The sequence below is a fragment of the Triticum urartu genome, chromosome 3A (assembly GCF_056163025.1).
Source record: "Triticum urartu cultivar PI428250 chromosome 3A, HENAU_Tu73, whole genome shotgun sequence".
Lineage (NCBI taxonomy): Eukaryota > Viridiplantae > Streptophyta > Magnoliopsida > Poales > Poaceae > Triticum > Triticum urartu.
Window position 1 is genome coordinate 488905843 of NC_141875.1, and position 72089 is coordinate 488977931.

The 72089-nt window shown below is 43.4% G+C and overlaps 3 protein-coding genes and 1 long non-coding RNA gene across 4 annotated transcripts in view; 2 read left to right on the forward strand and 2 right to left on the reverse strand.

Annotated features, from left to right (window-relative positions):
* Positions 1-12587, forward strand: part of LOC147980221 (uncharacterized) — a 13282-nt gene extending 695 nt beyond the window's left edge. The window contains exons 3-7 of the long non-coding RNA XR_015599777.1: positions 71-88; positions 193-316; positions 935-1298; positions 1829-1955; positions 12371-12587. This is a non-coding gene — a long non-coding RNA (uncharacterized LOC147980221). The remainder of the gene's footprint in view (positions 1-70; positions 89-192; positions 317-934; positions 1299-1828; positions 1956-12370) is intronic.
* A 15653-nt stretch (positions 12588-28240) lies between these two features.
* Positions 28241-29725, forward strand: LOC125544553 (large ribosomal subunit protein eL43z). Its single transcript, XM_048708283.2, has 4 exons — positions 28241-28307; positions 28389-28477; positions 29312-29394; positions 29478-29725. The coding sequence occupies exons 1-4, from the start codon at positions 28256-28258 to the stop codon at positions 29539-29541; spliced, it is 288 nt and encodes a 95-aa protein (XP_048564240.1). The 5' UTR covers positions 28241-28255; the 3' UTR covers positions 29542-29725.
* LOC125544552 (nitrobindin heme-binding domain protein) lies at positions 29609-32979 on the reverse strand. The gene is made up of 4 exons (XM_048708281.2): positions 32717-32979; positions 32482-32622; positions 32032-32100; positions 29609-31375 (listed from the first exon to the last, which is right to left on the reverse strand). Exons 1-4 carry the CDS (start codon positions 32879-32881, stop codon positions 31256-31258), a joined length of 495 nt encoding a protein of 164 aa, XP_048564238.1. The 5' UTR covers positions 32882-32979; the 3' UTR covers positions 29609-31255.
* Positions 32980-34671: 1692 nt separating this feature from the next.
* Positions 34672-38701, reverse strand: LOC125544554 (aspartic proteinase NANA, chloroplast). The gene is made up of 2 exons (XM_048708285.2): positions 37852-38701; positions 34672-35780 (listed from the first exon to the last, which is right to left on the reverse strand). The coding sequence occupies exons 1-2, from the start codon at positions 38412-38414 to the stop codon at positions 34904-34906; spliced, it is 1440 nt and encodes a 479-aa protein (XP_048564242.1). The 5' UTR covers positions 38415-38701; the 3' UTR covers positions 34672-34903.
* Between the last annotated feature and the right edge of the window lie 33388 nt (positions 38702-72089).

Below are 72089 nucleotides of genomic sequence, written 5' to 3' on the forward strand. Positions count from 1 at the left end.
TGTAGTTTGATGTGGGTTGGCTGATGATTGGCTAGGTTTGCTTGGTCATTGATTCGGTGGAGCTGTGCAGGGACACGCACTCAGATAGGTGATTGGATGACGTCTGCTTGCTTCTTGTGTAATAATTTGGAAGCTCTGCAGCAAAGTGTTTTCAGTTTTCTTTTACTGAATATAAATATGTATGTGAACTAGGGAGTTTACGGAGGAAGCAGATAAGGCATCAATGACGAATTATGAGCATCTTCAAGTAAGGTCTATAACATAAATGGCATCTGTGAAAAGGGAGAGAGCAGAGTGAAATGACCAAACCAGAACGGTAACATTCATTTCTGTGATTTTCTGCAGTACCTGAACACATATACTACTTTATAAAACGCGGTACTAAACGCTGAGAGTGAAGGTGCCCTGCCTACCAGAGGAATATGGGAAGGCAGCAAATAACTTGCGTATCGACTTTGAGAAAGGAGGGATTCATCTTCGTAACAGTTGCCATAGTGATAGTTATATTCCGGTGTGATTGTTAGCTTTGAATTTGAATTAGAAAGATAATGCTCTACCATTGCAGATAAACTCGAGCATCTTAATCAGCTGAACCTTGCAATTGCGCATCTGGGTAGAAAGTAGGTATTGGGCAGGCCGTTGCTAAGCTTAGTACTATTTTCACTGTCGAACTTGAATATATTGAAGTCAGTTGTAGTTCCAATTTGGAATTTAGTACCATGCATATCAGCATATTAAGAGAAGCCTGATTGGTTCCATTGATTTGCTATAGAACGTTTTATTAGACATGAAGGTGCTTGGCCTTTCTTTTACAAAAATAGGGTAAGACCTACTTTGAAGAAAAATTGCTTGTTATGTTTACGAGTGGAGCGAGAAAACAATTGCTAATCTCCTTTCATATAGTCATTTTTGTAGCTTAGTTGTTCATCTACAGATATTGGTGGTCATGCCTTGCCCCTCACTTCCCTCCAAGCTTGTCGCCCTCGCCCCCCTCTTTGAGGCAGCCGCCCGCTGCTCATCTCGGTGGCGTCAGGCGCGGCCGTACCCACCATGGCATCGGCGTGGCCCTCCCTGCAAGGAGCGGCGCCTCCTTGGTACGATCGTGACGCTGTTCAGCCGGATCGGCGGGGGTTAGTAGGCTCACAGGCTGGCGTTTCCTCGGATGCATCGATGTTCTAATCATGATGGCATGACCATAGATCGTATGAGTCTAGAAGACTTTGGGGCGGCTCATCTGCGTGGATGGTTGTGGCTGGGCACACAATCCATTAATAAGCCTTCAAATTTTCACACAGAAGGTCCCCTCCTTTTCCTTTTTGCATTTTTTTCTTTTTAATTTTTTAGATTGCTTGCGTTGGCAAATGGAAGAAAGACTCAGAATCCTAGATTTCTACTTTCTATCAGAAGCTTGTAACTGATCTGTAAGCTCACCAGCCAAGCTGTCCATTTGGATTTCAGTAGATATATGGAGTATATTCACTCACATTGTCCACGACTTGTTTGAAGAAATTTCTCTTCTGATTTGGTATTGCATTGCTGAGCACTTACTATGAATTACATGCAGCATGTGTATGTTCTATAGCTTCTATTGTACAGTTTTCCTTCTTTTTTTCAGGTTGTCCAGATGAGCACTGGCCACTGGGAAATGGCAACTTGGTTGAACTGAATCAGCTCTAATCTCCTAAATTTGTGCATTTATCTTAAAAAACACTGCAATGCTACCTCCCCGTAGTAATAAATAAGTATATTATGAAGCTCATATATGATTATTACTATTATTTTTGCACGTTCAATCAATTCCACTGATAAATCATTTATGCATTTTTAGAACAAGCATCAAGCATCATGTGGCATTATAGTCATTGGTGAAGATTGACAATGCACTCAAATACAAGACTTATGATGGTGTTTGGTGACTGATAAAGATGATTGGAAAGGTGCTTTCCAGGCATAAGGTGAATCTTCTATATTTCACTTTTTAATATAATTTAGCCGGTACGATGTATATTTTCTGAAAACTATATCGCCATTGTGGGTTATCTGACTAAAATTACATTTTCTGCTTGGCACGGATTCATATATATTAATATGGGCAAAGGAAACTCACAATAATTTATGTCAGTGAAAGACTTCTAAAACCAGTGAAGTGTCTTAGTAAGGATGACACGCCGTTGTGCCTCTCGGCCTGAACAATATAGCTCATTTAGTTCATCGCCACAACTGGCTACACGGCGTGACGGAGCAGCTCCACATGTCCTGCGAGGACACGGATGTTGGGTTTCGTAGTAATTTTAAAAAATTTCCTACGCACACGCAAGATCATGTGATGCATAGCAACGAGGGGGGGAGTGTGATCTACATACCTAGTAGATCGACAACGGAAGCGTTTGGTTGATGTAGTCGTACGTCTTCACGATCCGACCGATCAAGCACCGAAACTACGGCACCTCCGAGTTCTAGCACACGTTCAGCTCGATGACGATCCCCGGACTCCGATCCAGCAAAGTGTCGGGGAAGAGTTCCGTCAGCACGACGGCGTGGTGACGATCTTGATGCACTACAGCAGCAGGGCTTCGCCTAAACTCCGCTACAGTATTATCAAGGACTATGGTGGCTGGGGGCGCTGCACACGGCTAAGGAATAGATCACGTGGATCAACTTGTGTCTCTCTGGGGTGCCCCTGCCTCCGTATATAAAGGACCAAGAGGGGGAGGCCGGCCGGCCACATATGGCGTGCCAGGAGGAGTCCTACTCCCTCCGGGAGTAGGACTTCTCCCCCAATCCTTGTTGGATTAGGATTCATGAGGTGGAAAAGAGAGAGAGAGAGAAGGAGGAGGGCGTCGGCCCCCTCTCTCCTTGTCCTATTCGGACTAGGGGGGGAGGGGCGTGCGGCCCAAGCCCTGGCTGCCTCTCCTCTTCTTCCACTATGGCCCATTAAGGCCCATATAGCTCCCGGGGGGTTCCGGTAACCTCCCGGTACTCCGGTAAAATCCCGATTTCACCCGGAACACTTCCGATATCCAAACATAGGCTTCCAATATATCAATCTTTATGTCTCGACCATTTCGAGACTCCTTGTCATGTCCGTGATCACATCCGGGACTCCGAACAACCTTCGGTACATCAAAATGCATAAACTCATAATATAACTGTCATCGTAACCTTAAGCGTGCGGACCCTACGGGTTCGAGAACAATGTAGACATGACCGAGACACGTCTCCGGTCAATAACCAATAGCGGGACCTGGATGCCCATATTGGCTCCTACATATCCTACGAAGATCTTTATCGGTCAGACCGCATAACAACATACGTCGTTCCCTTTGTCATCGGTATGTTACTTGCCCGAGATTCGATCGTCGGTATTCCAATACCTAGTTCAATCTCGTTGCCGGCAAGTCTCTTTACTCGTTCTGTAATACACCATCCCACAACTAACTCATTTAGTTGTAATGCTTGCAAGGCTTAAGTGATGTGCATTACCGAGAGGGCCCAGAGATACCTCTCCGACAATCGGAGTGACAAAACCTAATCTCGAAATACGCCAACCCAACATGTACCTTTGGAGACACCTGTAGTACTCCTTTATAATCACCCGGTTACGTTGTGACGTTTGGTAGTACCCAAAGTGTTCCTCCGGTAAACGAGAGTTGCATAATCTCATAGTTATAGGAACATGTATAAGTCATGAAGAAAGCAATAGCAACATACTAAACGATCGGGTGCTAAGCTAATGGAATGGGTCATGTCAATCAGATCATTCTCTTAATGATGTGATCCCGTTAATCAAATAACAACTCATTGTTCATGGTTAGGAAACATAACCAACTTTGATTAACGAGCTAGTCAAGTAGAGGCATACTAGTGACACTTTGTTTGTCTATGTATTCACACATGTATTATGTTTCCGGTTAATACAATTCTAGCATGAATAATAAACATTTATCATGATATAAGGAAATAAATAATAACTTTATTATTGCCTCTAGGGCATATTTCCTTCAGTCTCCCACTTGCACTAGAGTCAATAATCTAGTTCACATCGCCATGTGATTTAACAGCAATAGTTCACATCACCATGTGATTAACACCCATAGTTCACATCGATATGTGATCAACACCCAAAGGGTTTACTAGAGTCAGTAATCTAGTTCACATCGCTATGTGATTAACACCCAAAGAGTACTAAGGTGTGATCATGTTTTGCTTGTGAGATAATTTTAGTCAACGGGTCTGTCACATTCAGATCCGTAAGTATTTTGTGAATTTCTATGTCAACAATGCTCTGCACGGAGCTACTCTAGCTTATTGCTCCCACTTTCAATATGTATCTAGATCGAGACTTAGAGTCATCCAGATCTGTGTCAAAACTTGCATCAACGTAACTTTTAACGACGAACCTTTTTGTCACCTCCATAATTGAGAAATATTTCCTTATTCCACTAAGGATAATTTTGACCGTTGTCCAGTGATCTACTCTTAGATCACTATTGTACTCCCTTGCTTTAACACAGTGTAGGGTATACAATAGATCTGGTACACAGCATGGCATACCTTATAGAACCTATGGCTGAGGCATAGGGAATGACTTTCATTCTATTTCTATCTTCTACCGTGGTCGGGCTTTGAGTCTTACTCAATTTCACACCTTGCAACACAGGAAAGAACTCTTTCTTTGACTGTTCCATTTTAAACTATTTCAAAATCTTGTCAAGGTATGTACTCATTGAAAAAATTTATCAAGCGTCTTGATCTATCTCTATAGATCTTGATGCTCAATATGTAAGTAGCTTTACCGAGGTCTTTCTTTGAAAAACTCCTTTCAAATATTCCTTTATGCTTTCTAGAAAATTATACATTATTTCCGATCAACAATATGTTGTTCACATATACTTATCAAAAATGTTGTAGTGCTCCCACTCACTTTCTTGTAAATACAGACTTCACCGTAAGTCTGTATAAAACTATATGCTTTGATCAATTTATCAAAGCGTATATTCCAACTCCAAGATTCTTGCACCAGTCCATAGATGGATCGCTGGAGCTTGCATATTTAGTTAACACCTTTAGGATCGACAAAACCTTCTAGTTGCATCGTATACAACTCTACTTTAGTAAATCCATTAAGGAATGCAGTTTTGTTTATCCATTTGCCAGATTTCATAAAATGCGGCAATTGCTAACATGATTCGGACAGACTTAAGCATATATACGAGTGAGAAAATCTCATCGTAGTCAACACCTTGAACTTGTCAAAAACCTTTTGCGATAAGTCGAGCTTTTTAGACAGTAATATTACCGTCAGCGTCAGTCTTCTTCTTGAAGATCCATTTATTCTCAATTGCTTGCCGATCATCGGGCAAGTCAACCAAAGTCCACACTTTGTTCTCATACATGGATCCCATCTCAGATTTCATGGCTTCAAGCCACTTTGCGAAATCTGGGCTCACCATCGCTTCTTCATAGTTCGTAGGTTCATCATGATCTAGTAGCATGACTTCCAGAACAGGATTACCGTACCACTCTGGTGCGGATCTTACTCTAGTTGATCTACGAGGTTCAGTAGTATCTTGTTCTGAAGTTTCATGATCATCATCATTAGCTTCCTCGCTAACTGGTGTAGGTGTCGCAGAAATAGTTTTCTGTGATGTACTACTTTCCAATAAGGGAGTAGGTACAGTTACCTCGTCAAGTTCTACTTTCCTCCCACTCACTTCTTTCGAGAGAAACTCCTTCTCCAGAAAGTTTCCAAATTTAGCAACAAAAGTCTTGCCTTCGGATCTGTGATAGAAGGTGTATCCAATAGTTTCCTTTGGATATCCTATGAAGACACATTTCTCCGATTTGGGTTCGAGCTTATCAGGTTGAAGCTTTTTCACATAAGCACCGCAGCCCCAAACTTTTAGAAACGACAACTTTGGTTTCTTGCCAAACCACAGTTCATAAGGCGTCGTCTCAACGGATTTTGATGGTGCCCTATTTAACGTGAATGCAGCTGTCTCTAGAGCGTATCCCCAAAACGACAGCGGTAAATCAGTAAGAGACATCATAGATCGCACCATATCTAGTAAAGTACGATTACGACGTTCGGACACACCATTACGCTGTGGTGTTCCGGGTGGCGTGAGTTGCGAAACTATTCCACAATTTTTCAAATGTACACCAAACTCGTAACTCAAATATTCTCCTCCACGATCAGATCGTAGAAACTTTATTTTCTTGTTACGATGATTTTCAACTTCACTTTGAAATTCTTTGAACTTTTCAAACGTTTTAGACTTATGTTTTATTAAGTAGATATACCCATATCTGCTTAAGTCATCTGTGAAGGTGAGAAAATAACGATATCCGCCACGAGCCTCAATATTCATCAGACCACATACATCTGTATGTATGATTTCCAACAAATCTGTTGCTCTCTCCATAGTATCGGAGAACGGTGTTTTGGTCATCTTGCCCATGCGGCACGGTTCGCAAGTACCAAGTGATTTATAATCAAGTGGTTCCAAAAGTCCATCAGTATGGAGTTTCTTCATGCGCTTTACACCGATATGACCTAAACGGCAGTGCCACAAATAAGTTGCACTATCATATTAACTTTGCATCTTTTGGTTTCAATATTATGATTATGTGTATCACTACGATCAAGATCCAACGAACTATTTTCATTGGGTGTGTAACCATATAAGGTTTTATTCATGTAAACAGAACAACAATTTATTCTCTTACTTAAATGAATAACCGTATTACAATAAACATGATCAAATCATATTCATGCTCAACGCAAACACCAAATAACACTTATTCAGGTTCAACACTAATCCCGAAAGTATAGGGAGTGTGCGATGATGATCATATCAATCTTGGAACCACTTCCAACACACATCGTCACTTCACCCTTAACTAGTCTCTGTTTATTCTGCAACTCCCGTTTCGAGTTACTAATCTTAGCAACTGAACTAGTATCAAATACTGAGGGGTTGCTATAAACACTAGTAAAGTACACATCAATAACATGTATATCAAATATACTTATGTTCACTTTGCCATCCTTCTTATCTGCCAATTACTTGGGGTAGTTCCGCTTCCAGTGACCAGTCCCTTTGCAGTAGAAACACTTAGTCTCAGGCTTAGGACCAGACTTGGGCTTCTTCACTTGAGCAGCAACTTGCTTGCTGTTCTTCTTGAAGTTCCCCTTCTTCCCTCTGCCCTTTTCTTGAAACTAGTGGTCTTGTCTACCATCAACACTTGATGTCGATTTCTACCTTCGTCAATTTCCGCATTACGAAGAGCTTGGGAATCGTTTCCGTTATCCCTTGCATATCATAGTTCATCACGAAGTTCTACTAACTTGGTGATGGTGACTAGAGAATTCTGTCAATCACTGTCTTATCTGGAACATTAACTCCCACTTGATTCAAGCGATTGTAGTACTCAGACAATCTGAGCATATGCTCACTAGTTGAGCGATTCTCCTCCATCTTTTAGCTATAGAACTTGTTGGAGACATCATATCTCCCAACTCGGGTATTTGCTTGAAATATTAACTTCAACTCCTGGAACATCTCATATGCTCCATGACGTTCAAAACGTCTTTAAAGTCCCGACTCTAAGCCATTAAGCATGGTGCACTAAACTATCAAGTAGTCATCATATTGAGCTAGCCAAACGTTCATAACGTCTGCATCTGCTCCTGCAATAGGTCCGTCACCTAGCGGTGCATCAAGGACATAATTCTTCTGTGCAGCAATGAGGATAAACCTCATATTATGGATCCAATCCGCATCATTGCTACTAACATCTTTCAACACAATTTTCTCTAGGAACATATCAAAATAAACACAGGGAAACAACAACGCGAGCTATTGATCTACAACATAATTTGCAAAATACTATCAGGACTAAGTTCATGATAAATTTAAGTTCAATTAATCATATTACTTAAGAACTCCCACTTAGATAGACATCCCTCTAATCCTCTAAGTGATTACGTGATCCAAATCAACTAAACCATGTCCGATCATCACGTGAGATGGAGTAGTTTCATTGGTGAACATCATTATGTTGATCATATCTACTATATGATTCACGCTCGACCTTTCGGTCTCCGTGTTCCGAGGCCATATCTGTATATGCTTGGCTCGTCAAATATAACCTGAGTATTCCGCGTGTGCAACTGTTTTGCACCCGTTGTATTTGAACGTAGAACCTATCACACCCGATCATCACGTGGTGTCTCAGCACGAAGAACTTTCGCAACGGTGCATACTCAGGGAGAACACTTCTTGATAATTAGTGAGAGATCATCTTATAATGCTACCGTCAATCAAAGCAAGATAAGATGCATAAAAGATAAACATCACATGCAATCAATATAAGTGATATGATATGGCCATCATCATCTTGTGCTTGTGATCTCCATCTCCGAAGCACCGTCGTGATCACCATCGTCACCGGCGTGACACCTTGATCTCCATCGTAGCATCGTTGTCGTCTCGCCAATCTTATGCTTCCACGACTATCACTACCGTTTAGTAATAAAGTAAAGCATTACATCGCGATTGCATTGCATACAATAAAGCGACAACCATATGGCTCCTGCCGGTTGCCGATAACTCGGTTACAAAACATGATCATCTCATACAATAAAATTCAGCATCATGTCTTGACCATATCACATCACAACATGCCCTGCAAAAACAAGTTAGACGTCCTCTACTTTGTTGTTGCAAGTTTTACGTGGCTGCTACGGGATTAAGTAAGAACCAATCTCACCTACGCATCAAAACCACAACGATAGTTTGTCAATTTGACTCCGTTTTAACCTTCGCAAGGACCGGGCGTAGCCACACTTGGTTCAACTAAAGTTGGAGAAACTGTCACCCACAAGCCACCTCTGTGCAAAGCACGTCGGGAGAACCGGTCTCGCGTAAGCGTACGCGTAATGTCGGTCTGGGCCGCTTCATCCAACAATACCGCCGAACCAAAGTATGACATGCTGGTAGGCAGTATGACTTATATCGCCCACAACTCACTTGTGTTCTACTCGTGCATATAATATCAACATATAAAACCTAGGCTCGGATGCCACTGTTGGGTTTCGTAGTAATTTCAAAAAAATTCCTACGCACACGCAAGATCATGTGATGCATAGCAACGAGGGGGGGAGTGTGATCTACATACCTAGTAGATCGACAACGAAAGCGTTTGGTTGATGTAGTCGTACGTCTTCACGATCCGACCGATCAAGCACCGAAACTACGGCACCTCCGAGTTCTAGCACACGTTCAGCTCAATGACGATCCCCGGACTCCGATCCAGCAAAGTTTCGGGGAAGAGTTCCGTCAGCACGACGGCGTGGTGACGATCTTGATGCACTACAGCAGCAAGGCTTCGCCTAAACTCCGCTACAGTATTATCAAGGACTATGGTGGCTGGGGGCGCCGCACACGGCTAAGGAATAGATCACGTGGATCAACTTGTGTCTCTCTGGGGTGCCCCTGCCTCCGTATATAAAGGACCAAGAGGGGGAGGCCGGCCGGCCACATATGGCGCGCCAGGAGGAGTCCTACTCCCTCCGGGAGTAGGACTTCTCCCCCAATCCTTGTTGGATTAGGATTCATGAGGTGGAAAAGAGAGAGAGAGAGAGAGAGAAGGAGGAGGGCGCCGGCCCCCTCTCTCCTTGTCCTATTCGGACTAGGGGGGAGGGGCGCGCGGCCCAAGCCCTGGCTGCCTCTCCTCTTCTTCCACTATGGCCCATTAAGGCCCATATAGCTCCCGGGGGGTTCCGGTAACCTCCCGGTACTCCGGTAAAATCCCGATTTCACCCGGAACACTTCCGATATCCAAACATAGGCTTCCAATATGTCAATCTTTATGTCTCGACCATTTCGAGACTCCTTGTCATGTCCGTGATCACATCCGGGACTCCGAACAACCTTCGGTACATCAAAATGCATAAACTCATAATATAACTGTCATCGTAACCTTAAGCGTGCGGACCCTACGGGTTCGAGAACAATGTAGACATGACTGAGACACGTCTCCGATCAATAACTAATAGCGGGACCTGGATGCCCATATTGGCTCCTACATATTCTACGAAGATCTTTATCGGTCAGACCGCATAACAACATACGTCGTTCCCTTTGTCATCGGTATGTTACTTGCCCGAGATTCGATCGTCGGTATTCCAATACCTAGTTCAATCTCGTTGCCGGCAAGTCTCTTTACTCGTTCTGTAATACACCATCCCGCAACTAACTCATTTAGTTGTAATGCTTGCAAGGCTTAAGTGATGCGCATTACCGAGAGGGCCCAGAGATACCTCTCCGAAAATCGGAGTGACAAAACCTAATCTCGAAATACGCCAACCCAACATGTACCTTTGGAGACACCTGTAGTACTCCTTTATAATCACCCAGTTACGTTGTGACGTTTGGTAGTACCCAAAGTGTTCCTCCGGTAAACGGGAGTTGCATAATCTCATAGTTATAGGAACATGTATAAGTCATGAAGAAAGCAATAGCAACATACTAAACGATCGGGTGCTAAGCTAATGGAATGGGTCATGTCAATCAGATCATTCTCTTAATGATGTGATCCCGTTAATCAAATAACAACTCATTGTTCATGGTTAGGAAACATAACCATCTTTGATTAACGAGCTAGTCAAGTAGAGGCATACTAGTGACACTTTGTTTGTCTATGTATTCACACATGTATTATGTTTCCGGATAATACAATTCTAGCATGAATAATAAACATTTATCATGATATAAGGAAATAAATAATAACTTTATTATTGCCTCTAGGGCATATTTCCTTCAACAGAGTCAGCGTTGCACGGCCGCCGTAGGTGAGAGATCGTGCCATCGTGCTGCATGACCCCCGTCGGCACAACTGGCCACACGGCGTGACAGAGCAGCTCCACATGTCCTGCGAGGACACGGAGTCAGCATTGCACGGCCGCCATAGGTGAGAGATCGTGCCATCGTGCCGCATGACCCCCGTCGGCTCTAGACTGGTTTGTTTGTTTCTCTCCTTTAGATGTGCAATTAGGAACGGAAAAGCCGGTTTGTCGCCAATTCATAGAAAAGGAATAGACGGTTGTCAAACAAAGGAAGGATGCTGGCTGGTAATTGGGACTGGGGCATTGAGATTGAAATTAACATGTGCCGTGAATCGACGAGGGTCTCACGGGTGGAACATACGAACCGGGCACGTAATTTTTTTTCCGTGAGAGAGGAGGAATAATGTGAGAGAGGAGGAATAATGTGAGAGAGGAGGAATAATGTGAGAGAGGAGGAATAATGTGAGAGCGGAAGATGTGTCTGTGGCTCGAGGGCTACTATTGCTTGCGAAAGCAGTGGCAGGGAGCAACCGATGGAGAAGGAGAGGCTAGGAAGGAAGAAGAGAAAGTAGCACACGATCAGGATGGGTGGCTGTGCATGGGCTATTGTGTTGTGTGCCTGCGGCCAAGCCAATTGGGAGAGAGGCAACCACCGCAGAGATAGAGGAAAGTAGCAGTCCATGCATGTTGCTCAGCATCAGGTTAAGGTGGGTAGTTTCTGCCGCTATGCCGCCGCATCGGACGACTGGGAGCAGGGAAGAAAAATTAAAGGAGAAAATATCATAGCGGAAGAGACTGGGCCCAAAAAGGGGCAAGTTCATCCCAAACTCGTTTTTGATGTTTCAGGGTCACCTCTCCGTCCATACACCGAACTAGGAACTCGCAATTGTTTCCTGTTATTGAACTGGACATAATCAGTCTATTTAAAACTGGTACAAAACCATGCATATTTTTGAGTTGATACAAAAAGACCAATGGTTTCTTTTTTGCATTATTGCCGTCCAGAGTGTAAGAGTTTTAGCCAAACAAGTTTATGCCTAACATTTAGTTAGTAATGACTGAAATCTGTTTTCAGATTTAAGCAATGAGGATGTTAGAACTAAATTATAGTTCCAGCATGAAATTAGGTAATTTCTTGTAGATAATCATAGTGGTATATTTTGTTGTGTTCGGTTTACAAGAATTAAAAATATAGAGATATTGTTGAGAAAACAAGAAGTTAAGTGGATTCATGGTTGACAAGCAAAGTTATTTTGGGGAAAGTTCCGTAGTAATGTTTACGAGCATTTAGCATGTGTGTCATGCTTGTTTTCAGTGGAATATTACATGATATGGTTCTATAAGTTCTGGAGATTCTACTGGTGTGGGTAGTTATTTGCTTAATGGTGTAACTTAAGCCAACTGCATAATGACCTTCATATGGTTTCGCCGTTGTTTTTTCTCCCGTTGTGCTTGCGTGTTCAATCTTGTTATTATTGCATCTTGTGGTCTATTCTGATAGGTCATGTTTGTTTGTAGGGTGACAGTTTATACATCTAGGGAACCAGGGCAATTTGGACATGTGATATTTCCTCGAGTAAGCAAACTTCTTTTGTATGGCCCAGCCTGATGATCAACACCCATCTGGTTTTATATGGTGCCACTTTTGTTGTATACAACAAGCAACTATTCATTTTGTGTGCCTTGCAACAACATCATAATCTCATTAAACCTGCAATAGATCACACATTCAGTACATTTCAATTTCTAATTAGTCTAGACCGTGAAGTATCTGTTTTTTTAACATAACAGGGTTATCTGATCATATAATCTGTCACAAGTAGTAAGGGTGGGTAGATGAGCAAATTTTTCCAGATGGCAAGATATCTATACAAATTATGGAACTTGAATTTGAACATTGGAGAAGTGGACAGTGGACGAGACTACCACCGTTATATATAATTATAGTGATATTCAAAGCTATTTTTTTGTCTTAATGTAAAGTTTATCACAGACAGACATCCACCCAGAAACACACACATGAGACATGACACACACACTTCCTTTTGGATTTGCCGGTTCTATGTTACCTCAGGAGCACAAAACTTGAGTAATTATAGCAAAACAATTCAAGGATGAGACTACGAACCAACCTGTGGGTGGATGGTTAGATGTACTGTGGTATCTCCAGCCCATCAGGGTTCAAATCCTGGTGCTCGCATTTATTCCTGGATTTATTTCAAGATTTTCGGTTATGCACATTCAGTGGGAGGAGACGTTCCCGTCGACGACGAGGTGCCTACGGACTTCGTAAATTTCAAAATGATATGCCGGCTCAGTCTTTCGGAGATGCTCATAGGGGTAGGGTGTGCGTGTGTGCGTTCATAGAGGTAAGTGTGTGCACGTGTATATGAGCGCTTGTGTTTGTACTGATGTTCAAAAAAATTGAAGGACGAGACTACTGGACAGTGCAGAATACCTCTTTATTCCCATATAAAGGACACATATTCCTTGCGACTGTCTTTTCATATACCATGATATGTTCCTATTTGCCAAAGAGTTGGCAAGGTACCGGCCCAAAATCAAGTGCATTATGAGCACCCCTATTCCTAGCTGCTAATCTGGATCTTAATAATTAATGCCCATACCTTATTAGACCAAAAGAAGCAATACTTCCATTGATAGACTAAACGACTCATGGCATGTGGACTAATGGACATGTCTTTTAATTCAAGGCATGGAGAACTCGGTACATGTTGAGAAAGAGGAACATAATGCCGGAGGAAGACAATAACAAGTATCAGCTCAAGGAGTTCTTGATGGAGACGATTGGCCAGATCTTACTTGTAGCTTTTTTTTTGTGGGAAAGTCTTTGACTCCACATTGTTGGGCTAAGTTATGTTCGCATCTCCGTTTTGGATTAAATCAATTGAACCTACTGAAAAAAAAATCCTTTGGGAGTGTGACATTAGCAGGCGTGACAAGAACGATGATGGGATGCTCACTGGAGATGAGGTCAAAAAGGTGAATACGCCAATGATGCATAGATATATGTATGAATTGTACATGTACACACAAAACATACTGTGACAAGTATCTCATGCCAAGCTTTAGTTTCGGTAAGAGGTTTTGTTGCCCGTAGCTACGCATGGCCATTTAACTAGGTGTAATCCAAAATAAATAAATTAAAAGCCCGTCACAACGCACGGGCGTTCTACTAGTGTGGGGGAGAAAAGTGAGTGTCCAGACTGTTGGTGAACGCAGTAATTTCAAAAAAATTCCTACGCACACGCAAGATCATGGTGATGCATAGCAACGAGGGGAGAGTATGATCTACGTACCCTTGTAGATCGCAACGGAAGCGTTGACACAACGTAGAGGAAGTAGTCGTACGTCTTCTTCCCGATCCGACCGATCCAAGCACCGTTACTCCGGCACCTCCGAGTTCTTAGCACACGTACAGCTCGATGATGATCCCCGGGCTCCGATCCAGCAAAGCGTCGGGGAAGAGTTCCGTCAGCACGACGGCGTGATGACGATCTTGATGTCCTACCGACGCAGGGCTTCGCCTAAGCACTACAACGATATGATCGAGGTGGAATATGGTGGCAGGGGGCACCGCACACGGCTAAGGAACGATCTCAATGATCAACTTGTGTGTCTAGAGGTGCCCCTGCCTCCGTATATAAAGGAGCCAAGGGGGAGGGGTGCGGCCAGCCCTATGGAGGCGCAGGAGGAGTCCTACTCCTACCGGGAGTAGGACTCCCCCCCCCCCCCAATCCTATTCCAACTAGGATTCCCAAGGGGGAAAGAGGGAGAGGGGTGGCCGGCCACCTCTCCTAGTCCTAATAGGACTAGGGGAGGGGGGAGGCGCGCAGCCCTTATGGGCAGCCCTTTCATCTTTCCACTAAGGCCCACTAAGGCCCATATGATTCCCGGGGGGGGGGGTTCCGGTAACCTCCCGGTACTCCCGTAAAATCCCGATTTCACCCGGAACACTTCCGATGTCCAAACATAGGCTTCCAATATATCAATCTTTATGTCTCGACCATTTCGAGACTCCTCGTCATGTCCGTGATCACATCCGGGACTCCGAACAACCTTCGGTACATCAAAATGCATAAACTCATAATAACTGTCATCGTAACGTTAAGCGTGCGGACCCTACGGTTCGAGAACAATGTAGACATGACCGAGACACGTCTCCGGTCAATAACCAATAGCGGGACCTGGATGCCCATATTGGCTCCTACATATTCTACGAAGATCTTTATCGGTCAGACCGCATAACAACATACATTGTTCCCTTTGTCATCGGTATGTTACTTGTCCGAGATTCGATCGTCGGTATCCAATACCTAGTTCAATCTCGTTACCGACAAGTCTCTTTACTCGTTCCGTAATACATCATCTCACAACTACCATATTAGTTGTAATGCTTGCAAGGCTTATTTGATGTGCATTACCGAGAGGGCCCAGAGATACCTCTCCGGCAATCAGAGTGACAAAACCTAATCTCGAAATATGCCAACCCAACATGTACCATTGGAGACACATGTAGTACTCCTTTATAATCACCCAATTACGTTGTGACGTTTGGTAGTACCCAAAGTGTTCCTCCGGTAAACGGGAGTTGCATAATCTCATAGTTATAGGAACATGTATAAGTCATGAAGAAAGCAATAACAACATACTAAACGATCGGGTGCTAAGCTAATGGAATGGGTCATGTCAATCAGATCATTCAACTAATGATGTGACCTCGTTAATCAAATAACAACTCATTGTTCATGGTTAGGAAACATAACCATCTTTGATTAACGAGCTAGTCAAGCAGAGGCATACTAGTGACACTTTGTTTGTCAATGTATTCACACATGTATTATGTTTCCGGTTAATACAATTCTAGCATGAATAATAAACATTTATCATGATTATAAGGAAATAAATAATAACTTTATTATTGCCTCTAGGGCATATTTCCTTCAGTCTCCCACTTGCACTAGAGTCAATAATCTAGATTACACTGTAATGATTCTAACACCCATGGAGCCTTGGTGCTGATCATGTTTTGCTCGTGGAAGAGGCTTAGTCAACGGGTCTGCAACATTCAGATCCGTATGTATCTTGCAAATTTCTATGTCTCCCACCTGGACTAGATCCCGGATGGAGTTGAAGCGTCTCTTGATGTGCTTGGTCCTTTTGTGAAATCTGGATTCCTTTGCCAAGGCAATTACACCAGTATTGTCACAAAAGATTTTCATTGGTCCCAATGCACTAGGTATGACACCTAGATCGGATATGAACTCCTTCATCCAGACTCCTTCGTTCGCTGCTTCCGAAGCAGCTATGTACTCCGCTTCACATGTAGATCCCGCTACGACGCTTTGTTTAGAACTGCACCAACTGACAGCTCCACCGTTCAATGTAAACACGTATCCGGTTTGCGTTTTAGAATCGTCCGGATCAGTGTCAAAGCTTGCATCAACGTAACCTTTTACGGTGAGCTCTTTGTCACCTCCATATACGAGAAACATTTCCTTAGTCCTTTTCAGGTATTTCAGGATGTTCTTGACCGCTGTCCAGTGATCCACTCCTGGATTACTTTGGTACCTCCCTGCTAAACTTATAGCAAGGCACACATCAGGTCTGGTACACAGCATTGCATACATGATAGAGCCTATGGCTGAAGCATAGGGAACATCTTTCATTTTCTCTCTATCTTCTGAAGTGGTCGGGCATTGAGTCTTACTCAACTTAACACCTTGTAACACAGGCAAGAACCCTTTCTTTGCTTGATCCATTTTGAACTTCTTCAAAATCTTGTCAAGGTATGTGCTTTGTGAAAGTCCAATTAAGCGTCTTGATCTATCTCTATAGATCTTTATGCCTAATATGTAAGCAGCTTCACCGAGGTCTTTCATTGAAAAACTCTTATTCAAGTATTTTTTTATGCTATCCAGAAATTCTATATCATTTCCAATCAATAATATGTCATCCACATATAATATCAGAAATGCTACAGAGCTCCCACTCACTTTCTTGCAAATACAGGCTTCTCCGAAAGTCTGTATAAAACCAAATGCTTTGATCACACTATCAAAGCGTTTATTCCAACTCCGAGAGGCTTGCACCAGTCCATAAATGGATCGCTGGAGCTTGCACACTTTGTTAGCTCCCTTTGGATCGACAAAACCTTCCGGTTGCATCATATACAACTCTTCTTCCAGAAATCCATTCAGGAATGCAGTTTTGACATCCATCTGCCAAATTTCATAATCATAAAATGCGGCAATCGCTAACATGATTCGGACAGACTTAAGCATCGCTACAGGTGAGAAAGTCTCATCGTAGTCAACCCCTTGAACTTGTCGAAAACCTTTCGCGACAAGTCGAGCTTTGTAGACAGTAACATTACCGTCAGCGTCAGTCTTCTTCTTGAAGATCCATTTATTCTCAATTGCTTGCCGATCATCGGGCAAGTCAACCAAAGTCCATACTTTGTTCTCATACATGGATCCCATCTCATATTTCATGGCTTCAAGCCACTTTGCGGAATCTGGGCTCACCATCGCTTCTTCATAGTTCGTAGGTTCATCATGATCTAGTAGCATGACTTCCAGAACAGGATTACCGTACCACTCTGGTGCGGATCTTACTCTGGTTGATCTACGAGGTTCAGTAGTATCTTGATCTGAAGTTTCATGATCATTATCATTAGCTTCCTCACTAACTGGTGTAGGTGTCACTGAAACAGTTTTCTGTGATGTACTACTTTCCAGTAAGGGAGCAGGTACAGTTACCTCGTCAAGTTCTACTTTCCTTCCACTCACTTCTTTCGAGAGAAACTCCTTCTCTAGAAAGGATCCATTCTTAGCAACGAATGCCTTGCCTTCGGATCTGTGATAGAAGGTGTACCCAACAGTCTCCTTTGGGTATCCTACGAAGACACATTTCTCCGATTTGGGTTCGAGCTTATCAGGTTGAAGCTTTTTCACATAAGCATCGCAGCCCCAAACTTTCAGAAACGACAACTTTGGTTTCTTGCCAAACCACAGTTCATAAGGCGTCGTCTCAACGGATTTTGATGGTGCCCTATTTAACGTGAATGCGGTCGTCTCTAGAGCGTATCCCCAAAACGATAGCGGTAAATCTGTAAGAGACATCATAGATCGTACCATATCTAGTAAAGTACGATTACGACGTTCGGACACACCATTACGCTGTGGTGTTCCGGGTGGCGTGAGTTGCGAAACTATTCCACAATTTTTCAAATGTACACCAAACTCGTAACTCAAATATTCTCCTCCACGATCAGATCGTAGAAACTTTATTTTCTTGTTACGATGATTTTCCACTTCACTCTGAAATTCTTTGAACTTTTCAAATGTTTCAGACTTATGTTTCATTAAGTAGATATAACCATATCTGCTTAAATCATCTGTGAAGGTGAGAAAATAACGATATCCGCCACGAGCCTCAATATTCATCGGACCACATACATCTGTATGTATGATTTCCAACAAATCTGTTGCTCTCTCCATAGTACCGGAGAACGGTGTTTTAGTCATCTTGCCCATGAGGCACGGTTCGCAAGTACCAAGTGATTCATAATCAAGTGGTTCCAAAAGTCCATCAGTATGGAGTTTCTTCATGCGCTTTATACCGATATGACCTAAACGGCAGTGCCACAAATAAGTTGCACCATCATTATCAACTCTGCATCTTTTGGCTTCAACATTATGAATATGTGTATTACTACTATCGAGATTCAATAAGAATAGACCACTCTTCAAGGGTGCATGACCATAAAAGATATTACTCATATAAATAGAACATTATTCTCTGATTTAAATGAATAACCGTCTCGCATTAAACAAGATCCAGATATAATGTTCATGCTCAACGCTGGTACCAAATAACAATTATTTAGGTCTAATATTAATCCCGAAGGTAGATGTAGAGGTAGCGTGCCGACCGCGATCACATCGACTTTAGAACCGTTTCCCACGTGCATCGTCACCTCGTCCTTTGCCAGTGCCCGCTTATTCCGTAGTCCCTGTTTCGAGTTGCAAATATTAGCAACAGAACCAGTATCAAATACCCAGGTGCTACTGCGAGCTCTAGTAAGGTACACATCAATAACATGTATATCACATATACCTTTGTTCACCTTGCCATCCTTCTTATCCGCCAAATACTTGGGGCAGTTCCGCTTCCAGTGACCAGTCTGCTTGCAGTAGAAGCACTCAGTTTCAGGCTTAGGTCCAGACTTGGGTTTCTTTTCCTGAGCAGCAACTTGCTTGCTGTTCTTCTTGAAGTTCCCCTTTTTCTTCCCTTTGCCCTTTTTCTTGAAACTAGTGGTCTTGTTAACCATCAACACTTATGCTCCTTCTTGATTTCTACCTCCGCAGCTTTCAGCATTGCGAAGAGCTCGGGAATAGTCTTGTTCATCCCTTGCATATTATAGTTCATCACGAAGCTCTTGTAGCTTGGTGGCAGTGATTGGAGAATTCTGTCAATGACGCAATCATCTGGAAGATTAACTCCCAATTGAATCAAGTGATTATTATACCCAGACATTTTGAGTATATGCTCACTGACAGAACTGTTCTCCTCCATCTTGCAGCTATAGAACTTATTGGAGACTTCATATCTCTCAATCCGGGCATTTGCTTGAAATATTAACTTCAACTCCTGGAACATCTCATATGCTCCATGACGTTCAAAACGTCGTTGAAGTCCCGATTCTAAGCCATAAAGCATGGCACACTGAACTATCGAGTAGTCATCAGCTTTGCTCTGCCAGACGTTCATAACATCTGGTGTTGCTCCAGCAGCAGGCCTGGCACCCAGCGGTGCTTCCAGGACGCAATTCTTCTGAGCAGCAATGAGGATAATCCTCAAGTTACGGACCCAATCCGTATAATTGCTACCATCATCTTTCAACTTTGCTTTCTCAAGGAACGCATTAAAATTCAACGGAACAACAGCACGAGCCATCTATCTACAATCAACATAAACAAGCAAGATACTATCAGGTACTAAGTTCATGATAAGTTTAAGTTCAATTAATCAAATTACTTAAGAACTCCCACTTAGATAGACATCCCTCTAATCTTCTAAGTGATTACGTGATCCAAATCAACTAAACCATAACCGATCATCACGTGAGATGGAGTAGTTTTCAATGGTGAACATCGTTATGTTGATCATATCTACTATATGATTCACGCTCGACCTTTCAGTCTCCGTGTTCCGAGGCCATATCTGCATATGCTAGGCTCGTCAAGTTTAACCTGAGTATTCTGCGTGTGCAAAACTGGCTTGCACCCGTTGTAGATGGACATAGAGCTTATCACACCCGATCATCACGTGGTGTCTGGGCACGACGAACTTTGGCAACGGTGCATACTCAGGGAGAACACTTCTTGATAATTTAGTGAGAGATCATCTTATAATGCTACCGTCAATCAAAGCAAGATAAGATGCATAAAAAAGATAAACATCACATGCAATCAATATAAGTGATATGATATGGCCATCATCATCTTGTGCTTGTGATCTCCATCTCCGAAGCACCGTCATGATCACCATCGTCACCGGCGCGACACCTTGATCTCCATCGTAGCATCGTTGTCGTCTCGCCAATCTTATGCTTCCACGACTATCACTACCGTTTAGTAATAAAGTAAAGCATTACATCGCGATTGCATTGCATACAATAAAGCGACAACCATATGGCTCCTGCCAGTTGCCGATAACTCGGTTACAAAACATGATCATCTCATACAATAAAATTCAGCATCATGCCTTGACCATATCACATCACAACATGCCCTGCAAAAACAAGTTAGACGTCCTCTACTTTGTTGTTGCAAGTTTTACGTGGCTGCTACGGGCTTAAGCAAGAACCAATCTCACCTACGCATCAAAACCACACCGATAGTTTGTCAAATAGACTCCGTTTTAACCTTCGCAAGGACCGGGCGTAGCCACACTTGGTTCAACTAAAGTTGGAGAGACAGTCGCCCGCAAGCCATCTATGTGCAAAGCACGTCGAGGGAACCGGTCTCGCGTAAGCGTACGCGTAAGGTTGGTCCGGGTCGTCTCGTCCAACAATACCGCCGAACCAAAGTATGACATGCTGGTAGGCAGTATGACTTGTATCGTCCACAACTCACTTGTGTTCTACTCGTGCAAATAACATCAAACCATAAAACCTAGGCTCGGATGCCACTGTTGGGGAACGTAGTAATTTCAAAAAATTTCCTACGCACACGCAAGATCATGGTGATGCATAGCAACGAGGGGAGAGTATGATCTACGTACCCTTGTAGATCGCAACGGAAGCGTTGACACAACGTAGAGGAAGTAGTCGTACGTCTTCTTCCCGATCCGACCGATCCAAGCACCGTTACTCCGGCACCTCCGAGTTCTTAGCACACGTACAGCTCGATGATGATCCCCGGGCTCCGATCCAGCAAAGCGTCGGGGAAGAGTTCCGTCAGCACGACGGCGTGGTGACGATCTTGATGTTCTACCGACGCAGGGCTTCGCCTAAGCACTACAACGATATGATCGAGGTGGAATATGGTGGCAGGGGGCACCGCACACGGCTAAGGAACGATCTCAATGATCAACTTGTGTGTCTAGAGGTGCCCCCTGCCTCCGTATATAAAGGAGACAAGGGGGAGGGGTGCGGCCAGCCCTATGGAGGCGCAGGAGGAGTCCTACTCCTACCGGGAGTAGGACTCCCCCCCCCCCCCAATCCTATTCCAACTAGGATTCCCAAGGGGGAAAGAGGGAGAGGGGTGGCCGGCCACCTCTCCTAGTCCTAATAGGACTAGGGGAGGGGGGGAGGCGCGCAGCCCTTATGGGCAGCCCTTTCACCTTTCCACTAAGGCCCACTAAGGCCCATATGATTCCCGGGGGGGTTCCGGTAACCTCCCGGTACTCCCGTAAAATCCCGATTTCACCCGGAACACTTCCGATGTCCAAACATAGGCTTCCAATATATCAATCTTTATGTCTCGACCATTTCGAGACTCCTCGTCATGTCCGTGATCACATCCGGGACTCCGAACAACCTTCGGTACATCAAAATGCATAAACTCATAATAACTGTCATCGTAACGTTAAGCGTGCGGACCCTACGGTTCGAGAACAATGTAGACATGACCGAGACACGTCTCCGGTCAATAACCAATAGCGGGACCTGGATGCCCATATTGGCTCCTACATATTCTACGAAGATCTTTATCGGTCAGACCGCATAACAACATACATTGTTCCCTTTGTCATCGGTATGTTACTTGTCCGAGATTCGATCGTCGGTATCCAATACCTAGTTCAATCTCGTTACCGACAAGTCTCTTTACTCGTTCCGTAATACATCATCTCACAACTACCATATTAGTTGTAATGCTTGCAAGGCTTATGTGATGTGCATTACCGAGAGGGCCCAGAGATACCTCTCCGACAATCGGAGTGACAAAACCTAATCTCGAAATACGCCAACCCAACATGTACCATTGGAGACACCTGTAGTACTCCTTTATAATCACCCAGTTACGTTGTGACGTTTGGTAGTACCCAAAGTGTTCCTCCGGTAAACGGGAGTTGCATAATCTCATAGTTATAGGAACATGTATAAGTCATGAAGAAAGCAATAGCAACATACTAAACGATCGGGTGCTAAGCTAATGGAATGGGTCATGTCAATCAAATCATTCAACTAATGATGTGACCTCGTTAATCAAATAACAACTCATTGTTCATGGTTAGGAAACATAACCATCTTTGATTAACGAGCTAGTCAAGCAGAGGCATACTAGTGACACTTTGTTTGTCTATGTATTCACACATGTATTATGTTTCCGGTTAATACAATTCTAGCACGAATAATAAACATTTATCATGATTATAAGGAAATAAATAATAACTTTATTATTGCCTCTAGGGCATATTTCCTTCACTTTCAACAACAATCATGTATCACTCTTCAGGGTAAAAATACTATGTATCACTCTTATTCATTCAATATATTCATTCTCTACCTCTCCAATCCATACTCGCCACCTCTGTCAATGCCGCATCCGGCTCACAATCTCTCTCTCTCCATCCCACTTAAATACACACTTTAATTTTCTAGCGATGCCAATGCCTCATATTTGGACTATCATTGGACATCTAACCTAATATTGTCCCCATATTAACAGATAGAAACAATTTGATGGAAATCAATCAACTGTAGTCACATGACAAAACGAGTTGCAGTAGTTAATTGCATAATTGAGCCATTTATCCCTACTTCCTGCAATCACATCAGGATAATTAATTTGACATTCCTTTTGTAGCAAAATATATTGTTTTCAACAGAACAAATATCATTGTACACTATGAAAGCAAGTCTTAATAGGTACTATTACCACAATCAGGTAATGTATGTAGGTTCGGTCCAAGGATAAAAAAGGAGTAACATATGCTAGATGATGCACTTGTATGGAGTTGACATAAACATAGAGAACTATAGTTAAACACGAAAGCATTGATGAACTGTGTATATATACCAAAATAAAATGTAGGCAAGTTGACAGTCGTGCCATACAACAAATAAAAAAGGGTGATATAGAGCAGTATGCAGTATAAAGACATAACCTGCACATAAGTCTAAAACAATGCCACGTCAACTAATGTTACAACCAACTAAAGCTCATGGTTCGTTATGCACACCCAGTCAATTGGACTCTGACACTGACATAGTCAACCAAAATTTACAAAATATATTTTGTAATTAACAAGTAGAACATTTCACAACAAACATCCCGTACAACCCACCTTCACTAATGTTGGAAAATAGTTTATCATGTCAAAAAAACATATATCTACCATGCTACAAAATGTAAGTGGAAGTTTAGACATAGCTTAGAAACAAGAAAGACCAAAACTATTTAAATTTGGGCTTTCAATCATGCACATTGGCGCAATGAATTTGTCATTTTTGTTTCCCAAATTATCATTTATTTAGGCCTAGGATACTCCAGGGGTAGATAATGATTCCATGACCGTGCTCAATTTACATTCCTATGAAAAGTGTATATATTAAGTAGTTAAATATAAGCAAGGGTTATATTAATAGCTCCAGCTTCACCTAGCAACAACTCAGTATCTGTATATGTAAAAACTACATGCCTTCATCTGGACAGAAAATTATGAGTGTTAATGGCCTTCGGTCTAAAGTACGAGCAAGCGTCTTCCCCGACTGTCTAGTTCTACATGTGTACAACAGATCGAGCAAGTAGAAGCCTATGATTACTCATTCTCCTGCAAGCAGCTGAACTCAGGTTAGAAGCATTTCATTGGTCACTATCATTAATTACATTATATGATAAAATCTACAATCGTGTTAATTAATTTGAGGGCTGATATCAATGGACTAATTCCTAATTAAACCTACAGAATATCATAATACAATAATATGTATCTTATTTATTTTTAACTACGATTCTAAAATGTGAACAACAAAGGCTTCAACCTAAAAATAATGGAAATGCACCAACCTTGTCCTAGCTAAGTTAATTAACACTATCAATTGAGCCCCTAAAAAAACACTATCAATTGAGGTACTCAAAGCTGGAAATAGAAAAGAAATATGTCTGGTGTAAAAAAGAGAACCTAAAAACTATGCACCAATTACTTTCAACGGGGCTGAAATTGCACCAATCATACCTGCCACTGACATCGATGTAGATGTAGCCTGAGCGATATAGGTATTCAGGAAATAGACATAGAACCTAATAGAATTTACACCCTGTCAGTTCTAATAGTTTTCTTCTTGCGGACAGGTACAGTTCAAACAGCTTAATATATTATCCCTGCTAACAAAACAAAACCAATCATATTTCCACCATAAGCACAAACTTGTCAACACCAGAAGCATGCTCATCTCTTCCTGGAGTTGCCTCTGCAAATTTCCGACCTGTGGTATTTAATCATATCTGGGAATAGAAAATCCCATTCTTACAAGAGTTACACGTACATGTATAAAATCAATAAAATTGCTTCTGTAAATGTGAAACATAAGAAGTCTGTTAACAGGAAATTTTAAACTAACACTGCAGAATAACAAGTGAAAGTAGAATTGTTTCAATTTACGAATAGCATCACAATACAAATAGGAAAACCACATAGACGAGGAAGCAATTAAAGAAGGTACTCACTTTCCGCTGGAGCTACGGTCTGGACAGACCCCCTCCGGACTCCTTACATCTTGCCATCCAAAAATGAGTAAACAGCACACCACTTTAGTTAATTATAGGTTGTGTGGCAACTGGCAAACCGACCCAGGACAACATGTAGGCAGCGAACAATGCCCACGGCGGTCGGCGGACATGGCCGAGGTCGGCGCTGCACAATCAGAGCAGCCTGCGACGTGGCTAAGGAACAGGGTCACAATCCGCAACGACGTGGTGGGAGAAGCATTCCCCAGGAGCTGCAGACCCGCACCTTGCACCACTTCCTCGCCAGGCAACGTCGAGGCTCCGCCGTAGCTCGCTTTTCGCCGCCGCCTGAGATGCCAAGTTGATGCACTCTAGAGCAGCCATCGATCATGCTTAGGCAGTCCCACCCGTCACCAGCAACCCTGAGGCACTGCCGCAACTTGGCCACGATCGCTATCCAATGCCTGGAAACACATCCCCTCAGGTCATCACCAGGAGAAGCAGAGTCGACGCATTATGGTACAATCGTCGATCCTGGAGGAGGGGATGGTACGAGTGTGAGGGGTGGATTGGGACGCAACGAGGGATGGAGAGGATCAGGTGCGAACTGGAGGTGACGGGGCTCGGGCGGCGTCGGAGCACGGACAAAGAACAGATCGAGCTAGTGTGGCGGCTGCGCTCAAGAAACCCTAGTCGAGGGGAGGAGCAGTCGAGCGGGAGATGACGAATGGAGCGACGGCGGCACAACATCTCCCTGGTGAAACCCTACACACGAGGGGGTGCGAGAGGAGAGGAACGTCTTGGGCCGAAAGGCCGAAACGGAAATAGGAAAAAAGGGGGGAGGCGTGCGAGGTGGGGGCGACTTCCTTCGATCGGTCGATGGGTGGAAGGGAACGAACGAACGAACGACGTACAGACTGAGCAATTAGGAGTAGAGATAGAGATTCAAACTGAAAGCGTAAAATCACAAGAAGAAGCGTATTTGTGACGGTGAACCCGACAAAGTCAATCCGTGCTTTATTATTAGGGAGAAATAACAGTTTTTGGTCATGCCCGATGGGTGCCCAATTAGACCGGGTAACCCGATGGGTTGGGGTGTGGGTCTGATCTGAGACCCATGGGTAGGGTCGTGGGTGCAAGCCTGGCCCGATAAAGGGTTCGAGCATGGGTCTATCTTAGGTCGGCCTGACCCGACCTGACTGTCAGGTTGAGCCAGGGGCACTGTTTGCGGTTCGGGTGTGGGTCTGATCTGAGACCCATGGGTAGGGTCGTGGGCGCAAGACTGGCCCGATAAAGGGTTCGGGCATGGGTCTGTCTTAGGTCGGCCTGACCCGACCTAACTGTCAGGTTGAGCCAGGGGCACTGTTTGCCGAAGGTGGCCGGGTCAAGTCCGTTACAGTGGCGCACCGTCAGGTCGTCGCTTGCTGGCGTTCAACCGTCTTGCGCTAGTCGTTGGGGGCCGGGTTGAGTTCGGCCGGGTCGACGGACTTGGCCGGGTTGAGCAACCTGACCAAGTGCGAGCCGGATTGAGGGGGCCCCGATGTTTTTGAAAAAAATCCGGGTTCCGTTGCCTGCCCAGGGTTCATCCCCCCGACAACAATGCACTTTGATGATGTCCCACAAGCCTCGGGAGCTCAACTGCAAGTCTTGTAGCTAAAATCTTGTCGAAAATCTTGACCGGTCCATTTACTAAAATGGTGGGTCGGAAATTCTTGATATCCACCACTCCGGCCACCTTCGGGAGCTCCGGCCATGCCTCTCATGTCCCCTTGGCATGGGCGTTGGACCATTTCTACCGAGATGACATGAGAGGCATGGCCGCCATCAATAAAGCTTTAGTGTTGTTGCTTCCAAAGGTGGCTGGAGCAGTGGATATCAATGTTTTCCAACCCATCAGTTTAGTAAATGGACCGGTCAAGATTTTTGACAAGATTCTATCTATAAGACTTGTAGTTGAGCTCGGTTAGCGTATTTGAAAGAGCTATACTTGATCCTACTCATGCCGCAATTCTTTATGCATCCGTTTAGCTTCTTGCCATGGTCGAGCTCCCCACATTCTATCGGGGTCATTTCCTCATGGCTACAGGACAACCGGTGGATTTGTAGCACGTTTAGCATATTTGAAAGAGCTATAGTTGAGACATTTAATTGATATCACATATGCGACAAACAAAGACACAGACACAAAACAAAGTGCATGCCAAGCTATGGAATCAACATTTATCTGGACTTTGATTTTTTTAAGGGCTCGGGTATGAATATGTTAACATACAATTTTGTTTTTCTAAGAAAAAAAATCTTTCCCGCTGAAAGAAAAACTAAAATTTTCTAACCGAGTGAGGAAAGCCCACTCTGTACTACCACCACATACCTCGAGTAGTGAGCCCACCTATCTATCCACTTGACCCAGCCCACATGTAATAGTCCAACCGTCGAAGGCCCACTTCCACGGAAACCCTAGCCTCCGATATATAAGCTCCCCTCTAGCGCCCCCTGCCCGAGCCCTCGCACGCGCGCCGCCATCTCCCCGCCTACGCCGCAGCAGCCGCCTCCTGCTACCCGCCGCCGAGATGGTACGTTGCTCTCGTACTTCCTTTCTCGGCAAGCTCTTGCGATAGCGAAACACGTTTCAGTCTTGGATGCGGTATTTCTTAGGATCCATCCTGCGAGATCGTAGTGTTTCTAGGTGCGAAATCATGGTGCAGCAATTCGATTGTGTGTTACTGATATGTTGAGCTCTGTCGAGCTCCCCCTTTCTACCACCCGTGTTAGCCCTGAGTTGTGCTTTGTGCTTTTTATGCAAACTTCCTCTGGGCCAATCGATGTGTTCATCAATTGGCTTAGAACCTAGGTGTATTGGGATACTTCCCAGGTACTCAACCAGTCCCTTGGTGTACAAAATCTGCACTGACATCGTGTTGTGGGCTTGTGGCTAGTTAGGTAGAATAGCAGGGGAAAAGCCATCTGCGCAAGTGGTTCGAGTGGAGCGTGCGATATTTTGTTTGGGGAAGGATACAAACTGGATGCAATATCAGAACATTTTCCTTGTCTAATGTACTAGTGTTTCGTTGATGTTAAGCTTTCCACACCCGAAGTTAATCAATTGCCCAAATTCGATGTTAAATGTGCATTAGCAGTTGCTTCACTGATTATATAATAATGTTCATTTTTATTATGCTGCTGTGTAATTTGTTGTTTCGCAATGTCTACTCAGACGAAGCGCACCAAGAAGGCTGGAATCGTCGGCAAGTATGGTATGCGCCTGTAACATTTGGCTCATTTACCTGTTTATGCGCTTCTGCCGTGTCCTCAAATTAGCCCTTGCAATGTTATAGGTACCAGGTACGGTGCCAGTTTGCGTAAGCAGATCAAGAAGATGGAGGTGTCTCAGCACTCCAAGTACTTCTGTGAATTCTGTGGGAAGGTATGTCTTCTGTCACCTACTCCCTCCGTTCCTAAATATTTGTCTTTCTAGACATTTCAAATGACTACTACATACAGATGTATGTAGACATATTTTAGAGTGTAGATTCACTCATTTTGCTTCTTATGTAGTCACTTGTTGAAATGCCTAGAAAGACAAGTATTTAGGAATGGAGGGAGTACTTGGTTACACAGTGCATTGTGTGAATGCTATCTGCTATGTATGAACTGTTGTTGTTTACTGGGGTAGTACTGTACACTGACTACCTTTCCATGCATGTTCATACTCCCTCAGTCTGGAATTGCTTGTCGCATAAATGGATAAAAACAGATGTATCTAGAACTAAAATACGTCTAGATACATCCATTTCTCTGACAAGTATTTCTGGATGGAGTATTTATTGATGCTTGATGTGATAGTTTTGTATCGCTTTGCATGTTTTTTCCCTCCCAGTGATAGTTTTGCTTTGTCAGTCGTAATTTCCTCTCATCTTGTTATGTCATTACCCTGTAATATCTTATGCTAGCTGTTTTATCTTCTATTTGCAACAGAAGTTGTCCAATTTGGTTTTATTGTTGCCATTCTAATTGTAGTTTCATCATACAAAAATGTCATCTTATCTTATTGTATATGTTGTCATCACCATGAAAGGCTTGTTGTACTGTAGTAATCTGAGTACAGGAAAGGGAGGTTGTATTTAATATGTTACATACTCTATTATGCTAGTTATTTGTAGCATATATTTGACTTCCTATACGCTTCCTTCAAAAAAATATACAGAAACTTTTGTTCGGTTGTCTAAAACTATGCTTTCTGCTTGTGAATCATAATCAGTTTGCTGTGAAGAGGAAAGCTGTTGGAATTTGGGGATGCAAGGACTGTGGCAAGGTCAAGGCTGGCGGCGCCTATACCATGAAGTAGGCATCTGTTCCGAGCTCCTTCTGGATGACCTCTTCATTGTCATATCGCTTTATGCTAATTTCTCCATGTGTCTTTGCAGCACTGCTAGTGCAGTCACCGTCAGGAGCACGATCCGTCGCTTGAGGGAGCAGACCGAAGCATGATTGCACTACTGTTGTCTTGAGGAATTCAGGGGTTCTGTAGTGGAGTGAAGACTTACCAATCTCTGTATTTTGGCTATTGAGCGATCTGTTAGTAATTTTGGTTCTGATTTTAGGATCTTTGAAACATGAAAGTATGTCCCTACAGTTGCCTGTTATGCGTTATGCCAACCTATTTTTATTTTTATGACATGTCTCTCACTCTCGACCCCTCCACACGCCAAGTCAATCTATGAACTGTTTTTTTAAACATAGTACAGATGAAAATGCACAGTCACCCCAGACACCCTACTGCACCTTTGTGAGATTGAGCCAACACATCATCTGAGATTGAGAATGAGAATGAACATTGCCGGAGGAAAATGTTAGTAGCAGTGCCAAGATGGGCTGGTCGCATCTCTAAAATTGTCAACTTATGGCCCAGTTGAGCAGAAAATTTTGAAAAAATAGGAAATAAGTTCAAAAAGTTATTTTTATAAACATTGTTGAATGTTTTATTGACATGCAAAGTTTCGTACTGAAAAAACATTTGTGGTTGTCTTGGAAAAAAAATTGATGTTCAAAAGTGATTACAAGAAATGATTCGACACGCATTGTGTACGCTGCTTCCAAGGTCGTCTAGTGTTACAAGTTACGACTACTTCTGCAAAGGTGTTCGAGTCAGATGTTTCTCCAACAAAGGTTCTGTTGCAAAGGTGTGTTCTGACAGCAGAAGCTCTAGCTCTTAGATTCAGATCACCTCTTACACAAAAAGCGGGATGCAATTGTCTTGTTATTAACTCTGATAATATGAAAGTGATCAGAGACAATGAAGAAACGGTCTGCGGGAGAGGCGACGGCAGTGTTTGACGATTGCTATTTTTTAGATTGTATATCTTCCCTTTCACTAGTCTTGAACATTGTAATAGGGAAGCGAACATGGTTGCTCATGAAATTGCTAGGCTAGCAAAATTTTCTGCAACAAATTCTTGGTTTGAGGAGCCGATGGACGATATTGTAACACTTTTAATAGGCGATGTAACCGTTATTACCAATTAATAAAGTTGTTTCTTTCTGTAAAAGAAGGTTCTGTTGCAAAGGAGGTTTGCAACAATGATTTTGTTGCCATGTCAAAAACTGAGAAGAGTGTGTTCTAGAAGAATAATAATGGAAAATAACATTTTTTGTTGTTGCAATAAGGCCCCTGCTGCAGAGATTGAGTGCAACAATTAGCTTGTTGCAAATCACTGGTTTCAACTGGGTTCACATGGGGAGATCCAATGGTCCTTCTCGCTTCATCCAACGGCCGGCGAGGTGGTCGATCTTTTTAGATCATCTGCAGGCCGATACGTAGCGCCCCCGTTAAAAAAAACACCCTTGTCGAAACATCCTTGTTGTTTTTTGTTTGTGCCAAAAAAGAGTTTTTGGAAATTTTCCATGGGTGCCTGCAGAAACTTCATGTTCCATTTCATTGATGCGATTTTGCTAATGTTATGATTTTGTAGTTTCTTTCTCGTGAGTTTGCTGTGCGATAGACATCTGACGCTCATAAAAGCTTATACGAAAGTAAGCCCTGAATAATCTTCAGATTCCACTTGGTGCTAGATACATCCATTTGAGGGACAAGTTTTTTCGGACGGAGGGAGTAGAAGCTCCTTATTAGCTGAACTTTAAGTTTCCCAAAGAATCTAGAGCTTCAGATACGGTATGTTACCGCAATCCCACCCAAGGAGATTGCTCAGATCCTCTTGAGAAGCGCTTTCAGATGCGGCTGTAGACTGTTTGTGATTGTTGCCATCTGAACGACGTATGAGAGCTCCCCATCCACCACCTGAAAAGCCCTCGTGATCTGCTTCACCTGACAAAATTATACAAGATTTCTTAGGAGATTCAGGCAACTTAGGCGGCTGCAAGACTCCGTAAGCGAGTGGATAACCCTGAAGATGACCTTCCTATGAAGTTTAGCAACTCCAACATGGAAAGACAATGTGCATGATGAGTGTTGCGAACCTATGAAAAAAAATACAATGAAGTGCCGCCAGCAAGATGAGTCATACCCCTCCTACTTCGGTTCAGGAACACAAAAGCAGATCTAAGTGTCATAGTTTCTGAGTTTTAAACAAATGAGACAACTGCAGAAGAAAGTAGGGCATTGCTTCCAGAGTTCAGAAATTCTACATGTAGATTTATCCCTTGTTAGTACAGATATATTGGTGCAAATATAAATTTCTACTAGCTCATAGAAGATGAGATAAAAGCTTAATATATCGTGAGTTCATCCTGATTCGCAGAAAACAAAATACACTATCCCATCCTACTCAGAGTGAGACTAATTAACAACAAAGCACCTAAGCTCATCGGACAAACAATGATGCATGGTAGGTTGAAAGCAAAAAACAAAAAACATTATCACATAGTCAAATCAAAATTGACCGTCAGAACATCATGTGGCATAGTAATAACGATAATATTGATAATAAGAGACATCATATACAATCATCCTATGAGAGGTACCTTTGATGCATTGCCAATAAGTTCGCTTTGGAGTGTCACTGTTTTCTTTTCACTGTCATATGAACCCGTCTGCATTTTAGAAGCAAAGTTGTGGCAACAAATAACAGTTTAGCTAAAATAAAGATTGAACAATATAACTGCAGAAATAACAGTTTAGCTAAAATAACCATTATTGACCCACATACTGTTGCAAGCAACTATGCTAGAATGTTTTCAGTATCCAGTTCAGAATCTTCAGATATGAACAGTATGCAGACACTAAATTGAGCATGAGAAACCTGCCGTGCAAATTATAAACTGGGATTGCGATGGCCTATAACGAATACCAACAGGCAACACCCAAACAGAGTTGCCATTTGCAGCTGCCTCCAAATACATATACCATACTCAATCTAGCATCAGACAGAACTATGCTTGCAAGAACTCAGTGGGCAGTCAGTACGAACACACCTGGACCTCGGTGAGGCCTGTGCTCTGGGCGATGACCACCTCGACGGAGCCGTCGGGGCGGGGCCGCCAGTACCCACTCTCGGCGTGCATCGGGTCGCCGGACGCCGCCTTCCACGTCTTCTGCGTGTACGAGATCACCGGCTGCGCGCACCCGCGCCGAGTCAGGCAAAGGCATGAAAAGCTCTGCAGATCGGCCAACCGAAGGAACACATACGGCCGGGAGACGGCGGTGTACCTTGGAAGGGTGGTGGGAGAAGAGGATCTCCTCGCCGTAGCGGAACGGGGCGATGGAGGGGAAGGTTCCCTCGCCCTCGCCGCGCCACTTGCCCAGCAGAAACGACAGCGGAGCCACCAATGGGTGCGGCGCCGGCGGCTGCGTTTGTGGGCCGGCGGCTTCCATTTCTTGAAGTCTCCGGTTGGATTTTCGGACTGGTCTCACCTCTCTGCTCTCTTATTTCGTGAGCTGAACGGGACGATGGGGAGTGGCTTGGGTTGCACAATCTATTTTTTTTACCGTAACCGTGGGTTGCACAATTTTCACCCAACCGCCCCCATTCGGTCAAGAATTTGTTGCTGACCCACCCAAAATCCTAATCATCCGAGAAAGACGGTCACGCCCACAATAATCATGTTAACTGGGAAAATTTGAAACAAGCACGATGTATGGCAAGATCTTCCACAATTCGTCAACCACGTCACAATTTTGCAAGAAGGTGTACTCGATAATTATCTGCACGTTTCACTCCCTTTAGCCGGAGAGGAACCAACAGGTCTTTGAGAACATCACTCTCCTCCCATCGGCGGTCATCGACAAGATTCACGATAACTGTAAACGATGACGAATAATGACAGGTCTATCATTTCTATTAAGCTAGGATGTCACACTCTCTTTTGAGAGGAGTGTTGTCGGGTGGACAAACCAAGTAACAAACGCCCAAGGCTGCCTTGTTTGTTTACATGAGAATGGAAATTGAAGATCTTCTTTGTATTTTGAAACGAGGCAAAAAATTAGCAATTTTCATTGATTAGGAGGAAGGCTGGGAGGTTAAGGCTCAAGGCCGGAATTGCAACAATCACTCTCGCTACACTACAATACTCAAGTGTCGCGCCCTTGCAATGCTCCAAAGCGAGGTATCCTCTTTAGTCCTAGTGACAATCTTCCATCGGGACGAAGGAATTACGAAAGATCCGCGCATTCCACTCCTTCCACAATGCCCAAGAGATAAGCAACATCAAGGAAGCCAGCGTCTTACACGATTGGGTTTTTTTCTTATAACATTGTAGGTTCGCCACTCTTTAACCCACCCAATCGGAAGGATGCACATCGTGAAGTCCAAGCCAATCTTTGACCATGCACCAAACTCTAATAGTGTACCGATATTGAAAAAAGATGTGTACCACCGACTCTTCAATCTTTTTGCATACGGGGCACGGGTTACAATCTGGCCACCTACGACGCTAAAGGGCTATCATCCCTTCAAATCCTAGTGTTGTTTGCAAGTCATGCAAAGAGCTTGCATTTAGGGAGCACCCATACTCTCCAAATGGTCAGGATCATGGCAGTGTCAGTCCGGCCAATCAACGGAGCCTTGTAGCATGCCGAGTCTGTCTCGGCAAGGAACCAAGCCATGCGAAGATCTCCTTTGTCTTGGTTGAGTCAACCATACATTTGAATGTAGTGTTTTTTCTCTTTCTAGTATTTCTGTAGCATGGTCTGTAATCATCTCGATGCCTCCCTCCCATGTGATTGTCTAGTTGTTTGAATTGGTGGCGTTCACCCTGATCAAATTGAGGCGTCTGCCAATAGCAAAATAACCAAAACATTCCAAGGAACAGTGAATATACAAATAAAAGCAAGGGAGAGATTTACCAGCGCAAGCATGTGAAAAATCAATCCGCCCACACTAACATATCTCGAGATTTTGCCCAATCAATCGATAATGAGCTCATGAAAGACAAATCATCATTGTCGAATTGTGTTGCATTGTATTTGCGCCTCTTTTTCATACTAATTTGTTGTGCGAAAATAGCCACAAAACTAGAAACAATTATTGATATAGCTCATCATTCATGCCAAATGATAACTCAAGATGTTATTTATTTTTTTATATAGCTCATCATTCATGCCAAATGATAACTCAAAACATTGTCCGGTGGTATAACATATGCACAATTTGGGAACAAATAAACTAACCAGCCCTAAACGGTATATATTTTCACTGAAATGAAGATACCAAATGTGGTAAAGAAAAAGAGAAGCAGAAAACTTATTACAGCTTGCTCATTTTTGCGAGGCGCATTTCTCATTGCATTAGTATAGATCTGAGGACGGGACAAAAAACAAATACAAACAATCAGCGAGGCCACCACCACAAGGAGAAAAAACACAAGACGTGGTTGGACGTGGAACGGACGATCAGGATCAGTGCGTGCACCGCGACCTCTGGAATCTTAGCCGTCGGTTTTTGATGTCGAACTCCCACAGGTGCTCCTGCTGCAGGATGTTCCCGATGACGGAGATCCCGGGCCAGGGGCCTTCCTGCAGGCCGATGCACTTGACGCCGGGCGCCGCGTCGATCACGTAGCTCTTCCCCGGGGGCTCCAGCCGCGCCGCCCCGGCGAAGTGCACGGCCATCTTCGGCACGGCGACGCCGGCGTCCTGGCCCGACGGCGACGTCCAGTTGTAGCAGTACTCGAACGGGTCCATGGTGACCCGCGGCAGCCCGGCGAGCTCCTTGCTGAGCGCGGCCACGACGGCGCGGTAGGCCGGCTTGGCCAGCACCGTGAGGCTGGTGCCGGAGTCGAGGATGACGCCGCCGCCCGCCTCGACGTCCCAGACGGCGCGCGGTATCTTGAGGAACTCCCCGGCGACGGAGATGGCCTTGAGGCTGACGTCGTAGAAGGGGCGCATCCGGCGGTCGAGCAGCAGCGGCGTCGTGCGCGCGCGGGGAGCGGCGGCGGCGGCGCAGGAGGAGGGGGAGGCGTGGGAGGAGGAGGGGGAGACGGCGGGGTTGGGGCCGAAGGTGAGGTAGCTGGTGGCGTTGCGCGGGGCGAGGTGGTCGACGAGGCAGTAGGAGAAGCGGCCGCCGAAGCGGGAGGCGGCGTGGGAGGCGAAGGAGATGCCGCTGTAGCCGAGGCTGAGCACGCCGTCGGAGGCCTCGAAGCTGGGGCCGGTGTAGGAGCTGGTGCAGCCGAGCACGAGGCCCCTGAGCTTGGCCTTCCGCTCCTCCCGCCCGGACAGCGCGATGGTCGCCGACTCCGTGCCCACCGTGCCGCGCGCCGCCGACCCGTCCTTGTACCTGCATTGCATGCGGCCGTAGAATGCGCCACGGTTAGTTACGTGGATCGTGCATGGCACATGGCGCGGTTCAAGGACCGGCTTGTAAGTAAGCAAATGCAAATCCTCCGGAGCACAATGATTAAACCGGTGGAATGGAAAAGGATAATGGCTTTGCATGAACTGTTATCGCGAAGGATGCTGCCAGCAAGTGGACCTCACGCGGCGGTGCAGATATGTCCTACGTTCATCAGTGTTTTTTGGCGAATGCATGCCGACCTGAACCCGATTGGTTAGCAGCCGGAGTATGTGCGTTCGAGCTGGAGGATGGGTTATTTTACTCCGGTCAAAACTGGTTTTGACCGAGGAGAACGTGGCCCAGGTATGGTCAAAGTCCCCCAGAGAAACTGTGTATACTATCACCGGTGAAATTGTGTAGTAGTATACATTCATCGCTGTTTGACTTTTGACAGTAGATAGCAGAACCTGGTTTTCCCTGCATAAACAGGAGATGATACTGTACTATAGTCACTAACCTTTGACATTAGACATACGAGAAAGCAAAACTGTTATCAAGACCAACCGTCATGTTTCAGTACAAACAGGCAGGCAGATCGATTACCATCACAAGAACAGTCTACAAGCTGCATGCATGTTCGCCGTCGACACGCGTAACCCCAAATCTAAATGTACGTGTGAGATGCCATGGCACCACGGGAGTGCGTGCTCGCCAGCTGCTCTTTCGGCCATAAGCGAGGCGAGACACTACTACTCCATGGCCTATTCTTGCCCTTGCATTACGTGGTACGTTCCGTAGGTACACTTATTTGTTGCGGAATCAACAAGTCGAACACCGTTTGTTACGGCACCTGCTTGGGACTATCACTAACGGCGTACGGGGAACCATCTCATCTCAGATCGGTGCATGTAGTACGTATTACAGTACTACGATCTTTTGATTTATCTTTAGGTGGCTCCTTTCCTACGGAATATGTGCAATGTCCTGACACGCAGGCAGGCACTGATGGAGTACAGCCCAATCCACCGTGCACATGACCATCTCAAGCCAAGCCAAGCAAAGTCGAGTATACTATACTGCTAGCTGCTACCTCGTTCCCCTTTCTCCTCTGCCCATTGTTAATGAAACAAGAAAACAAATGCCCGGCCTAGATATGAACACCCCGGCAGCGTGCACATGCAGCAAAAACTACGAGCAGATAGATATCCTGCGCGCGCGACCCCTTTCTGGGCGGCGCTGCAGGATCCGAATCCGATGCATATGCGCGCATGTGATCCATCTCATCTCATCGCTTTCGTGAGCAGAGTTCGGGTCGATGCGTTCTTCTTCTTTCCTGTGTGTTCGTTTCGGTCCATCGCCTCGGTGAGCGGAGTGACGACGATGGCGCGACAGCTCCATGAAGGCATGGCAAGCCCACGCCTCTACAACTAGACGCCATAAATATGCTCCAATCTATGGGTGACTTTGACGAAGCAAGCGGCAAATCGATCGGAGATTCCAGAGGGGGGGTGGAGCACTGGAGCTGAATCAGCGTGAGGACTCCCATCTCCATCACAGGGGGTAGGAGGAGTACATACGAGAAGGGGCGTCGTCGACCTACACGGCCGAGCCAATCAATGCCGTGCAGTGCTGCGGTCTCGCAGTACAAGTGGGACTGCCGGTACCAGCACCAGTAAGGCGAGGCAGGCCGGAGCTGCCCGGAGCAGGGAGGGCATCAATGGCGCCGCATTGATTAGACGCCGCGGCCCCATTGCCATTTGCAAATTGCAACTGCGCGAGATCCGACTCGCCCACCAACCAACCACTAATGGCGTCTCCTGCCTCCTCCTGCTGCCTCTGCCGCCTCTGCTGCTCGCGTCTCCTCATCAATGCCACGGCCAATTAACGACGCCCCACCCGCAGATCGATTCGATTCAATCGACGGCGATTACGCGCAGCTAAGTATAGGAGGAGTACGAGTGGTGGCGGCGGTAAAGCGCGGGCTGGCGTTCGGGTGAAGGCTGGTTAGTACGGTGGAGGGGAGAGCGATGCGAATGCGAATGCGAATGCGAATGGCGAGTGAGGGAATGCTGACCGGTAGTCGTAGGCGCAGGGGCTGCCGGGCGTGGGGCAGGTGGCGAGGGAGAAGGGGAGCGACTTGGTGCAGGTGTCCGACGCGCACGAGATGGGCGCCCATGTCCTCGAGTCCTCGGGGCGGAACGCGCGCCCCGACCCCGGCCCCGAGTCGGCCGGCGAGAGCGAGGAGTTGGCCGAGGCAGGGCGGCGGCACTTGACCCAGGTCAGGTCGCTGCCGGTGTCGGCCACCAGCAGGAACGGCTGCGCCGGGGTGCCCACGCGGAAGCGCACGAAGTACTGCCCGATGCCCGTGTACGCGCCGGAGGTGAGCGGCATCGCGAAGGCCGCGGCAGCCGAAGAGGCCGACGAGCCCGCCGCGGTCTCCCGCGTGCGCCGCCGCCCGTGCGAGGCGATGAACGCCATCCGCTGCCGGTCGCTGCGCGCCAGGTCGGCGAGGGACGCCGGCGCGGCGAGGCGGAGCAGGGGGAACCGCGCCGAGTCGCTCGCGTGGCGGCCGCTCGCGCCTGCCAGGAACGCCGCGGCCAGCGCGACAAGCAGCAGGGCCAGGCGGCGACCCGCCATTGCCGACGGCGCGGCAGATTCTTGGGTTTCGCGGCTTCGCTAGGCCGCCAACGCGACGCCCGGCGATGTGTAAATATGGCTGGCCCGCCGGCGGCCGTACGCGCCAATGCGCGCGCGCGCGCCTCACGGCTGAGCAGGGTGGGGGAGGCAGCGTGTGTGTGTTTGTGTTTGTGTGTGTGCAGGGTGGCTGAGCAGGGCGGCGTGTGTGTGTTTGTGTTTGTGTGTGTGCCGCTTTGGAGTGCGTATTTATCTTGCCCTCTTTGCGTGGGGGAGGCAGCTAGCTTAGGTTAGTTTAGTTTAGTGCTAAGTTTTTGTTCAGGGTGGTGGCTGTGCTCCGCCTGTGCTGTGCGTAGTCCGGGCGGCACCTGCCGCGATTGGCATTGTGGTGGTGCGACGCGACGCGCTTGTGCTCTGTCCGCGCCGTGCTAGCCGGCCGCAGGTCAAAGTTTCGTCGGACTCGCTGCGCCGGATTTCGGTTGGATCTCTTTCCGTTAACACAGATGCTAAAAAAAAAAAACACAGATGCTCTCGGCGAACTGAGAGCCTAGCCAGGTTAGCCACTGTTTGGTTTAGCTTTTATCGATGGATTCCGTTGCCGCGCAGCAGAATCTGAACCAAAGAGCAAACCCAGCAGAATCCGATTTCAGAAATCCGCTGCCAAAATCTGAACCAAAAGCGGAAGCAACTCAGACGTGCTTTCCAAAATCTGATTCCGTCACGGGTCAAAATCTAAAAAAACTGTATCAGCTGGTTTGCTAAATGACCTACATCTTTTTCACATCAGATTTTTCACAACTGTTTTTCCACAGCAGATTTTTCGCAACTGCTTTTAGAAATCCACAACTGAACCAAACAGGGCCTATTAGACCATCTACAGCTTGACTTTGCAAATCCGTTCCCTATACGCTCACGGGCACGCCACCGACCTTTCATATGTTACACCGCACATTCACGTACCTTAAATTTTGATCCTCAAATTTATATAATGCATGCACATCGATCATATGATACAAATTATGCGAATTCAATAGTTCAAAACAAAGCAAAGCAAATTGTAGTTCAACAAACCAGACATGCAAATTGAAATCAATGTCCGAGCGTGACGGATGGCTTCGGATCATCGGTCGGGTGCCTGCTTCGAGCGAAATGCGTCATGCTTCAGGCGGAATGCGTCATTCTGGTCCTGTTCCGCCTGCATTCGGGGTGCCTCCTCCTCTTGCATCCGTGCCGCACCCGCCCTCGCCGCCTCGTACCCTACGATCGTTGATCTCCTTCTTCTTGTCCGCAAGCCACTTCTTCGCATGCTCATCCAAAAGGGTTTCATCCACCAACATGATCCTCGCATCCTTCGCGTCCTGTGCAAGTTGCAACCTCTCCTTCTCAAGCTCTATGTCGCCAAATATCTTGGCCTTCTCGAGTTCCCATTTGATCGCCGCCTCTTGCTTCTCTAACTCGATCTTCTCCCTCTTAATTTCGAGTTTCTTCCCCGCCCCTCTTCCGGTCCCACTCCATCCTCTTCTTTTGCGCATCCAACATGAGCTTGTACCTTTCCTCCTTGTTCTCCCTCGCTGAAAAAATGCCCGTCCATGTGGACAACATTTTTGTAGCCGCGGCATCACGGGAGGCACGTACCTTCTCCCACTTATTTCCCATGACTTGGTGGTTATCCTTTGGCATGGTGCCTTTTCCATTCGTGAAGACAACATCGTCCTCTTCATCGTCCAACCCAATTGATTGGTTGGAGCTTGAGCCTCATTCCTCTTCTTGCCGGACTTGAGATCGTCCTCTGCTTGCCATTCAATATGATCCAACAATGTCTAAAAGCAAACGGCATCTTCTCCACCTCGTGATACAAAGCGGTCGCCACCCCCGTCTAGCAAACAACGTATGTATGAGCACGAGAATGCATACATAAGAAGCATATGCAGATGACGACAAGATGAAGTAATTGAGCTTACGTGAGTTGCCACTTTCATCCCACTTTGAGGGCGTTTGGTCACTTGTGAGTAGTAGCTGACGTACTTGTTCACTTTCCTTTGAATGATCCCCCAACGATGTTGGAAAGATGCCACATTGCAGGTGATCACGATAGGATGCGGCTCCACATACTCCTTTTGTTCGTGATACTCCTTCCAATTTTTCTCTCAATACTTGTTCCCATTTTGCTCGATGCCGCATATTAGATCCATCATTGTGCCCAACCAACCTTTGACCAACAAGATGTCCTCAAATCTTGAGAATGCCGGACATCTTGCCTTTGCCGTCTTGGTCTTCTTCTTTTCTTGCTCGGATTGAGATCAGATGTGGTCCCAACTTCAAATGCGGTGGTGGTCTCCAATTCATACTCCATTTCGGTCGGATCTTTGTTGTCATTGATCATGTTCGACAAGATCACATCCTACATAATTATGATTTGCAAGCATTCATCATGTGCGAAATGAACTAGTGGTCTATGCAAAAATCTGATCAGACGGGAGCAAAGAAAACGTACCGACTCTTGTTCGGTAATTCCGTCGAACATGTCGAGGGCAGCCTGGGCGCTGCTGGTGCCCGTGCTCTTCCGCGCCCGAACTGTTGGGCAACACAGTAATTTCAAAAAAATTCCTACGCACACGCAAGATCATGGTGATGCATAGCAACGAGAGGGGAGAGTGTTGTCTACGTACCCTCGTAGACCGTAAGCGGAAGAGTTATGATAACGCGGTTGATGTACTCGTACGTCTTCACGATCGACCGATCCTAGTACCGAAAGTACGACACCTCCATGATATGCGCACGTTCGGCTCGGTGACGTCCCACGAACTCACGATCCAGCAGAGTGTCGGGGGAGAGATTCGTCAGCACGACGGCGCAATGACGATGATGATGCTATCGAAACAGGGCTTCGCCTAAGCACCGCTACGATAGGACCGAGGTGGATTATGGTGGAGGGGGGCACCGCACACGGCTGGAACCAATCAACTTGTGTGTCTTAGGGTGGTGGTTGTGCTCTGCATGTGCGTAGTCCGGGCGACACCTGCCGCGATTGGCATTGTGGTGGTGCGACGCGACGCGCTTGTGTTTTGTCCGCGCCGTGCTAGCCGGCCGCAGGTCAAAGTTTCGTCGGACTCGCTGCACTGGATTTTGGTTGGATCTGTTTCCGTTAACACATATGCTCTCGGCGAACTGAGAGCCTGGCTAGCTTAGACCATCTACAACTAGACTTGGCAAATTCGATCCCTATACGCCCGCGGGCACGCCGCTGACCTCTCATATGTTACGCCGCACATTCACATACCTCAAATTTTGATCCTCAAATTCATACAATACATGCACATCGATCATATGATACAAATTATGCGAATTTAATAGTTCAAAAGAAAGCAAAGCAAATTGTAGTTCAACAAACCAGACATGCAAATTGAAATCAATGTCCGAGCGTGACGGATGGCTTCGGATCACCGGTCGGGTGCCTGCTTCGAGGGAAATGTGTCGTGCTTCAGGCGGAATGCATCATTCTGGTCCTGTTCCGCCTGCATCTGGGGTGCCTCCTCCTCTTGCATCCGTGCCGCACCCGCCCTCGCCGCCTCGTACCCTACGGTCGTTGATCTCCTTCTTCATGTCCGCAAGCCACTTCTTCGCATGCTCATCCAAGAGGGTTTCATCCACCAACATGATCCTCGCATCCTCCGCGTCCCGTGCAAGTTGCAATCTCTCCTTCTCAAGCTCTATGTCGCCAAATATCTTGTCCTTCTCGAGTTCCCGTTTGATCGCTGCCTCTTGCTTCTCCAACTCGATCTTCTCCCTCTCAATTTTGAGCTTCTTCCCCGCCCTCTTTCGGTCCCACTCCATCCTATTCTTTTGCGCATCCAACATGAGCTTGTACCTTTCCTCCTTCTTGTTCTCCCTCGCTTAAAAAATGCCCGTCCATGTGGACAACATTTTTGTAGTCGCGGCATCACGGGAGGCACATGCCTTCTCCCACTTGTTTCTCATGACTTGGTGGTTATCCTTTGGCATGGTAGCTTTTCCATTCGTGAAGACAACATCGTCCTCTTCATCGTCCAACCCAATTGATTGGTTGGAGCTTGAGCCTCATTCCTCTTCTTGCCGGACTTGAGATTGTCCTCTGCTTGCCATTCAATATGATCCAACAATGTCTAAAAGCAAACGGCATCTTCTCCACCTCGTGATACAAAGTGGTCGCCACCGCCATCTAGCAAACAACGTATGTATGAGCACAAGAATGCGTACATAAGAAGCATATGCAGATGACGACAAGATGAAGTAATTGAGCTTACGTGAGTTGCCACTTTCATCCCACTTTGAGGGCGTTTGGTCACTTGTGAGTAGTAGCCGACGTACTTGTTCACTTTCCCTTGAATGATCCCCCAACGATGTTGGAAAGATGCCACGTTGCGGGTGATCACGATAGGATGCGGCTCCACATACTCCTTTTGTTCGTGATACTCCTTCCAATTTTTCTCTCAATACTTGTTCCCATTTTGCTCGGTGCCGCATATTGATACGTCCATTTTGCATCATGCTTTTATATCAATATTTATTGCATTATGGCTGTTCTTACACATTATGTCACAATACTTATGCCTATTCTCTCTTATTTTACAAGGTTTACATAAAGAGGGAGAATGCCGGCAACTGGGATTCTGGGCTAGAAAAGGAGCAAATATTAGAGACCTATTCTGCACACTCCAAAAGTCCTGAAACTTCACGGAAGATGTTTTCCAAATATATAAAAAATACTGAGAGCAAGAACTTCACCAGGGGGGCCACACCCTGCCCACGAGGGTGGGGGGCGCGCCCCCTACCTCGTGGGCCCCGTGGTGGCCCTCCGGTGGCCATCTTCTGCTATATGGAGTCTTTCAATGGGAAAAAAATCATAAGCCATCTTCTCGGACGAAACTCCGCCGCCATGAGGCGGAACCTTGGCGGAACCAATCTTGGGCTTTGGCGGAGCTGTTCTATCGGGGAAACTTCCCTCCTAGAGGGGGAAATCATCGCCATCATCATCACCAACGCTCCTCTCATCGGGAGAGGGTAATCTCCATCAACATCTTCACCAGCACCATCTCATCTCAAAACCCTAGTTCATCTCTTGTATCCAATTCTTGTCTCCATGTCCGGGATTGGTGCTAGTAGGTTGCTAGTAGTGTTAATTACTCCTTGTAGTTGATGCTAGTTGGTTTAATTGGTGGAAGATCATATGTTCAGATCCTATATGCATATTAATACCCCACTGATTATGAACATGTTTATGCTTTGTGAGTAGTTATTTTTGTTCCTGAGGACATGGGAGAAGTCTTGCTATTAGTAGTCATGTGAATTTGGTATTCGTTCGATATTTTGATGAGATATATGTTGTCTCTCCTTTAGTGGTGTTATGTGAGCGTCGACTACATGACACTTCACCATTATTTGGGCCTAGAGGAAGGCATTGGGAAGTAATAAGTAGATGATGGGTTGCTAGAGTGACAGAAGCTTAAACCCTAGTTTATGTGTTGCTTCGTAAGGGGCCGATTTGGATCCATATGTTTCATGCTATGGTTTCGTTTACCTTAATACTTTTGTTGTAGTTGCGGATGCTTGCAATAGAGGTTAATCATAAGTGGGATGCTTGTTCAAGTAAGGACAGCACCCAAGCACCGGTCCACCCACATACCAAATTATCAAAGTACCGAACGCGAATCATATGAACGTGATGAAAACTAGTTTGACGATATTCCCATGTGTCCTTGGGAGCGCTTTACATCATATAAGAGTTTGTCCAGGCTTGTCCTTTGCTACAAAAAGGATTGGGCCACCTTGCTGCACCTTATTTACTTTTGTTACTTGTTGCTCATTACAAATTATCTTATCACAAAACTATTTGTTACCACTTATTTCAGTACTTGCAGAGAATACCTTGCTGGAAACCGCTTATCATTTCCTTCTGCTCCTCGTTGGGTTCGACACTCTTACTTATCGAAAGGACTACGATAGATCACCTATACTTGTGGGTCATCAAGACTCTTTTCTGGCGCCGTTGCCGGGGAGTGAAGCGCCTTTGGTAGGTGGAATTTGGTAAGGAAAAATTTATATAGTGTGCTGAAATTTACTGTCACTTGTTACCATGGAAAGTAATCCTCTGAGGGGCTTGTTCGGGGTATATTCACCCCGACTAGTAGAGCAAAGAGTTGCTCCTCAACCTACTGAAAATGAAAATGAAAATGAAAATGCTTGCTTTGAAGTTCCTTCGGGTATGATAGAAAAACCGGTAGCTAATCCTTTTTTAGGAGACGGAACAAAACATCCTGATGAACATCTGATATATGTGGATGAAGTTTGTGAATTATTTAAGCTTGCAGGTGTACCCGGAGATGTTGTTAAGAAGAAGGTCTTCCCTTTATCTTTGAGGGGAGATGCATCGACATGGTATAGGCTATGTAATGATATGGGGTCTTGGAATTACAAATGATTGAAATTGGAATTTCATCAGAAGTTTTATCCTATGCATCTTGTTCATCATGATCGCAATTATATATATAATTTTTGGCCTCGCGAAGGAGAAAGCATTGCTCAAGCTTGGGGGAGGCTTAAATCAATGTTATATTCATGCCCCAATCATGAGCTCTCAAGAGAAATGATTATTCAAAAATTTTATGATCGGCTTTCTAGTAACAATCGCACCATGCTTGATACTTCTTGTGCTGGCTCTTTTATGATGAAGAGTATTGAATTCAAATGGGATTTATTGGAAAGAATTAAATGCAACTCTAAAGATTGGGACCTCGACAATGGTAAGGAGTCAGGTATGACACCTAGTTTTGATTGTGTTAAATCTTTTATGGATACCGATATTTTTCATAAATTTAGCACTAAATATGGACTTGACTCTGAGATAGTAGCTTCTTTCTGTGAATCTTTTGCTGCCTATGTTGATCTCTCCAAGGAGAAGTGGTTTAAATATCATCCTCCCATAGAAGTAAAAGTAGCTGCACCTATTAAAGTTGAAGAAAAGACTATCACTTATAATGATCCTATTGTTCCTACTTCTTATGTTGAGAAACCACATTTCCCTATTAGGATAAAGGATCATGCTAAAGGTTAAACTGTAGTTCGTAAAAGCAATATTAAAACATATACACCTCCTGAGCAAGTTAAGGTTGAACCTAATATTGCTATTGTTAAAGATCTCTTGTCTGATAATATAGATGGGCATGTTATTTATTTCTGTGATGAAACTGCTAGAATTGCTAAACCCCATGATAAAGATAAACCTAGACCTGTGGTAGGCATGCCTGTTATTTCTGTTAAAATAGGAGATCATTGTTATCATGGCTTATGTGATATGGGTGCTAGTGCTAGTGCAATACCTTATTCCTTATACAAAGAAGTTATGCATGATATCGCACCTGCTGAGATGGAAGATATTGATGTCACAATTAAACTTGCCAATAGAGATACTATTTCACCAATGGGAATTGTTAGAGATGTTGAAGTTTTGTGTGGGAAAACTAAATATCCTGCTGATTTTCTTGTTCTTGGTTCCCCACAAGATAGCTTTTGTCCCATTATATTTGGTAGACCCTTCTTAAATACTGTTAATGCTACCATAGATTGAAAAAGAGATGTTACTATCGGTTTAGATGATATGACTCATGAATTTAATTTTTCTAAATTTAGTAGACAACACCGTGAAGAAGAATTACCTAGTAAGGATGAAATTATTGGTCTTGCTTCTATTGCTGTACCTCCTAGTGATCCTTTAGAACAATACTTGCTAGACCATGAAAATGATATGTTTATGAATGAAAGAAGGGAATTAGATGAAGTATTCTTTAAACAGGAACCTATTCTGAAAAACAATTTACTTGTTGAAATCCTAGGGGATCCTCCTCCACCCAAGGGTGATCCCGTGTTTGAGCTTGAACCGTTACCTGATACTCTTAAATATGCTTATCTTGATGAGAAAAAGATATATCCTGTTATTATTAGTGCTAACCTTTCAGAGCATGAGGAAGAGAGATTATTGAAAACTCTGAAGAAGCACCGCGCTGCTATTGGGTATACTCTTGATGATCTTAAGGGCACTAGTCCCACTCTATGTCAACATAAAATTAATTTGGAAGAAGATGCTAAACCAGTTCGTGATCATCAACGCCGGCTAAATCTTAGAATGAAAGAAGTGGTAAGAAAGGAGATACTAAAGCTCCTTGAGGCACGTATAATTTATCTCGTTGCTGATAGTCAATGGGTAAGCCCTGTCCATTGTGTCCCTAAGAAGGGAGGTATTACTGTTGTTCCTAATGATAAAGATGAATTGATTCCTCAAAGAATTATTACACGTTATAGGATGGTAATTGATTTCCGCAAATTAAATAAGGCTACTAAAAAAGATCATTACCCCTTACCTTTTATTGATCAAATGCTAGAAAGATTGTCCAAACATACACATTTTTGCTTTCTAGATGGTTATTCTGGTTTCTCTCAAATACCTGTGTCAGCCAAAGATCAATCAAAGACTACTTTTACATGCCCTTTTGGTCTTATAGACGTATGCCTTTTGGTTTATGTAATGCACCTGCTACCTTTCAAAGATGCATGATGGCTATATTCTCTGACTTTTGTGAAAAGATTTGTGAGGTTTTCATGGACGAATTTTCCGTCTGTGGATCTTCTTTTGATGATTGCTTGAGCAACCTTGATCGAGTTTTGCAGAGATGTGAAGAAACTAATCTTGTCTTGAATTGGGAAAAGCGCCACTTTATGGTTAATGAAGGTATTGTCTTGGGGCATAAAGTTTCTTAAAGAGGTATTGAAGTTGATAAAGCCAAGGTTGATGCTATTAAAAAGATGCCATGTCCCAAGGACATCAAAGGTATAAGAAGTTTCCTTGGTCATGCCGGTTTTTATAGGAGGTTCATTAAGGACTTCTCAAAAATCTCTTGGCCTCTGACTAATTTATTACAAAAATATATACCATTTGTCTTTGATGATGATTGCGTAGAAGTATTTGAAATACTTAAGAAAGCATTGATCTCTGCACCTATTGTTCAGCCACCTGATTGAAATTTACCCTTTGAAATTATGTGTGATGCTAGTGATTATGCTGCAGGTGCTGTTCTAGGACAAAGAGTTGATAAGAAACTAAATGTTATTCAATATGCTAGTAAAACTCTAGACAATGCTCAAAGAAATTATGCTACCACTGAAAAAGAATTCTTAGCGGTTGTATTTGCTTGTGATAAGTTTAGACCTTATATTGTTGATTCTAAAGTAACTATTCACACTGATCATGTTGCTATTAAATATCTTATGGAAAAGAAAGATGCTAAACCTAGACTTATTAGATGGGTTCTCTTGCTACAAGAATTTGGTTTGCATATTGTTGATAGAAAAGGACCTGAGAACCCCGTTGCAGACAACTTGTCTAGGTTAGAAAATGTGCTTGATGACCCACTACCTATTGATGATAGCCTTCCCGATGAGCAATTAAATGTCATAAATGCTTCTCATACTGCTCCATGGTATGCTGATTATGCTAATTACATTGTTGCTAAGTTTATACCACCTAGTTTCACATACCAGCAAAAGAAAAAGTTCTTCTATGATTTGAGGCATTACTTTTGGGATGGCCCACATCTTTATAAAGGAGTAGATGGTGTTATTAGACGTTGTGTACCTGAGCATGAATAGGAACAGATCCTACGCAAGTGTCACTCCAAAGCTTATGGAGGACACCATGCTGGAGATAGAACTACACATAAGGTACTGCAATCTGGTTTTTATTGGCCTACTCTCTTCAAGGATGCCCGTAAGTTTGTCTTATCTTGTGATGAATGTCAAAGAATTGGTAATATTAGTAGACGTCAAGAAATGCCTATGAATTATTCACTTGTTATTGAACCATTTGATGTTTGGGGATTTGACTATATGGGACCTTTTCCTTCCTCTAATGGTTATACACACATTTTGGTTGCTGTTGATTACGTTACTAAGTGGGTAGAAGCTATTCCAACTAGTAGTGCTGATCATAATACTTCTATTAAAATGCTTAAAGAAGTTATTTTTCCAAGGTTTGGAGTCCCTAGGTATTTAATGATTGATGGTGGTTCACATTTTATTCATGGTGCTTTCCGTAAAATGCTTGCTAAATATGATGTTAATCATAGAATTGCATCTCCTTATCACCCTCAGTCTAGTGGTCAAGTAGAATTGAGTAATAGAGAACTCAAATTAATTTTGCAAAAGACTGTTAATAGGTCTAGAAAGAATTGGTCCAAGAAACTTGACGATGCATTATGGGCCTATAGAACTGCATATAAAAATCCTATGGGTATGTCGCCATTAAAATGGTCTATGGAAAAGCATGTCACTTACCTCTCGAACTAGAACACAAGGCTTATTGGGCTATTAAAGAACTTAATTATGATTTTAAATTTGCCAGTGAGAAGAGGTTATTTGATATTAGCTCACTTGATGAATGGAGAACCCAAGCCTACAAAAATGCCAAGTTGTTTAAAGAAAAAGTTAAAAGATGGCATGACAAAAGGATACAAAAGCGTGAGTTTAATGTAAGTCATTATGTATTACTATACAACTCTCGTTTAAGATTTTTTGCAGGAAAACTTATCTCTAAATGGGAAGGTCCTTACGTTATCGAGGAGGTCTACCGTTCCGGTGCCATAAAAATCAACAACTTCGAAGGCACAAATCCGAAGGTGGTGAATACTACCTCTTGAGCACTGTGTTGGATTTCCCCGAAGAGTAGAGGATGATGTAGCAAAGTAGCGTAAGTATTTCCCTCAGTTTTTGAGAACCAAGGTATCAATCCAGTAGGAGGCTACGCGCGAGTCCCTCGTACCTACACAAAAACAATAGCTCAATGCAACCAACGCGCTTAGGGGTTGTTAATCCCTTCACGGTCACTTACGAAAGTGAGATCTGATAGAGATGATAAATAATATTTTTGGTATTTTTGGTATAGAGATGCAAAGTGAAAAGTAAAAGGCAAAGTAAAAAAGCAAAGCAATAATAAAGTGATGGAGATTGATATGATGAGAAAGAGACCCGAGGGCCATAGGTTTCACTAGTGGCTTCTCTCAAGAGCATAAGTATTCCACGGTGGGTGAACAAATTACTGTTGAGCAATTGACAGAATTGAGCATAATTATGAGAATATCTAGGTATGATCATGTATATAGGCATCATGTCTGAGACAAGTAGACCGACTCCTGCCTGCATCTACTACTATTACTCCACTCATCGACCGCTATCCAGCATGCATCTAGAGTATTAAGTTAAAAACAGAGTAACACCTTAAGCAAGATGACATGATGTAGAGGGATAGTTTCATGCAATATGATAAAAACCCCATCTTGTTATCCTCGATGGCAACAATACAATACGTGCCTTGCTGCCCCTTCTGTCACTGGGAAAGGACACCGTAAGATCAAACCCAAAGCTAAGCACTTCTCCCATGGCAAGAAAAACCAATCTAGTAGGCCAAACCAAACTGATAATTCGAAGAGACTTGCAAAGATAACCAATCATACATAAAAGAATTCAGAGAAGATTCAAATATTATTCGTAGATAGACCGGATCATAAACCCACAATTCATCGGTCTCAACAAACACACCGCAAAAAGAAGATTACATCGAATAGATCTCCACGAGAAAGGGGGAGAACATTGTATTGAGATCCAAAAAGAGAGAAGAAGCCATCTGGCTACTAACTATGGACCCGTAGGTCTGAAGTAAACTACTCATACTTCATCGGAGGGGCTTGGATGATAATGTAGAAGCCCTCCGTGATCGATGCCCCCTCCGGCGGAGCTCCGGAACAGGCCCCAAGATGGGATCTCATGGATACAGAAAGTTGGGGCGGTGGAATTAGGTTTTTTGGCTCCGTATCTGATCGTTTGGGGGTACGTGGGTATATATAGGAGGAAGAAGTATGTCGGTGGAGCAACATGGGGCCGATGAGGGTGGAGGGCGCTCCTGGGGGGGGGGAGGGGTAGGCGCGCCCCCTACCTCGTGGCCTCCTGTTAATTGGCTTGACGTAGGGTCCAAGTCTCCTGAGTTGTATTCGATGAGAAAATCACGTTCCCGAAGGTTTCATTCCGTTTGGACTCCGTTTGATATTCCTTTTCTTCGAAACCCTAAAACAGGCAAAAAACAACAATTCTGGGCTGGGCCTCCGGTTAATAGGTTAGTCCCAAAATTAATATAAAAGTGGATAATAAAGCCCAATAATTTCCAACACAGTAGATAATATATCATGGAGCAATCAAAAATTATAGATACGTTGGAGACGTATCAAGCATCCCCAAGCTTAATTCCCGCTCGTCCTCGAGTAGGTAAATGATAAAAACAGAATTGTTGATGCGAGTTCTACTTGGCATAATTTTAATGTAATTCTTCTTAATTGTGGTATGAATATTCGGATCCGAAAGATTCAAGACAAAAGTTCATATTGACATAAAAATGATAATACTTCAAGCATACTAACTAAGCAATTATGTCTTATCAAAATAACATGGCCAAAGAAAGATCATCCCTACAAAATCATATGGTTTAGTCATGTTTCATTTTCGTCACACAAGAATGCTATCATCATGCACAACCCCGATGACAAGCCAAGCAATTGTTTCATACTTTAGTAATCTCAAACCTATAAACTTTCACGCAATATATGAGCGCGAGCCATGGACATAGCACTATAGGTGGAATAGAATATAATGAGGGGGTTATGTGGAGAAGACAAAAAAGGAGGAAGTCTCACATCAACGAGGCTAATCAATGGGCTATGGAGATGCCCACCGATTGATGTTAATGCAAGGAGTAGGGATTGCCATGCAACGGATGCACTAGAGCTATAAATGTATGAAAGCTCAACAAAAGAAACTAGTGGGCGTGCATCCAACTTGCTTGTTCACGAAGACCTAGGGCACTTGAGGAGGCCCATTGTTGGAATATACAAGCCAAGTTTTATAATGAAAAATTCCCACTAGTATATGAAAGTGATAACATGAGAGACTCTTTACTATGAAGATCATGGTGCTACTTTGAAGCACAAGTGTGGCAAAGGATAGTAACATTGTCCCTTCTCTCTTTTTCTCTTATTTTTTGGGCCTTTTCTCCTTCTTTTTTACGGCCTTTCTTTTTTTGGGCCTTCTCTTTTTTATGGCCTTTCCTCTTTTTTTATATTCCTCACTTGGGACAATGCTCTAGAAAATGATGATCATCACACCTCTATTTATTTACAACTCAATGATTACAACTCGATACTAGAACAAAGATGACTCTATATGAATGCCTCCGGCGGTGTACCGGGATATGCAATGAACCAAGAGTGACATGTATGAAAGAATTATGAATGGTGGCTTTGCCACAAATACTATGTCAACTACATGATCATGCTAAGCAATATGACAATGATGAATGTGTCATGATGAACGGAATGATGGAAAGTTGCATGGCAATATATCTCGGAATGGCTAGGGAAATGCCATAATAGGTAGGCATGGTGGCTGTTTTGAGGAAGATATAAGGAGGTTTATGTGTGAAAGAGCGTATCATATCACGGGGTTTGGATGCAACGGCGAAGTTTGCGCCAACTCTCAATGTGAGAAAGGGCAATGCATGGCACCGAAGAGGCTAGCAAGGATGGAAGGGTGAGAGTGCGTATAATCCATGGACTCAACATTAGTCATAAAGAACTCACATACTTATTGCAAAAATCTACAAGTCATCAAAAACCTCGATACTACGCGCATGCTCCTAGGGGGATAGATTGGTAGGAAAAGACCATCGCTCGTCCCCGACCGCCACTCATAAGGAAGACAATCAAATAACACCTCATGTTTCAAATTTGTTGCATAACGTTTACCATATGTGCATGATACGGGACTTGCAAACCTCAACACAAGTATTTCTCAATTTCACAACTACTCAACTAGCACGACTTTGATATTATTACCTCCATGTCTAAAAACAATCATCAAGCATCAAACTTCTCTTAGTATTCAACACACTCATAAGAAAGTTTTATTATTAATCGTGCATACCAAGCATATTAGGATTTTAAGCAAATTACCATGCTATTAAGACTCTCAAAATAATCTAAGTGAAGCATGAGAGATCAATAGTTTCTATAAAACAAATCCACCACCGTGCTCTAAAAGATATAAGTGAAGCACTAGAGCAAAATTATAAAACTCGAAAGACATAAGTGAAGCACATAGAGTATTCTATCAAATTCCAAATTATGTATGGCTCTCTCAAAAGGTGTGTACAGCAAAGATGGTTGTGGTACACTAACAAGCAAAGACTAAAATCAGAAAAGATGCTCCAAGCAAAACACATATCATGTGGTGAATAAAAATATAGCTCCAAGTAAAGTTACCGATAGAAGTAGACGAAAGAGGGGATGCCTTCCAGGGCATCCCCAAGCTTTGGCTTTTAGGTGTCCTTAGATTATCTTGGGGGTGCCATGGGCATCCCCAAGCTTAGGCTCTTGCCACTCCTTGTTCCATAATCCATCAAATCTTTACCCAAAACTTGAAAACTTCACAACACAAAACTTAAAGTAGAAAATCTCGTGAGCTCCGTTAGCGAAATAAAACAAAAGACCACTTCAAGGTACTGTAATGAACTAATTCTTTATTTATATGGGTGTTATAACTACTTTATTCCAACTTCTCTATGGTTCATAAACTATTTTACTAGCCATAGATTCATCAAAATAAGCAAACAACACACGAAAAACAGAATCTGTCAAAAACAGAATAGTCTGTAGTAATCTGTAGCTAGCGCAAGATCTGGAACCCAAAAATTCTAAAATAAATTTCTGTACGTGAGGAATTTATCTATTAATCATCTGAAAAAAGAATTAACTAAATAACACTCTCCAAATAAAAATGACAGCAGTTCTCGTGAGCGCTAAAGTTTCTGTTTTTTACAGCAAGTTCAACAAGATTTTCCCCAAGTCTTCCCAACGGTTCTACTTGGCACAAACACTAATTAAACACAAAAAAAACAACCAAAACAAAGGCTAAATAATTTACTTATTACTAAGCAGGAGCAAAAATCAAGGACTAAAAGTAAAATTGGGTTGCCTCCCAACAAGCGCTATCGTTTAACGCCCCTAGCTAGGCATAACAAGCAAGAATAGATTTAGGTATTGCCATCTTTGGTAGGCAATCCATAAGTGGCTCTCATGATAGATTCATATGGTAATTTTATTTTCTTTCTAGGGAAGTGTTCCATGCCCTTTTTTAATGGAAATTGAAATCTAATATTTCCTTCCTTCATATCAATAATTGCACCAATTGTTCTAAGGAAAGGTCTACCGAGAATAATAGGGCAAGAAGGATTGCAATCTATATCAAGGACGATAAAATATACGGGCACATAATTCCTATTTGCAACAATAAGAACATCATTAATTCTTCCCATAGGTTTCTTAATAGTGGAATCCGCAAGATGCAAGTTTAGAGAGCAATCATCAAAATCACGGAAATCTAGCAAATCACACAAAGTTTTGGGAATAGTAGAGACACTAGCACCCAAATCACACAAAGCATAAAACTCATAATCTTTAATTTAATTTTAATAGTTGGTTCCCACTCATCATAAAGTTTTCTAGGGATAGAAACTTTCAACTCAAGTTTTTCTTCATAAGATTGCATCAAGGCATCAACGATATGTTCGGTAAAGGCTTTATTTTGACTATAAGCATGAGGAGAATTTAGCACGGATTGCAACAAGGAAATACAATCAATCAAAGAGCAATTTTCATAATTAAATTCCTTGAAATCCAATATAGTGGGTTTAGCATCATCTAGGGTTTTATTTCTTTTAATCCCACTTTTATCAATTTCACCATCAAGATCTAAATACTCCGAATTTTTAGAACGCCTTCTAGGTAAAGGTGGATCATATTCAGTCCCATCATTATCAAGATTAATATTGCAAAACAAAGATTTAATAGGGGATACATAAATAACTTTTAGATCTTCATCATTATTTTCATAGGAACTAGAAGAACACGCTTTAATAAAGGCATCTTTCATAGCACGCGTCCTAGCGATTCTTTCCTTGCACTCATCAATAAAAATTCTCATGGTTTTGAGAGACTCATTGATATCATGCTTAGGAGGAATAGATCTAATCTTTAAAGAATCAACATCAAGAGAAATTCTATCAACGTTCCTAGCCAAATCATCAATCTTAAGCAATTTTTCTTCAATCATAGCATTAAAATTCTTTTGCGAAGAAATAAATTCTTTAATATTAGATTCAAAATCAGAGGGCATCTTATTATAATTTCCATAAGAATTGTTGTAGGAATTACCATAATTATTAGAGGGATTACTAGGATAAGGCCTAGGATTGAAATTTCCTCTATACGCGTTGTTACCAAAATTGTTCCTACCAACAAAATTCACATCCATAGATTCATTATTATTCTCAATCAAAGTAGACAAGGGCATATCATTAGGATTAGAAGAAACACTCTTATTAGCAAATAATTTCATAAGTTCATCCATCTTTCCACTCAAAACATTAATTTCTTCTATCGCATGCACCTTTTTGTTAGTAGATCTTTCAGTATGCCATTGAGAATAATTAACCATAATATTATCTAGGAGTTTAGTAGCTTCTCCTAAGGTGATTTCCATAAAAGTACCTCCCGCGGCCGAATCCAAAAGATTTCTAGAAGCAAAATTCAATCCGGCATAAAAAATTTGTATAATCATCCACAAATTTAAACCATGAGTAGGGCAATTACGTATCATTAATTTCATTCTATCCCAAGCTTGTGCAACATGTTCATGATCAAGTTGCTTAAAATTCATAATATCATTTCTAAGAGAGATGATCTTAGCGGGAGGAAAATACTTAGAGATAAAAGCATCTTTGCACTTGTTCCATGAATCAATACTATTTTTAGGCAAAGATGAAAACCAAGCTTTAGCACGATCTAAGCGAAAAAGGAAATAGCTTCAATTTAACAATATCATTATCGACATCTTTCTTATTTTGCATGTCACACAAATCAACGAAGCTATTAAGATGGGTAGCGGCATCTTCACTAGGAAGGCCGGAGAACGGATCTTTCATGACAAGATTCAGCAAAGCAGCATTAATTTCACAAGATTCAACATCGGTAAGAGGAGCAATCGGAGTGCTAAGGAAATCATTGTTGTTGGTATTGGTGAAGTCACACAATTTGGTATTATCTTGAGCCATCGCGACAAACAAGCAATCCAACACACGAGCAAACAAAAGGCAAATGGGCAAAAAGAGGCAAATAGAAAAAGAGAGGGAGGATAGAGAGAGAGAGAGAGGGCGAATAAAACGGCAAGGGTGAAGTGGGGGAGAGGAAAACAAGAGGCAAATGACAAATAATGTAATGCGGGAGATAGGGATTGTGATGGGTACTTGGTATGTTGACTTTTGCGTAGACTCCTCGGCAACGTCGCCAGAAATTCTTCTTGCTACCTCTTGAGCACTGCGTTGGATTTCCCCGAAGAGGAGAGGATGATGCAGCAAAGTAGCATAAGTATTTCCCTCAGTTTTTGAGAACCAAGGTATCAATCCAGTAGGAGGCTACGCGCGAGTCCCTCGTACCTACACAAAAACAATAGCTCAACGCAACCAACGCGCTTAGGGGTTGTCAATCCCTTCACGGTCACTTACGAAAGTGAGATCTGATAGAGATGATAAATAATATTTTTGGTATTTTTGGTATAGAGATGCAAAGTGAAAAGTAAAAGGCAAAGTAAAAAGCAAAGCAATAATAAAGTGATGGAGATTGATATGATGAGAAAGAGACCCGGGGGCCATAGGTTTCACTAGTGGCTTCTCTCAAGAGCATAAGTATTCTACGGTGGGTGAACAAATTACTGTTGAGCAATTGACAGAATTGAGCATAATTATGAGAATATCTAGGTATGATCATGTATATAGGCATCACGTCCGAGACAAGTAGATCGACTCCTGCCTACATATACCACTATTACTCCACTCATCGACTGCTATCCAGCATGCATCTAGAGTATTAAGTTAAAAACAGAGTAACGCCTTAAGCAAGATGACATGATGTAGAGGGATAGTTTCATGCAATATGATAAAAACCCCATCTTGTTATCCTCGATGGCAACAATATAATACGTGCCTTGCTGCCCCTTCTGTCACTGGGAAAGGACACCGCAAGATCGAACCCAAAGCTAAGCACTTCTCCCATGGCAAGAAAAACCAATCTAGTAGGCCAAACCAAACTGATAATTCGAAGAGACTTGCAAAGATAACCAATCATACATAAAAGAATTCAGAGAAGATTCAAATACTATTCATAGATAGACTGGATCATAAACCCACAATTCATCGATCTCAACAAACACACTGCAAAAAGAAGATCACATCGAATAGATCTCCACGAGAGAGGGGGAGAACATTGTATTGAGATCTAAAAAGAGAGAAGAAACCATCTAGCTACTAACTATGGACCCGTAGGTCTGAAGTAAACTACTCACACTTCATCGGAGGGGCTTGGATGATGATGTAGAAGCCCTCCGTGATCGATGCCCCCTCCGGCGGAGCTCCGGAACTGGCCCCAAGATGGGATCTCGTGGATACAGAAAGTTGCGGTGGTGGAATTAGGTTTTTTGGCTCCGTATATGATCGTTTGGGGGTACGTGGGTATATATAGGAGGAAGAAGTATGTCGGTGGAGCAACAGGGGGCCCACGAGGGTGGAGGGCGCGCCTCGGGGGGGGGGGGGCAGGCGCGCCCCCTACCTCTTGGCCTCCTGTTAATTGGCTTGACGTAGGGTCCAAGTCTCGTGAGTTGTATTCGGTGAGAAAATCACGTTCCCAAAGGTTTCATTCCGTTTGGACTCCGTTTGATATTCCTTTTCTTCGAAACCCTAAAACAGGCAAAAACAACAATTCTGGGCTGGGCCTCCGGTTAATAGGTTAGTCCCAAAAATAATATAAAAGTGGATAATAAAGACCAATAATGTCCAAAACAGTAGATAATATAGCATGGAGCAATCAAAAATTATAGATACGTTGGAGACGTATCAGTGAACGGTCAAAGAATCAAACATTATATCTCAGGTAATCCCATAAATGTTGAAACCAATGTTATTGAAACTGTAACCCCAGAGGAATACATAAGGGACTCTTTCCGAAACGTTTTAGACTCTGAAAAGGAATAGGTATGTGGTACGGTAAGTAAACCGACTCCAAAACAGTTTTAAGGCAATATTTCTCCGTTTTAGAATATTTAGAAAAATAGAAAAATAAGCAGCAGTCCGGGAAGGACACGAGGGCTCCATGACGGTGGAGGGCGCGCCCCCTACCTCGTGGGCTCCTCGTGTGCTCTCCGGACTCCGTTTTCGTACACGACACGTATTTTGGTTGGTACAAATTCATTATATAATCTCCCGGGGGTTTTGACTCCCGTATCATGCAAAAATCTCCTGTCTTTGTTTCGAGCTGTTTTTTGTCAGGGTTGTCAAGGCCAGGCACTATGTCATCTCCCTCCTCCTCCAACCATGAGGGAAACGATGCTTGGCTAATGAAGATAGAGCTGAAGAGAGAAGAACCCATGGAGATCAACAAGGATGAAGGGATCAAGAAGGCCATGGAGGACCAAGTTCTGGCAATAGAAGACACCCTTCAACTGGATCACAATCTTCTTACCCCAACAGAAATCGAAGCTTTCAAGATGATTGAGTTAGCTCATATACAAAATAAGTATCTCACACGTGAAAATATTTTGTTGATGGAGCATATCATCGCACTCAAGGGCATTATCCGCAAGTTAGAAGACCTCCTACGCTCAATGTGCGACTATCCATCATCAACATCCCCACCTTCTTCACCAACAAAGGAGACATAATCACATGGGTATGTGCACTCCACTTGGCAACTGCCAAGCTTGGGGGAGTGCCCCGGTATCGTATCACCATCACTTTTACCTTTACCGTTTTTCTTAGTTCGATCCTTTTGGTAATATCTTGATCTAGTAGAATAAAAGTTCTTAGTATGATCTAGTCGTGAGTTTTGCTTTATTATGCTTCTATGTAATCGAGTCCGTGAGCTATATAATAAAGATTAGTGTTGAGTCAAGGGCTTGATTATTTTGCCATGATCCTAAGTGAATAAAAGAAAAGAGAAAGAAATAAAAAGAAACAAAGAGATCATGTGAGTCTTATGGAGAGTAATGAGCTCACATAGAAAGAGTATGATGAATAAAAGTTGTTGAGAGTTGGCAAACACAATTTTGGTCATCGTTGCAATTAATAGGAAGTAATAAAGAAAGAGAGGTCTTCACTTATAAATATACTATCTTGGACATCTTTTATGATTGTGAGCACTCATTAAAATATGACATGCTAAAGAGTTGACATTGGACAAGGAAGACAACGTAATGGGTTATGTTTTCTTACATCTGAGATGAGTTATATTGTCTTGGATCTTCCAACATGATGAGCTTGCCTTTCCCCCTCATGCTAGCCAAATTCATTGCACCAAGTAGAGATACTACTTGTGCTTCCAAATACCCTTAAACCAGTCTTGCCATAAGAGTCCATCATATCTACCTATGGATTGAGTAAGATCCATCAAGTAAGTTGTCATCGGTGCAAGCAATAAAAATTGCTCTCTAAATATGTATGATTGATTGGTGTGGAGGAAATAAGCTTTATATGATCGTGTGATATGGAAGTAATAAAAGCGACAGACTGCATAATAAAGGTCCATATCACAAGTGGCAATATAAAGTGACGTTCTTTCGCATTAAGATTTTGTGCATCCAACCATAAAAGCGCATGACAACCTCTGCTTCCCTCTGCGAAGGGCCTATCTTTTACTTTTATCTCCTACATTGCATAAGAGTCATGGTGATTTTCACCCTTCCTTTTTACACTTTATCCTTTGGTAAGCACAATATGTTGGAAAGATCCTGGTATATATGGATAATTGGATGTGAGTTTTCATGAACTATTACTGTTGACATTACCCTTGAGGTAAAACGTTGGGAGGCAAAACTATAAGCCCCTATCTTTCTCTGTGTCCGATTAAAACTCCATACCCATAAGTATTGCGTGAGTGTCAGCAATTGTGAAAGATTATATGATAGTTGAGTATGTGGACCTGCTGAAAAGCTCTTATACATGGACTCTTTCCCATGTTATGATAAATTGCAATTGCTTCAATGACTGAGATTGTAGTTTGTTAGTTTTCAATGAAGTTTAAGATTCATACTTGATATTGTGATTGAATTATTACTCTAGCATTAGAGATTATATGACAAGAATTATATAAGTTGTTGTTCTAAGAATGATCATGATGCCCTCACATCCGTATTTTATTTTTATCGACACCTCTATCTCTAAACATGTGGACATATTTTTCGATTTCGGCTTTTCGCTTGAGGACAAGTGAGGTCTAAGCTTGGGGGAGTTGATACGTCCATTTTGCATCATGCTTTTATATCAATATTTATTGCATTATGGGATGTTATTACACATTATGTCATAATACTTATGCCTATTCTCTCTTATTATACAAGGTTTACATAAAGAGGGAGAATGCCGACAGCTGGGATTCTGGGCTGGAAAAGGAGCAAATATTAGAGACCTATTGTGCACAACTCCAAAAGTCCTGAAACTTCACGAAAGATGTTTTCCAAATATATAAAAAATACTAAGAGCAAGAACTTCACCAGGGGGCCACACCCTGCCCACGAGGGTGGGGGGCGCGCCCTCCTACCTCGTGGGCCCCCTGGTGGCCCTCCGGTGGCCATCTTCTGCTATATGGAGTCTTTCGATGGAAAAAAAATCATAAGCCATCTTCTCGGACGAAACTCCGCCGCCACGAGGCGGAACCTTGGCGGAACCAATCTAGGGCTCTGGCGGAGTTGTTCTGCCGGGGAAACTTCCCTCCCGGAGGGGGAAATCGTCGCCATCATCATCACCAACGCTCCTCTCATCGGGAGAGGGCAATCTCCATCAACATCTTCATCAGCACCATCTCATCTCAAAACTCTAGTTCATCTCTTCTATCCAATTCTTGTCTCCAAGTCCGGGATTGGTGCTAGTAGGTTGCTAGTAGTGTTAATTACTCCTTGTAGTTGATGCTAGTTGGTTTAATTGGTGGAAGACCATATGTTCAGATCCTATATGCATATTAATACCCCTCTGATTATGAACATGTTTATGCTTTGCAAGTAGTTACTTTTGTTCCTGAGGACATGAGAGAAGTCTTGCTATTAGTAGTCGTGTGAATTTGGTATTCGTTCGATATTTTGATGAGATGTATGTTGTCTCTCCTCTGGTGGTGTTATGTGAACGTCGACTACATGACACTTCACCATTATTTGGGCCTAGAGGAAGGCATTGTGAAGTAATAAGTAGATGATGGGTTGCTAGAGTGACAGAAGCTTAAACCCTAGTTTATGTGTTGCTTCGTAAGGGGCTGATTTGGATCCATATGTTTCATGCTATGGTTAGGTTTACCTTAATACTTTTGTTGTAGTTGCGGATGCTTGCAATAGAGGTTAATCATAAGTGGGATGCTTGTCCAAGTAAGGACAGCACCCAAGCACCGGTCCACCCACATACCAAATTATCAAAGTACCGAACGCGAATCATATGAACGTGATGAAAACTAGTTTGACGATATTCCCATGTGTCCTCGGGAGCGCTTTACATCATATAAGAGTTTGTCCAGGCTTGTACTTTGCTACAAAAAGGATTGGGCCACCTTGCTGCACCTTATTTACTTTTGTTACTTGTTGCTCGTTATAAATTATCTTATCACAAAACTATCTGTCAGCACTTATTTCAGTACTTGCAGAGAATAGCTTGCTGGAAACCGCTTATCATTTCCTTCTGCTCCATGTTGGGTTCGACACTCTTACTTATCAAAAGGACTACGATAGATCCTCTATACTTGTGGGTCATCACATATTAGATCCATCATTGTGCCCAACCAACCTTTGACCAACAAGATGTCCTCAAATCTTGAGAATGCCGGACCTCTGGCCTTTGTCATCTTGGTCTTCTTCTTTTCTTGCTCGGATTGGGATCAGATGTGGTCCCAACTTCAAATGCGGTGGTGGCCTCCAATTCATACTCCATTTCGGTCGGATCTTCATTGTCATTGATCATGTTCAACAAGATCACATCCTACATAATTATGATTTGCAAGCATTTGTCATGTGCGAAATGAACTAGTGGTCTATGCAAAAATCTGACCAGACAGGAGCAAAGAAAACGTACCGACTCTTGTTCGGTAATTCCGTCGAACATGTCGAGGGCAGCCTGGGCATTGCTGGTGCCCGTGCTCTTCCGCGCCCGAACTGTTGGGGAACACAGTAATTTCAAAAAAATTCCTACGCACACGCAAGATCATGGTGATGCATAGCAACGAGAGGGGAGAGTGTTGTCTATGTACCCTCGTAGACCGTAAGCAGAAGCGTTATGACAACGCGGTTGATGTAGTCGTACGTCTTCACGATCGACCGATCCTAGTACCGAAAGTACGGCACCTCCGTGATATGCGCACGTTCGGCTCGGTGATGTCCCACGAACTCACGATCCAGCAGAGTGTCGGGGGAGAGATTCGTCAGCACGACGGCGTGATGACGGTGATGATGATGCTACCTGAATAGGGCTTCGCCTAAGCACCTCTACGATAGGACCGAGGTGGATTATGGTGGAGGGGGGCACCGCACACGGCTGGAAACAATCAACTTGTGTGTCCTAGGGTGCCCCTGCCCCGGTATATAAAGGAGCAAGGGGGAGGCTGCCCGGCCCTAGTGGCGCGCCAAGGGAGGAGGAATCCTCTCCTCCCAGTAGGAGTAGGATTCCTCCTTTCCTAGTCCTACTAGGAGGAGAAGGGGAAGGAAGGAAGAGGAGAAGGAAAGGGGGGGGCGCCCCCCTCCCTAGTCCAATTCAGACTCCCTATAGGGAGGGGATGCGGCTGCCCCTTGTGGGCTGCCTCCCCTCTTCCCTATGGCCCATGAAGGCCCAACTTTCCCCGGGGGGGGGGGGGGTTCCGGTAACCCTCCGGCACTCCGGTTTTCTCCGAAATAATTCGGAACACTTTCGGTGTCCGAATATAGCTGTCCAATATATCAATCTTTATGTCTCGACCATTTCGAGACTCCTTGTCATATCCGTGATCATATCTGGGACTCCGAACTACCTTCGGTACATCAAAACACATAAACTCATAATACCGATCGTCACCGAGCGTTAAGCGGTCGGACCCTACGGGTTCGAGAACTGTGTAGACATGACCGAGACACGTCTCCGGTCAATAACCAATAGCGGAACCTGGATGTTCATATTGGCTCCCACATATTCTACGAAGATCTTTATCGGTCAAACCGCATAATGATATACGTTGTTCCCTTAGTCATCGATATGTCACTTGACCGAGATTCGATTGTTGGTATCTCAATACCTAGTTCAATCTCGTTATCGGCAAGTCTCTTTACTCGTTCCGTAATGCATCATCCCGCAACTAACTCATTAGTCACATTGTTTGCAAGGCTTATAGTGATGTGCATTACCGAGAGGGCCCAGAGATACCTCTCCGATATTCGGAGTAACAAATCCTAATCTCGATCTATGCCAACTCAACAAACACCATCGGAGACACATGTAGAGCATCTTTATAGTCACCCAGTTACGTTGTGACGTTTGATATCACACTAAGTGTTCCTCCGGTATTTGGGAGTTGCATGATCTCATAGTCATAGGAACATGTATAAGTTATGGAGAAAGCAATAGCAGTTACCTAAACGATCATCGTGCTAAGCTAACGGATGGGTCAAGTCAATCACATCATTCTCTAATGATGTGATCCCGTTAATCAAGTGACAACTCATGTCTATGGTTAGGAAATATAACCATCATTGATTCAACGAGCTAGTCAAGTAGAGGCATACTAGTGACACTCTGCATGTCTATGTATTCACACATGTACTAAGTTTCCGGTTAATACAATTATAGCATGAATAATAAACATTTATCATGATATAAAGAAATATAAATAACAACTTTATTATTGCCTCTAGGGCATATTTCCTTCACGAACGAGCTGCGACGAGTCACATACGTCGACCGTCGGCATCTGCGTGGGCGGAAAGCTCTTTGGAATGGCCCGGACGGCCATCGAATCCTACTCTGTCCCAACGGGGTCAGACAACGTAATCTGCGTCGACGCTTGAATGGAAGGGGTGCGGGGTTCCGGGCGCGGCAGGGGAGACAACTGCTCCACCATGTCTGAACCTCCCTGCGACGCCGCCGCCGCCTCCCTCTCTCGTTGTTGGCGTCGCCGCAACTTTTGGGCGACGTTCTCCGCCTTGTAAGTCGGAGCCGACTAAGGGATGCCGACGGACTACGTCTCCATCGCGATGGTCTGGGACGGGCTGGACGACATCTCCAACGATGGATCGGGACCGATGGTGAGGATTGGGAGCAAGGGTGAAGGACGACGAGGGTTCGGGCGTGGGAAATGTTGGACAGGCGACGGTAGGAGGAGAAATGGTTTGATGAATTTGATGCAATTTGCAGTAGGGTCGGGATGTCAGGTCCGATGTGACGGGCGTGGCCAGGCGCCCCCATATCCGCCCCATATTTGGACTGTATATGAGGGGTGCCGGTCAGGCCGGGCGTCTGAGGCCCATTTAAGGAGCCCGTCTGGGTCGAAGTTTCGCGACCGGACTATGACCGGGCGACCCCCACCCCTCCCCCGGCGTATGAGGCGGGTTTGAGGCGCCCGACTGTTGATGCTCTTAGATGGTTAAAAAATTTAAGGGTGGAATCAACCCACCCGGATTTAAGTTTTAGATTTGGTGTTGGTTCTGGATTTATTTTAGGTTTCCAAGGATGTTTGTTCAGTGAATGGAGATGCTTCTTTCGACTGGAGGCGCCTGTGGTGACTGGATGTTCTCCTCCCTCTGAAAGGAGCATGAGCGAATTTGCTAATGGAGCTCGACCTCTATGTAACCCTTAATTTGAAAAGTACAAAAAACAAATTACAATGTTTCATTTTTTTGAAAAATCTGCACATACATATTATTTTTGATTTTTTGCAAATTATAATGTTTCAAAAATGTATACTGTAGTACTTTTCTGTAAAATTTCATAGTGTAATATTATATTTTATGCGAGCTGCGCAAAAATGACAAGATCACGTATTTCTAGCTCATGCACTATTCACTATAAAAGTACATGATGTTTTTTTGTACAACTCACAGCAAAACGTATTACGTGATGAAATTTCACATACATCGAGGATACAACTATAAGTACTTGTGTATTTATTTTAAGTTTTTCTTTTAAATTTAAAAGTTATTTTTGATTTTTTGAAAATTTTAGGCTTCATGGAGCCCAAGAGCAAAAAAGCCACTCTCATGAGCGGCATGACCGCATGAGGTACTAGTAGTACCTTAATTTCACTTGAGAAATGTGGATCCTCAGCTGTGGATGCGGTCATGGCAACACTAGACAACATTTCCTTCGTGTCCACTGGTCACCTACATTGAGCAGAGTAGCAACCTGTTTACTCGTTCCGGACCCAGTCGCTTCTGAGTAGTAGCTTTGCTTGGCCCTCGTTGGGCTGTCGGGAGTACATCGCTATCCACCAAATTTTGGGACTGGATGGATGCCACGGGATGGGTGTCCATGCACGCAAAACAAATGCGTCTGCAGTGACTCGGCGTCACGTCCGGTCCGGAGTACATTTCGCGAATTGGGTGTGTTCAACAGGATTGTCGGACGGTTAGCTGGTTCGAGCTGATCATTTTGCTGTTCCCAGCCGGATTGTGTTTGACCCAGGCTTCCACGCGACCTCACGCTTGAGGCACCGGGCAATGCAGCGAGCTCTCGCCGTATCTCCACACTCAAGTGCGGCCTTGGGTGTTTGCATTCGCCCTTCGTTTTCTTTCGCTACTTCGATCGGGACCTATTTGCGGTGCGGTGCGGCCACGCAATAACAAGTGGGCGTCGTCGTCTCCTTCGGATAAGCATTGTACGCCACCGCCCACCGGCGTCGCCGCATTACACGTCACGAATGCATCGTGGCGGAGCGTGAACAAATATCGGAGGGGGGAGGACGGCTGACGGTTAGTAGAGCGATTAGCAGAAAAATAAGCATATTTTGCAAAAAAAATCTATAGGAAGGGGTCCAAGGCCCGGAATTGTCCCGCTGATGATTTTTCGCATGTAATATATGAACACTGTAATAGAAATGATAATCAAGTGGCACATGATCTGGCTAAGTTAGCCAGATTAGCGCCTCCTAGTATCTAGACGGATGATGCCCCGAGTGGGATTATTCCTTTTATTGTAAATGATGCCACTATTCCTATAAGTGAATAAATAACTAAATTGTCAAAAACAAGGAACGTGGAACATCTTCTTGGCAGCGTTTTTCATGTGAAAGTTTTGACGACACAATCATTATTAGAGCGGGCGTGCTACGCTACGTGTCGGCCAGCTCGTCTTATCGTCCGGGTCGCAAACTGTCCATCATGCAATCTCGTGATTGCCATAGAAACCTTGTTGAAAAACACCGTCCGATCGTGTGATCTCGTGATTGCAACAAAAGCCTTGTTGCTCGAACATCCTCCCACAAAAGTCTTATTGAGGACAACATCTGCGGCTCACACAACAAAAACCTTGTTGCGGGAACATCCTGCAATAAAATCCGTGTCGCAAAACAATGGCTTGAACAACAAGAGCCTTCTTGTAAAAAGAAAATGCATCTACGCTCACGCCATCGTCACCTACGCCGGCTGATTCCAGCGAGTACCAACCACATGCGACACGCTTTCGAGGTCGACTCGCTCCGCTCCTTTCCACCCTCCGACCAGAGGTTGCGAGAGCAGCCGCCCAAGTACCCCTCTAGCATCGCCCGTCCCGACCTCTGCCTCGTCCGACTCCGGTAGCTAGTTGCCAACGTCGGCGAGCCTTATCTCCCCCCTTTCCTCTACATCACCTCCCTCGCAAGCGAACACCTCCCCCCCCCCTCGGCCATGGCGCCACCCCTCCGCTCCCGAAACCATGGCGTCGTTGGCTCCCTTTAGTCAGCCTGCAACTGACTAGTTGTTGCAGTGGAAAAAACTACAACAATGACATGGTTGCAAACCTAAACTATGGAAGAGGTTGCTCCCGGGTCACCCGATCAAAATCAGATAGGACGACCACGAAGCCGGCTAACGTGCATGGTGATACGTCTCCAACGTGTCTATAATTTTTAATTGTTCCATACTATTATATTATGAATCTTGGATGTTTTATATACACTTACAAGCAATTATACATAATTTTTTAGGACTAACCTATTAACTTAGTGCCCAGTGCCAGTTGTCGTTTTTTCTTTTTGTTTTTGGTTTCACAAAATATCAATACCAAATGAATTCCAAATGCCACGAAACTTTTTCGAGATTTTTTCTAGACAAAAGAGACAAAAATCGTGAAACCAACAGAGGAGTCCACGAAATACTTTTTCCGCCGCCACAAGTTCCAGAACCACAAGATCCCATCTAGAGGCCTTTTTCGGCACTCTGTCGGAGGGGGATTCGATCATGGAGGGGGCTCTTCATCATCCTTGTTGTCCTCTGATGATGCATGAGTAGTTTACCACGGACCTATAGGTCCATAGTTAGTAGCTAGATGGCTTCTTCTCTCCTTTTGATCTTCAATACAATGTTCTCCTTTGTGTTCTTGGAGATCTATTTGATGTAAAGATTTTTTACAGTGTGTTTGTTGGGATCCGATGAATTGTGAGTTTATGATCAGACCTATCCATGAATATTATTTGAGTTTTCTCTGAACTATTTTATGCATGATTGTTATAGCCTCATATTTCTTCTCCGATTTATTGGTTTGGTTTGACTAACTAGATCGATTTATCTTGCCACGGGAAGAGGTGCTTTGTGATGGCTTCGATCTTGCGGTGCTCAATCCCAGTGAAAGAAAGGGACATGACACGCATGTATCATTGCTATTAAGGGTAACAAGATGGGATTTATTTCACACGTGAGTTTATCTTGGCTACATCATGTCATCTTCCTTAAGGCGTTACTCCGTTCTTCCATGAACTTAATACACTAGATGCATGCTGGATATCAGTCGATGTGTGGAGTAATAGTAGTAGATGCAGAATCATTTCGGTCTACTTGTCTCGGACGTGATGCCTATATACATGATCGTTGCCTTGCATATTGTCATAATTATTTGTTTTCTGTCAATTGCATAACAATAATTTATCTACCCACAGTATGCCATTTTTATGAGAGAAGCCTCTAGTGAAAACTATGACCCCCGGGTCTATTTTCTATCATATATTAAAACCAAAAATATCTCGCTGCAATTTACTTTTATTTATTTTATTTTGCATTTTTTGATCTATCTATCAAAAACTATATCGTTTAATCTTTCTCATAACCGTTGAGGGATTGACAACCCCTCTACGCGTTGGATTGTAAGTATTTGTTGTTTGTGTGCAGGTGCCTCTTACATAGTGTTGTTTGGTTCTCCTACTGGATTGATAACCTTGGTTTCATAACTGAGGGAAATACTTATCTCTACTATACTACATCATCCTCTCCTCTTCGAGGAAATCCCAATGCAACTCACAAGTAGCTGAAGAATTTCTGATGCAGTTGCCGGGGAGACATCATCAACAACTATCAAGTACCTACGCATAAACTTTCATCTACTTGCATTTACATGCCATTTGCCCCTCGTTTTCATCTCCCCCACTTCTAAAAAGTTTTTACAAAAATATTTTTCGTTTGCCTTTTTGCGTGTTTATTTGTTTGTCCACTTTATCATTATGGCTAGTTCTTCCCTTGCTACGTGCACTCCTAAGAATGAGGTTCTCAATTTTAAGCAAAGGGGTGGAGAGAATTTAAAAGATGCTTGGTATAGAATTTGCAATGCTCATAATAGATCAACTCGAAAGCAATCCACTACTGTTCTTCTCCATAATTTTTATGTGGGTATTACTACTTGGTATAGATTTGTGCTTGATACTATTACCAGAGGGAATTTCTTGATGTGGCCATCTATGGATGCTTTTAATGCTATGGAAAATTTAGTGGTATCACCACGTATCGCTGTTAATGAAACGCTTTTAACTTTGGAACATGTTATGCAAAGGTTAGGTGCTATTGGAAAAAACATGACTACCATAGAACTTACTGATAATTTGGATAAAAAAGTCATAACCATGTCACTCAATTTGGATCAAAGGTAGGAATTACTCTAAAGATGCTAAAGGATAAAGAACCAATAATCAACGAAAGGGTAAAACAAAGTCCTGCTAGGATTCATAAGTTGAAAGGAATTATTAATAATTTGGGTTCCACTTTTTCTTTCGTTAAGACTATTAAAAAAACTAGCAAGAATTGCAAGTTTATTTGTGTTCCTAAAGACAAGGGCGCCACGACTAGCAACAGTAACAAAGATCTTAAAATGATTAGTGTTCACCCCAATTTCGTTGATTTGATAAAGGAACCAATATATGAGAATAAGTCTCCTGATTTTGTTCCTAGGAGTGTGATTATTAAAAATATATATGCTAGAACTCCTAGGAAATATGGTTGTGTGATTGAGGAATTGGAAACCAAAGATGAGAACACTTGAAACTATGCATTATGCCTAGCTAGGGGCGTAAAACAATAGCACTAGTTGGGAGGCAACCCAATAGTTATCTTTTATTTTATTTGTTTTCCTTGCTGTTTTTCGATAAATATACAATTATGCTACTATTATCATTATGTTTTAGTGTTTTAATTAGTGTTCATGCCAAGCAAAGCCTTTGGGATGATTTGGGTGATGGTTGCTTTGATTCTGTGCATTAACAGAAACTATTACGTCCAGTAGCAGAATTGTTAAAATTTGCTGGAGCGTGATAAAATACGATTGTTATAACACATGATGATATACAAATTGCCCACGTTGTCCTAATATTTCAGATTTTTTGGAGTTACAGAAGTATGGTTAATGTTCAGATTACTACAGACTATTCTGTTTTTGATATATTCTAGTTTTGAGGCATTGTTTCGCTTGTTTTGATGAAAATATGGATTGTATTGGGGGGGGGGTATAAGCCATGGAGAATTTAGAATACAGTAGCTATAATGCAAAAACAAAATATGAATGGGTTTGCAACAATACTTAAAGTAGTGATTTGCTTTATTATACTAACGGATCTCACGAGGTTTTGTTGAGTTTTGTGTGATTGAAGTTTTCAAGTTTTGGGTGAGATCGCGATAGAAGAAGGAATAAGGAGGGATAAGAGCCTAAGCTTGGGGATGCCCGAGGCACCCCAAGGTAATATTCAAGGACTCTCAAGCAACTAAGCTTGGGGATGCCCTGGAAGGTATCCCCTCTTTCTTCCAACGACCATCGGTAATTTTACTTGGAGCTATATTTTTATTCGTCACATATCATGAGTTTTGCTTGGAGCGTCTTGTCTTATATGAGTCTTTCCTTTGTTTGATTTTTAGTTTGTCACAACCATCCTTGCTGAACACACTTGTTTGAGAGAGCCACGCGCATATCATGACTTGCTAGAATACTCTTTGTGCTTCACTTAAATCTTTTGAGCCAGGCAGTTGCTTTAGTACTTCACTTATATCTTTTTTAGCACGGCGGTGGTTATATTTAAAAAAATAAACTCTCACTCTTCACTTATATTATTTTGAGAGTTTATTTTTTAAAAGAAATATGCTCTCATGCTTCACTTATATTATTTTGAGAGTGGAATTTTTTTTAAAGAAATTTGCTCTTATGCTTTACTTATATCTTTTTGAGAGTTGATAATCGCAATGGTAATTTGCATAAGACATGAATTTGGTCCCAAAGTGATGGATATCCAAGGGGGATATAATAAAAACTTTCATATTGATCATTGGATATGATAAACTTGATTCCTTGCAATAGTTTTGCGATATGGAGATAGTGATATGTGAGTCATGTTGGTGATAATTATGCTTTAGTAAGAATATTGATATTAAGGTTTGTGATTCCCTATACATGCACGTAAAGTCAATAGTTATACAATGAAGTTATATCCTACTTGTGGTGCATTATTCAGTGTTAATTATGTTCAATGCGCGTTTATGACCGTTTTTGTTTTTTTGGTTGGTCGCTTCTCAATCTATTTGCTAGCCTCCACTTGTACTAAGCAGGAATGCTGATTGTGCATCCAACTCCTAAAACCCAAAGTTGTGCCATATGAGTCCACCATACCTACCTAGATGCGGTATTTTCATGCCGTTCCAAGTAAATTTGCATGTGTCAACTCTAAATTTCAAATGATTTCCATTTTTGTGCCTCTACCGCTCATGGAGCGGCAGGGGGTGGCCAATATTTTCCATGCTAGGTATTTTATTCTCACGGTGAGTATTTATTCACTTGTCATTGCATGAGAGTGTGGCAGGTAATAGGGATGCCCAGTCACGGAATGAAAAATACTATGATAATAAATTCCTTGAAAAGTGTTGGTATGGAAGGTACCCTTGGATACAGCTAGCCATGTATCGTTGCTATTAAGGATAACAAGATGGGGGCTATTCCTACATGAATAGATCTCGTCTACATCATGTCATCGATCTTATTGCATTACTCTGTTTCTCCATGAACTTAATACACTAGATGCATGCTGGATAACGGTCCATGTGTGGAGTAATAGTAGTAGATGCAGGCAAGAGTCGGTCTACTGATCTTGGACGTGATGCCTATATATTGATCATTACCTGGATATCGTCATAACTATTCAATTTTCTATCAATTGCCCAACAGTAATTCGTTTACCCATGGTGTACTATTTCTCGTGAGAAGCCACTAGTGAAATCTACGCCCCCCAGATTTATTCTTTATCATATTTGCTTTGAGATCTATTTTTATTTGTTTTTATTTTTAGATCTATTAATCCAAAACCCCCAAAATACTTTGCTGCACTTTTTATTTGCATCTTTTATTTCGTGTTTTATCGAGATCTATTTATCCAATCGATCACAAATTTTATCCCGTCAACTTGACAATTTATGGCGCGTTACCCATAGAGGGATTGACAATCCCTCATAAGCGCTGGGTTGCAAGTATTTGTTCTTCCATTCATATAGTGTTGCTTGGTTCTCCTACTGGATTGATAACCTTGGTTTCATAACTGAGGTAAATACCTACCGTAGTTGTACTGCATCATCCCTTCCTCTTTGGGGAAATACTGACGTAGTTCAAGCGACATCAAAAGGAATTTCTAGCGCCGTTTCCGGGGAGACATCACCAACATCTATCAGGATCCTAATCACAAATCTCATCCCCTTGCAATTTACATTATTTGCCATTTGCCTCTCATTTTCATCTCCCCAACTTCACAAAAATTTGCCGTTTTATTCGCCCTCTTTTCGTTCGCCGTTTTCTTGTCAGATCTATTTTTGTTTGCAATCTTGCTTGCTTTGTCGTTATGGCCAGCTCTTCCTCTATTGCGTGTACCCCCGAGAATGAAGTTCTTAATTTTAAACAAAGAGGAGGGGAGAATCTAAAAGATTCTTGTTATAGAATTTGTGGTGCTCATGATAGATCTATTCATAAGCAATCTACTGTTAGGCGCCGCGGCGCGCTCTGCTCGTGTCTGTCGGCGCGCTCGG

Coding starts and splice junctions, on each gene's coding strand:
- LOC125544553 (XM_048708283.2), top strand. CDS start 28,256: ATGTCTACTCAGACGAAGCGCACCAAGAAGGCTGGAATCGTCGGCAAG. Junction 28,308..28,388: donor TGGAATCGTCGGCAAGTATG/GTATGCGCCTGT, acceptor GCAATGTTATAG/GTACCAGGTACGGTGCCAGT. Junction 28,478..29,311: donor TCTGTGAATTCTGTGGGAAG/GTATGTCTTCTG, acceptor AATCATAATCAG/TTTGCTGTGAAGAGGAAAGC.
- LOC125544552 (XM_048708281.2), bottom strand. CDS start 32,881: ATGGAAGCCGCCGGCCCACAAACGCAGCCGCCGGCGCCGCACCCATTG. Junction 32,623..32,716: donor TCTCCCACCACCCTTCCAAG/GTACACCGCCGT, acceptor GGGTGCGCGCAG/CCGGTGATCTCGTACACGCA. Junction 32,101..32,481: donor CAGGCCTCACCGAGGTCCAG/GTGTGTTCGTAC, acceptor TCTAAAATGCAG/ACGGGTTCATATGACAGTGA.
- LOC125544554 (XM_048708285.2), bottom strand. CDS start 38,414: ATGGCGGGTCGCCGCCTGGCCCTGCTGCTTGTCGCGCTGGCCGCGGCG. Junction 35,781..37,851: donor CCCTGCGCCTACGACTACCG/GTCAGCATTCCC, acceptor CATGCAATGCAG/GTACAAGGACGGGTCGGCGG.